At 44.7% G+C, this 70000-nt stretch overlaps 4 protein-coding genes and 1 long non-coding RNA gene across 6 annotated transcripts in view; 4 read left to right on the top strand and 1 right to left on the bottom strand.

Annotated features, from left to right (window-relative positions):
- LOC135516559 (wnt inhibitory factor 1-like) overlaps window positions 1-4695 on the top strand; it is a 50758-nt gene extending 46063 nt beyond the window's left edge. The window contains exons 8-10 of the mRNA XM_064940909.1: window positions 1397-1492; window positions 1827-1922; window positions 4410-4695. Coding sequence (XP_064796981.1) covers window positions 1397-1492; window positions 1827-1922; window positions 4410-4549 — 332 coding nt within the window. The 3' untranslated portion in view covers window positions 4550-4695. The remainder of the gene's footprint in view (window positions 1-1396; window positions 1493-1826; window positions 1923-4409) is intronic.
- Window positions 4696-30554: 25859 nt separating this feature from the next.
- LOC135515562 (von Hippel-Lindau disease tumor suppressor-like) lies at window positions 30555-33609 on the top strand. Its single transcript, XM_064939182.1, has 3 exons — window positions 30555-30761; window positions 31012-31152; window positions 32667-33609. The coding sequence occupies exons 1-3, from the start codon at window positions 30569-30571 to the stop codon at window positions 32828-32830; spliced, it is 498 nt and encodes a 165-aa protein (XP_064795254.1). The 5' UTR covers window positions 30555-30568; the 3' UTR covers window positions 32831-33609.
- Window positions 33610-34639: 1030 nt separating this feature from the next.
- Window positions 34640-46532, bottom strand: LOC135515559 (protein lifeguard 4-like). Of its 2 annotated transcripts, XM_064939178.1 has the most exons (8): window positions 46518-46532; window positions 45259-45505; window positions 44974-45082; window positions 43204-43309; window positions 42142-42175; window positions 39468-39585; window positions 38309-38354; window positions 34640-36403 (listed from the first exon to the last, which is right to left on the bottom strand). In XM_064939178.1, exons 2-8 carry the CDS (start codon window positions 45350-45352, stop codon window positions 36197-36199), a joined length of 714 nt encoding a protein of 237 aa, XP_064795250.1. In that variant the 5' UTR covers window positions 45353-45505; window positions 46518-46532; the 3' UTR covers window positions 34640-36196. The 2 variants fall into 2 exon arrangements, with proteins under 2 accessions (XP_064795250.1, XP_064795251.1); XM_064939179.1 differs by lacking the exon at window positions 46518-46532 and having other exon boundaries at window positions 45259-45513.
- Window positions 46533-46675: 143 nt separating this feature from the next.
- LOC135515560 (beta-2-microglobulin-like) lies at window positions 46676-55398 on the top strand. The gene is made up of 4 exons (XM_064939181.1): window positions 46676-46833; window positions 47871-48143; window positions 54473-54508; window positions 54630-55398. The coding sequence occupies exons 1-3, from the start codon at window positions 46770-46772 to the stop codon at window positions 54484-54486; spliced, it is 351 nt and encodes a 116-aa protein (XP_064795253.1). The 5' UTR covers window positions 46676-46769; the 3' UTR covers window positions 54487-54508; window positions 54630-55398.
- An 8247-nt stretch (window positions 55399-63645) lies between these two features.
- LOC135515561 (uncharacterized) lies at window positions 63646-66255 on the top strand. The gene is made up of 2 exons (XR_010451809.1): window positions 63646-65252; window positions 65374-66255. It is a non-coding gene; the product is annotated as an uncharacterized LOC135515561 (long non-coding RNA).
- Window positions 66256-70000: the final 3745 nt, after the last annotated feature.

Genomic DNA, 70000 nt, shown 5'->3' with positions numbered 1-70000 from the left:
CTCTGACTACGTAGAGATAACCAACATGAACCTGTCATTACAGCTGTTCTCTGACTACGTAGAGATAACCAACATAAACCCTGTATTTAAAACCTGCCTTTATAGTCAGAAGGGCAGGGCAGGCTGGTGATCTCCAGTTCCCAGTCAGAAGGGCAGGCTGGTGATCTCCAGTTCCCAGTCAGAAGGGCAGGCTGGTGATCTCCAGTTCCCAGTCAGAAGGGCAGGCTGGTGATCTCCAGTTCCCAGTCAGAAGGGCAGGCTGGCGGTGTTGCGCCAAACAATGTAAAGACTTAAAACACAGCTAGTTTATACATCCCAAATGGCACCCTGTCCCCTAAACTAGGGGAAATGGCACCCTGGTCTAAATTAGTGCACTCTGTAGTGAATAGGGTGCCATTTGGGACCGGGATAATATCAAAACCACTTTTCAAACATAAAGAGCAGTTAATGCCGCCCTCTGACGGTAAACGATATCGCAGTAAGCCTCTGTGAAGTTGAAACAGGCTTTGATAGAACTCTGAGAACTTCTTTCTTATATTCTCTCTCTGTGTCTCTCTTTCTCTCACTCTCTCTGTCTCTCTTTCTCTCTGTCTCTCTCTTTCTCTCTCTGTATTTCTCTCTCTGTCTCTCTCTCTGTTTCTCTCTCTGTTTCTCTGTGTGTCTCTCTGTCTCTCTCTGTCTTTCTCTCTCTCTGTCTTTCTCTCTGTCTTTCTCTCTGTCTCTCTCTTTCTCTCTCTGTGTCTCTCTCTTTCTCTCTCTGTTTCCCCCTCTCTCTCTCTCTCTGTCTCTTTGTTTTCTTCCTTGCGTCCCCCCTGATTGTCTGTGCTCCAGGGATATATGAATGTCATTGATATGTGTGAGACTCAGGAAGAGGTTGATCTAATATGGAGGCGTTAACCTGACCTCTCAGATGCCTTTGCTCCTAGCAGGAAACTGTGTTATTAAAAAGAGGTTGGTTTCCATCTCCACTTCTCCTACTGTCCATTTCTACCTCCGTTTGCGTCCCAAAAGGCACCCTAATTCCCATAGGGCCCTGGTCAAAAGTAGTGCACTAAGTAGAGAATAGTGTACTATTTGGAAAATACGATCACCTGCATTAAACCGGGGGGGGGGGGGGGGTCAGGGGTAATTGATCGCTTGACCCACAGAATGTCGAAGACAAGCCATTCCGTCTTCCACACCGAAAATAATGTACGTCTACAATATTATGATTTATATCAACTTGGGACAGTTTCCCGGAGCCAAGAAGAATCCTATTCCTAGACTTAAAAAAAAAAGCATGTTAAATATAGATTGTTTTTTTAGCCAAATCGGTAGGCTGAGGCCTTGGGTTAACTGTACAGTGTAGATGCGTAGTACTCTACATGTGAGCCTGTCCCGTGTCTGTGTCGCCCAGGTAAATGTCTCCAGCCCTGCAGGAACGGAGGGAAATGCACTGGGAAAAACAAATGCAAATGTGACAAAGGTTTCCACGGCGACCTGTGTTCCAAGGGTAAGTGTAACCCGACCCCGGACACGGCTCCTGCCTCCTCGGGATGAACTGAGGGAATATAATGGAACACATGACACGTAGTGTGGAAGAATGTGACAGTGCCATGTTGTGTTTTGTATCATAAAGTCATGTTATCGTGTGTCAGAATATGTATGTGTGTCTCTGACAATATGTGTCTCTGACAATATGTCTCTGATAATGTGTGTGTGTGTGTGTGTGTGTGTGTGTGTGTGTGTGTGTGTGTGTGTGTGTGTGTGTGTGTGTGTGTGTGTGTGTGTGTGTGTGTGTGTGTGTGTGTGTGTGTGTGTGTGTGTGTGTGTGTGTGTGTGTGCAGCTGTCTGTGAGCCCAGCTGTGGAGCCCATGGGACCTGTGTGGAACCCAACAAGTGCCTGTGTAAGGAGGGCTGGCACGGACGCCACTGTAACAAGAGTGAGTTTAATAACACTGTAGTAGAGTGAGTTTAGTGGTTTAGTAACACTGTAGTAGAGTGAGTTTAGTGGTTTAGTAACACTGTAGTAGAGCGAGTTTAGTGGTTTAGTAACACTGTAGTAGAGTGAGTTTAGTAACACTGTAGTAGAGTGAGTATAATAACACTGTAGTAGAGTGGGTTTAGTGGTTTAATAACACTGTAGTAGAGTGAGTTTAGTGGTTTAGTAACACTGTAGTAGAGTGAGTTTAGTAACACTGTAATAGAGTGAGTTTAGTAACACTGTAGTAGAGTGAGTTTAGTGGTTTAATAACACTGTAGTAGAGTGAGTTTAGTGGTTTAGTAACACTGTAGTAGAGTGAGTTTAGTAACACTGTAATAGAGTGAGTTTAGTAACACTGTAGTAGAGTGAGTTTAGTGGTTAAATAACACTGTAATAGAGTGAGTTTAATAACACAATATTAGAGTGAGTTTAGTAACACTGTAGTAGAGTGAGTTTAATAACACTGTAGTAGAGTGAGTTTAGTAACACTGTAATAGAGTGAGTTTAGTGGTTTATTAACACTGTAATATAGTGAGTTTAATAACACTGTAATAGAGTGAGTTTAGTAACACTGTAATAGAGTGAGTTTAATAACACTGTAGTAGAGTGAGTTTAGTAACACTGTAATAGAGTGAGTTTAGTGGTTTAGTAACACTGTAATATAGTGAGTTTAATAACACTGTAATAGAGTGAGTTTAGTAACACTGTAATAGAGTGAGTTTAGTAACACTGTAGTAGAGTGAGTTTAGTAACACTGTAATAGAGTGAGTTTAATGGTTTAGTAACACTGTGGTAGAGTGAGTTTAGTGGTTTAGTAACACTGTAGTAGAGTGAGTTTAGTAACTCTGTAATAAAGTGAGTTTAGTAACACTGTAGTAGAGTGAGTTTAGTGGTTTAGTAACACTGTAATAGAGTGAGTTTAGTAGCACTGTAATAGAGTGAGTTTAGTAACACTGTAATAGAGCGAGTTTAGTAGCACTGTAATAGAGTGAGTTTAGTAACACTGTAGTAGAGTGAGTTTAGTAACACTGTAGTAGAGTGAGTTTAGTAACACTGTAGTAGAGTGAGTTTAGTAACACTGTAATAGAGTGAGTTTAGTAACACTGTAGTAGAGTGAGTTTAGTAACACTGTAGTAGAGTGAGTTTAGTAACACTGTAGTAGAGTGAGTTTAGTGGTTTAGTAACACTGTAATAGAGTGAGTTTAGCAACACTATAGTAGTGTGAGTTTAGTAACACTGTAGTAGAGTGAGTTTAGTGGTTTAGTAACACTGTAATAGAGTGAGTTTAGCAACACTATAGTAGAGTGAGTTTAGTAACACTGTAATAGAGTGAGTTTAGTGGTTTAGTAACACTGTAATAGAGTGAGTTTAGTAACACTATAGTAGTGTGAGTTTAGTAACACTGTAGTAGAGTGAGTTTAGTGGTTTAGTAACACTGTAATAGAGTGAGTTTAGCAACACTATAGTAGAGTGAGTTTAGTAACACTGTAATAGAGTGAGTTTAGTGGTTTAATAACACTGTAATAGAGTGAGTTTAGTAACACTGTAGTAGAGTGAGTTTGGTGGTTTAGTAACACTGTAGTAGAGTGAGTTTAGTTGTTTAGTAACACTGCAGTAGAGTGAGTTTAGTGGTTTAGTAACACTGTAGTAGAGTGAGTTTAGTAACACTGTAGTAGAGTGAGTTTAGTAACACTGTAGTAGACTGAGTTTAGTAACACTGTAGTAGAGTGAGTTTAGTGGTTTAGTAACACTGTAATAGAGTGAGTTTAGTAACACTGTAATAGAGTGAGTTTAGTAACACTGTAGTAGAGTGAATTTAGTAACACTGTAATAGAGTGAGTTTAGTAACACTGTAATAGAGTGAGTTTAGTAACACTGTAGTAGAGTGAGTTTAGTAACACTGTAATAGAGTGAGTTTAGTAACACTGTAGTAGAGTGAGTTTAGTAACACTGTAGTAGAGTGAGTTTAGTAGCACTGTAGTAGAGTGAGTTTAGTAACACTGTAATGGAGTGAGTTTAGTAACACTGTAATGGAGTGAGTTTAGTGGTTTAGTAACACTGTAATATAGTGAGTTTAGTAACACTGTAGTAGAGTGAGTTTAGTGGTTGCACACACACACACAAAGGCTACTTCTTGGTGTTTGTTTGGTGTTACGTCATTAGAGGTCATTAGTCTCGTTGATTTCTTTCCAGATCAGAACAGGCTTATAAACACTAGAAACAATAGGAAAACATGACTGGTGGTGAGTGATGCTCCCCTCAGGGCCTCTACACATACCTTCCATCACCTTACCTTCCACCGACCTCTCTCTCTCTCTACTCACCCCTCTCCTCTCTCTACTCACCTCTCTCTCTCTCTCTCTCTCTCTCTCTCTCTCTCTCTCTCTCTCTCTCTCTCTCTCTCTCTCTCTCTCTCTCTCTCTCTCTCTCTCTCTCTCTCTCTCAGGATACAGAGGAGGTGCCTCTAACACCCATCGTCTCTCATCAGGCCCTAAACACAAGCCTCAGCAGCACTCCTCCTCTGCCAAGGAGGTGAAAGACGCCCCCGATGCCGACATCCCAGCAGAGACCAATTACGTGGTATAAGAGCCGGGTCCAGACAACCACACCTGGGTTCAAGCACTATTCAACCTCTTTCAGATACTTTCAGCATCTGCTCTAGTCCGGTTGGCGGCGCCTGATGGGTGCGGCCTGGTGGGAGGGGTTTGATGGGCAGGGTCTGGTGGGCGGGGTTTGATGGGCGGAGTCTGATGGGCGGGGTTTGATGGGCGGGGTCTGGTGGGCGGGGTCTGGTGGGCGGGGTCTGATGGGCAGGCTTTGATGGGCGTGGTCTGGTGGGCGGGGTCTGGTGGGCGGGGTCTGTTGGGCGGGGTCTGGTGGGCGGGGTCTGGTGGGCGGGGTCTGGTGGGCGGGGTCTGGTGGGCGGGGTTTGATGGGCGGAGTCTGATGGGCGGGGTTTGATGGGCGGGGTCTGGTGGGCGGGGTCTGGTGGGCGGGGTCTGGTGGGCGGGGTCTGGTGGGCGGGGTCTGGTGGGCGGGGTTTGATGGGCGGAGTCTGATGGGCGGGGTTTGATGGGCGGGGTCTGGTGGGCGGGGTCTGGTGGGCGGGGTCTGATGGGCGGGGTCTGATGGGCAGGCTTTGATGGGCGTGGTCTGGTGGGCGGGGTCTGGTGGGCGGGGTCTGGTGGGCGGGGTCTGGTGGGCGGGGTTTGATGAGAGGGGTTTGATGAGTGGATTTTGCGGTTTTAGGACTGTGCTACTGGTCTGTTAAGCCAGACAAACTCAATCAACAATATATTAAGCATGTTTAACTATTTGAAGTAGTATTTAAACCCAGGTCTGCAGACCAGTCCCCCAGCACCTCCTCTCCTCTGTGGTAGACTACTGATACCCATACGTGATGTTATACACCATTATTACCACACCTACCTATCCTCATCCCCTCTAACTACCTACCTATCCTCATCCCCTCCCACTACCTACCTATCCTCATCCCCTCCCACTACCTACCTATCCTCATCCCTTCCCACTACCTAGCTATCCTCATCCCCTCCCACTACCTACCTATCCTCATCCCCTCCCACTACCTACCTATCCTCATCCCCTCCCACTACCTACCTATCCTCATCCCCTCTCACTACCTACCTATCCTCATCCCCTCCCACTACCTACCTATCCTCATCCCCTCTCACTACCTACCTATCCTCATCCCCTCCCACTACCTACCTATCCTCATCCCTTCCCACTACCTAGCTATCCTCATCCCCTCCCACTACCTAGCTATCCTCATCCCCTCCCACTACCTACCTATCCTCATCCCCTCCCACTACCTACCTATCCTCATCCCCTCCCACTACCTACCTATCCTCATCCCCTCTCACTACCTACCTATCCTCATCCCCTCCCACTACCTACCTATCCTCATCCCTTCCCACTACCTAGCTATCCTCATCCCTTCCCACTACCTAGCTATCCTCATCCCCTCCCACTACCTACCTATCCTCATCCCCTCCCACTACCTAGCTATCCTCATCCCCTCCCACTACCTAGCTATCCTCATCCCTTCCGACTACCTACCTACCCTAGACCAAACTACATGGTCAGCTGCTCCTACAGACACACACACACACACACACACACACAACGGCTCTGCTTGGAACCAAAAGGCATCTACCTAGAACCAACAAGGGTTCTTCAAAGGGTTCTCCTATGGGGACAGCCGAAGAACCCTTGTTAGGTTCTTAGATAAGAGAGTAGGAATCCATTGGTGGTTGTTGTTTTGGTGTGTTTTTGTCGTTGTTCTCCTGTGTAATTCTTTCACTCGGTCATCCTTCAACGCAACTAGTCTTCTTTCAGATATCTCTGAAGTCTGTAGTCTGTGGAGGGATTCTGGTGGCTGCTGTCAGTACAGACACCAATGCTTCACAATGGCTCTAAATCACCTGAGTCACCGTAACCCTGACAACCCGACAGCCTCAAATGCCTCAAGTCAGAGGGGGGGGGGTTATAGAAATGTGAGTTATAGATCTGTCATTCTCATCGAAAGCAAGTCTAAGAAGCAGTAAATCTGTTCTATTTGCGCTATTTTCTGTGCTTCTCCTTCTTAAGTTTAATTTTCTTTTGCGTCTCTTACTTTGGGTTTTGTACATCAACTGAAAATACAATATTTTTGGTTATGCAAAATATATTCCACAGCGGTTTAGTTGCCACATAAACTGAAATTAAATTAACTATTAGAATTTTAGTAACCAGGAAATGGTGGAACAATTTATGCATCGTGCACCTTTCACATCTTCCTCACTTCTAATGTAGCAACACTATGTCATCATACCCAGCAACACTATGTCATCATACCAGCAACACTGTCACCATACCAGCAACACTATGTCACCATACCAGCAACACTATGTCACCATACCAGCAACACTATGTCACCATACCAGCAACACTATGTCACCATACCAGCAACACTATATTACCATACCAGCAACACTATGTCACCATACCAGCAACACTATGTCACCATACCAGCAACACTATGTCACCCGACCAGCAACACTATATCACCATACCAGCAACACTATGTCACCATACCATACCAGCAACACTATGTCACCATACCAGCAACACTATGTCACCATACCAGCAACACTATATCACCATACCAGCAACACTATGTCACCATACCAGCAACACTGTCACCATACCAGCAACACTATGTCACCATACCAGCAAAACTATGTCACCATACCAGCCCAGCAAAACTATATCACCATTACAGCAACACTATATCACCATACCAGCAACACTATGTCACTATACCAGCAACACTGTATCACCTTACCAGCAACACTATGTCACCATACCATACCAGCAACACTATATAACCATACCAGCCCAGCAACACTATATCACCATACCAGCAACACTATATCACCATACCAGCAACACTATGTCACCATACCAGCAACACTGTATCACCATACCAGCAACACTATGTCACCATACCAGCCCAGCAACACTACATCACCATACCAGCAACACTATATCACCATACCAGCAACACTATGTCACCATACCAGCCCAGCAACACTATATTACCATACCAGCAACACTATATCACCATACCAGCAACACTGTCACCATACCAGCAACACTATGCCACCATACCAGCAACACTATATCACCATACAAGCAACACTATGTCACCATACCAGCAACACTATGTCACCATACCAGCAACACTATGTCACCATACCAGCAACACTATATTCTCATACCAGCAACACTATGTCACCATACCAGCAACACTATATCACCATACCAGCAACACTATATCACCATACAAGCAACACTATGTCACCCTACCAGCAACACTATGTCACTTTACCAGCAACACTATGTCACCATACCAGCAACACTATGTCACCATACCAGCCCAGCAACACTATATTACCATACCAGCAACACTATATCACCATACCAGCAACACTATATCACCATACCAGCAACACTATGTCACCATACCAGCAACACTATGTCACCATACCAGCCCAGCAACACTATATTACCATACCAGCAACACTATGTCACCATACCAGCCCAGCAACACTATATCACCATACCAGCAACACTATATCACCATACCAGCAACACTATATCACCATACCAGCAACACTATATTACCATACCAGCAACACTATGTCACCATACCTTCCCAGCAACACTATGTCACCATACCAGCAACACTATGTCACCATACCAGCAACACTATGTCACCATACCAGCAACACTATGTCACCATACCAGCAACACTATGTCACCATACCAGCAACACTATGTCACTATACCTCCCCAGCAACACTATGTCACCATACCAGCCCAGCAACACTATGTCACCATACCAGCAACACTATGTCACCATACCAGCAACACTATGTCACCATACCAGCAACACTATGTCACCATACCAGCCCAGCAACACTATAATACCATACCAGCAACACTATATCACCATACCAGCAACACTATGTCACCATACCAGCAACACTATATCACCATACCAGCAACACTATGTCACCATACCAGCAACACTATGTCACCATACCAGCAACACTATGTCACCATACCAGCAACACTATGTCACCATACCAGCAACACTATGTCACCATACCAGCAACACTATGTCACCATACCAGCAACACTATATCACCATACCAGCAACACTATGTCACCATACCAGCAACACTATATCACCATACCAGCAACACTATGTCACCATACCAGCCCAGCAACACTACATCACCATACCAGCAACACTATATCACCATACCAGCAACACTATGTCACCATACCAGCAACACTATGTCACCATACCAGCAACACTGTATCACCATACCAGCAACACTATGTCACCATACCAGCCCAGCAACACTCTTCCTGAAAGAAAGAAAGCCAAAGAAAGCAATAAGAAATACAAACCTCAACTATAAATGTTTTAATATATAGAAGAATCTCTACTGTCTTCAGTTGAAACTGTAATCTCTACCCCCTGACTTGATCTCCTGTGTAAATCCTATTCAAATCTTTAAATATGATGTAATCCGTTTATTTTTACATTCAGATTAAATACACTTTTTTGTTGTGAACCACTTTTTCATTGAGTATTTATCTAGTCGTTTTATTTTAGATTACATCATTAAGTAGTATTAAATATCAAGTACATTTGTCTTTAAAAAAAAAAACTTTACTATTTAGTGTTTTTAATATTTAGTTTATAACATGATGACACTACATGAGCTGTCTAATATATCGTAACAAAACCTTTAAAGTAATCCCAAAAAGTTTTTGTTGGTGTTGTTGTTTATTTCTTCTTGTATGTAATGTATTATTTAATAAACAGTTTGTAAATGCTACGTTTGGTTTCATGATTGTGATTTTACTTATTGAGGTCTTTACCTGGTTATATTAAGCTCCAGATGGATAGCCTTACGAGCATGCTAGCCAAAGACGAGTACTTTTCATGACCGGGATAGTAGAACCGGGATAGTAGAATGGGGATAGTAGAATGGGGATAGTAGAACTGGGATAGTAGAACTGGGATAGTAGAACAGGGATAGTAGAACTGGGATAGTAGAACTGGGATAGTAGAACCGGGATAGTAGAACTGGGATAGTAGAACTGGGATAGTAGAACAGGGATAGTAGAATCGGGATAGTAGAACTGGGATAGTAGAACCGGGATAGCAGAACCGGGATAGTAGAATGAGGTTAGTAGAACTGGGATAGAAGAACCAGAATAGTAGAACCGGGATAGTAGAATCGGGATAGTAGAACAGGGATAGTAGAAGGGGGATAGTAGAATGGGGATAGTAGAACAGGGATAGTAGAACTGGGATAGTAGAACCGGGATAGTAGAACCGGGATAGTAGAACTGGGATAGTAGAACTGGGATAGTAGAACAGGGATAGTAGAATCGGGATAGTAGAACTGGGATAGTAGAACCGGGATAGCAGAACCGGGATAGTAGAATGAGGTTAGTAGAACTGGGATAGAAGAACCAGAATAGTAGAACCGGGATAGTAGAAAATGTGCCAGACTAGCCCGCCAGGCCAGTGACATTACTTTTCAAGAATCAGATGGCACAGATGTTGGACCCAAACCACATGTTACTCAGGCTAGTAAACTGAAGTCTACTAGTCTGGCTGGCCAATACCCCTGGTTATGCTATACAAGAATCCAGACAGACTGTAACTATACAAGACTCCATACAGACTGTAACTATACAAGACTCCATACAGACTGTAACTATACAAGACTCTAGACAGACTGTAACTATACAAGACTCCAGACAGACTGTAACTATACAAGACTCTAGACAGACTGTAACTATACAAGACTCCAGACAGACTGTAACTATACAAGACTCTAGACAGTCTGTAACTATACAAGACTCTAGACAGACTGTAACTATACAAGACTCCAGACAGACTGTAACTATACAAGACTCCAGACAGACTGTAACTATACAAGACTCTAGACAGACTGTAACTATACAAGACTCCAGACAGACTGTAACTATACAAGACTCTAGACAGACTGTAACTATACAAGACTCTAGACAGACTAACTATACAAGACTCTAGACAGACTGTAACTATACAAGACTCTAGACCAGGGGTGTCAAAGTCAAATGGACGGAGGGCCAAATAAAAAATTTAGCTACAAGCCGAGGGCCGGACTGTTCGAATGTTCATTGAAAAATTTTTAAATGACGCATATAGTCTAGTGAACCTAATTGAACCTACTGAAAACCTAACAAATATATTCCAATATGATCAGATAAATAAAGCAATATTTTCTTATGGCTCTGTCAGTAATCTTTAATTTTCAACAGACACAAAAGACAAATTTCCTTTATATAAAAATCCCCATAACATGAACATTAAATGAAAGAAACCGGTATTCAAGGCACCATCAGTAGCCTATATTTTCTATTTTAGCAAAAGTGGGCTAAATTTACTTCAAAGAAAAAACAATAATAGCAATTTTCTATCATCCACTCAACTGAAATATTTTTAAAATATAATTGGATTGAAATACAATAAAATAAAGTGCAAAAATCTATTAATCAAAAACAACACTTTGTTTAAGGAGAAGTAACATGCAGTGAAAACAAATATTAAACTTTAACTTTTAAACTTGAACTGAGTAAAAACTCTAAATATGTGATTGCACAGTAATGTTCACTTGTTTGAGGTTGAGGGTGATACTTGGTGGTGTCCCATCTTTTCCACAAGTTCATCAATGTTATGGGTTACCGAGCAGTTCCAACCTGCTTTTTTGTGCTTCAAAGTCAGCAAATCGGCGTCGAAAGTCAGCGGCAAGCATACCTATTTTATCAGCCAACTGTGCGCTCGGGAACGCACTGGTAGAGAGCTTCTCTTTCATGGTCTGGCAGCTGGGAAAGTGGCTCAAATTTTCTTTCCGCATCTGCGTCTCCCACAGAGTCAGTTTGGTTTTAAATGCCTTCACTGTACTGTACATATCAGAGATGACATGATCCCGACCCTGCAGCTGCAAGTTCATTGCATTCAGATGACTCGTAATGTCACACAGAAAAGCCATTTCACACAGAAACATTTCGTCTCGGAGTTGTGTTGTGTCTTTCCCTTTGCTGTCCAAGAACAGACAAATCTCCTCACGAAGCTCGAAACATCTTTGAAGCACCTTTCCCTGGCTTAGCCATCGCACCTCTGTGTGATAAGGCAAATCACCATGCTCCGTTTCTAACTCCGTCAGAAATGCCTTGAACTGGCGGTGATTCAAACCTTTGGCTCTGATAAAGTTAACTGTGCGCGTGATGATGCTCATTACATGCTCCATTTTCAAGGCTTTACCGCACAACGCTTCCTGGTGTATGATACAATGATAAGCTGTCAGCTCACCTGTCGCGTTTTCCTCTTGCATCTTTTCCCGTATCTTCGCCACCAGTCCGCTCCTGTGTCCACACATCGCAGGTGCTCCGTCGGTTGTCAAACCCACGAGTTTTTCCCAAGGCAGCTCCATCTCATTTACACATCTTGACACCTCTTCATACAAATCATGCCCCGTAGTTGTGCCATGCATAGGACGTAAAGCCAAAAACTCCTCTGTCACGCTTAGGCTGGAGTCCACTCCGCGGATGAAAATTGACAACTGGGCAATGTCAGAAATGTCGGTGCTCTCATCCACAGCCAAGGAATATGCAATGAAATCTTTTCCCTTTTTCACAAGCTGCTCTTTTAGATTGATGGACAACTGGTCTACTCTCTCGGCAATGGTGTTTCTGCTCAGACTCACATTTAAAAAGAGTTGCCTTTTTTCTGGGCAAACTTCGTCACAAACTTTAATCATGCAGTTTTTGATGAAATCCCCTCCGTAAATGGCCGGGCTGATTTAGCGATCTCTTCTGCCAAAATAAAACTGGCCTTGACAGCAGCCTGGCCTTGTGATTTGGCTTTTTTGAACAGAGCCTGTCGAGATTTGAGGCCTCGTTTTAATTCCTCTGCCTTTTGTAGCCTTTGTTCCATGTCCATATTCTTGTTTTTGTCCGCGTGTTTCGTTTCATAATGTCGTCTCAGATTATACTCTTTCAGTACCGCCACACTTTCTCCACACAGAAGACACACAGGTTTTCCAGCTACCTCCGTGAACATATACTCCGACTCCCACCTTGTTTGAAACCCCGGTTCTCAGTGTCCACCTTCCGTTTTGCCATTTTTGATGGGTATCTGAAAGTTAATTTTACTGTGATGCTGACGACTGCTGTGCCAATAAATATTGAAATGAAGCAGCCTACTGCTCGGTGCGTCACCGTTGCATTGTGGGAAATGTAGTATTGGTGCGTGTAAAAGATCTGCGGGCTGCCGGCTTGCTGCGGTCTGCGGGCCGGTTCTAATAATAAATCAAGATCATCCCAGGGGCCGTAAAAAACCTTCTCGCGGGCCGGATGTGGCCCGCGGGCCTTGACTCTGACATATGTGCTCTAGACAGACTGTAACTATACAAGACTCTAGACAGACTGTAACTATACAAGACTCTAGACAGACTAACTATACAAGACTCTAGACAGACTGTAACTATACAAGACTCTAGACAGACTGTAACTATACAAGACTCCAGACAGACTGTAACTATACAAGACTCCAGACAGTCTGTAACTATACAAGACTCTAGACAGTCTGTAACTATACAAGACTCCAGACAGACTGTAACTATACAAGACTCCAGACAGACTGTAACTATACAAGACTCCAGACAGACTGTAACTATACAAGACTCCAGACAGTCTGTAACTATACAATACTCTAGACAGACTGTAACTATACAAGACTCTAGACAGACTAACTATACAAGACTCCAGACAGACTGTAACTATACAAGACTCCAGACAGACTGTAACTATACACGACTCCAGACAAACTAACTATACAAGACTCCAGACAGTCTGTAACTATACAAGACTCCAGACAGACTGTAACTATACACGACTCCAGACAGACTAACTATACAAGACTCCAGACAGACTGTAACTATACAAGACTCCAGACAGACTGTAACTATACAAGACTCCAGACAGACTAACTATACACGACTCCAGACAGACTGTAACTATACACGACTCCAGACAGACTGTAACTATACAAGACTCCAGACAGACTAACTATACAAGACTCCAGACAGACTGTAACTATACAAGACTCCAGACAGACTGTAACTATACACGACTCCAGACAGACTGTAACTATACAAGACTCCAGACAGACTGTAACTATACAAGACTCTAGACAGACTGTAACTATACAAGACTCTAGACAGACTGTAACTATACAAGACTCCAGACAGACTGTAACTATACAAGACTCTAGACAGACTGTAACTATACAAGACTCCAGACAGACAGTAACTATACAAGACTCTAGACAGACTAACTATACAAGACTCTAGACAGACTGTAACTATACACGACTCTAGACAGACTGTAACTATACAAGACTCCAGACAGACTGTAACTATACAAGACTCTAGACAGACTGTAACTATACAAGACTCTAGACAGACTGTAACTATACAAGACTCCAGACAGACTGTAACTATACAAGACTCCAGACAGTCTGTAACTATACAAGACTCTAGACAGTCTGTAACTATACAAGACTCCAGACAGACTGTAACTATACAAGACTCTAGACAGACTGTAACTATACAAGACTCTAGACAGACTGTAACTATACAAGACTCCAGACAGACTGTAACTATACAAGACTCCATACAGACTGTAACTATACAAGACTCTAGACAGGCTAATTATACAAGACTCCAGACAGACAGCAAGACAAAAGAGCTTATTGTGGACTACAGGAAAAGTATTGCGGAGCACGACTACCACACCCCTCTGAATGGCACACAGACACAATCCATGTTTCAATTGTCTCTGAAGGATTAGCCCCTTTTTTCAATTTTGACCTAAAACAGCAGTGCCCTATAGTCCCTGGTCAACAGCAGTGCCCCATGGTCCCTGGTCAACATCAGTGCCCTATAGTCCCTGGTCAACAGCAGTGCACTATGGGCCCTGGTCAACAGCAGTGCCCTATGGTCCCTGGTCAACAGCAGTGCCCTATAGTCCCTGGTCAACAGCAGTGCCCTATAGTCCCTGGTCAACAGCAGTGCCCTATAGTCCCTGGTCAACAGCAGTGCCCTATGGTCCCTGGTCAACAGCAGTGCCCTATGGTCCCTGGTCAACAGCAGTGCCCTGTAGTCCCTGGTCAACAGCAGTGCCCTATAGTCCCTGGTCAACAGCAGTGCACTATGGGTCCCTGGTCAACAGCAGTGCCCTATAGTCCCTGGTCAACAGCAGTGCCCTATAGTCCCTGGTCAACAGCAGTGCCCTATAGTCCCTGGTCAACAGCAGTGCCCTATAGTCCCTGGTCAACAGCAGTGCCCTATAGTCCCTGGTCAACAGCAGTGCCCTATAGTCCCTGGTCAACAGCAGTGCCCTATAGTCCCTGGTCAACAGTAGTGCCCTATGGTCCCTGGTCAACAGCAGTGCCCTATGGTCCCTGGTCAACAGTAGAGAGGCTCAACAGCAGTGCACTATGGTCCCTGGTCAACAGCAGTGCCCTATGGTCCCTGGTCAACAGTAGAGAGGCTCAACAGCAGTGCACTATGGTCCCTGGTCAACAGCAGTGCCCTATAGTCCCTGGTCAACAGCAGTGCCCTATGGTCCCTGGTCAACAGCAGTGCCCTATAGTCCCTGGTCAACAGCAGTGCCCTATGGTCCCTGGTCAACAGCAGTGCCCTATAGTCCCTGGTCAACAGCAGTGCCCTATAGTCCCTGGTCAACAGCAGTGCCCTATAGTCCCTGGTCAACAGCAGTGCCCTAAGGTCCCTGGTCAACAGCAGTGCCCTATGGTCCCTGGTCAACAGCAGTGCCCGATAGCCCCTGGTCAACAGCAGTGCCCTATGGTCCCTGGTCAACAGCAGTGCCCTATAGTCCCTGGTCAACAGCAGTGCCCTATAGTCCCTGGTCAACAGCAGTGCCCTATGGTCCCTGGTCAACAGCAGTGCCCTATAGTCCCTGGTCAACAGCAGTGCCCTATGGTCCCTGGTCAACAGCAGTGCCCTATAGTCCCTGGTCAACAGCAGTGCCCTATAGGTCCTGGTCAACAGCAGTGCCCTATGGGCCCTGGTCAACAGCAGTGCCCTATAGTCCCTGGTCAACAGCAGTGCCCTATAGTCCCTGGTCAACAGCAGTGCCCTATAGTCCCTGGTCAACAGCAGTGCCCTATGGTCCCTGGTCAACAGCAGTGCCCTATGGTCCCTGGTCAACAGCAGTGCCCTATAGTCCCTGGTCAACAGCAGTGCCCTATGGTCCCTGGTCAACAGCAGTGCCCTATAGTCCCTGGTCAACAGCAGTGCCCTATAGTCCCTGGTCAACAGCAGTGCACTATGGGTCCCTGGTCAACAGCAGTGCACTATGGTCCCTGGTCAACAGCAGTGCACTATAGTCCCTGGTCAACAGCAGTGCCCTATAGTCCCTGGTCAACAGCAGTGCCCTATAGTCCCTGGTCAACAGCAGTGCCCTATAGTCCCTGGTCAACAGCAGTGCCCTATAGTCCCTGGTCAACAGCTGTGCCCTATGGGTCCTGGTCAACAGCAGTGCCCTATAGTCCCTGGTCAACAGCAGTGCCCTATAGTCCCTGGTCAGCAGCAGTGCCCTATGGTCCCTGGTCAACAGCAGTGCCCTATAGTCCCTGGTCAACAGTAGAGAGGCTCAACAGCAGTGCACTATGGGCCCTGGTCAACAGCAGTGCCCTATGGTCCCTGGTCAACAGCAGTGCACTATGGTCCCTGGTCAACAGCAGTGCCCTATTGGTCCCTGGTCAACAGCAGTGCCCTATAGTCCCTGGTCAACAGCAGTGCCCTATTGGTCCCTGGTCAACAGCAGTGCCTTATGGTCCCTGGTCAACAGCAGTGCCCTATGGTCCCTGGTCAACAGCAGTGCACTATGGTCCCTGGTCAACAGCAGTGCCCTATGGTCCCTGGTCAACAGCAGTGCCCTATGGTCCCTGGTCAACAGCAGTGCACTATGGTCCCTGGTCAACAGCAGTGCCCTATAGTCCCTGGTCAACAGCAGTGCCCTATAGTCCCTGGTCAACAGCAGTGCCCTATGGTCCCTGGTCAACAGCAGTGCCCTATAGTCCCTGGTCAACAGCAGTGCCCTATAGGTCCTGGTCAACAGCAGTGCCCTATGGGCCCTGGTCAACAGCAGTGCCCTATAGTCCCTGGTCAACAGCAGTGCCCTATAGTCCCTGGTCAACAGCAGTGCCCTAGAGTCCCTGGTCAACAGCAGTGCCCTATGGTCCCTGGTCAACAGCAGTGCCCTATGGTCCCTGGTCAACAGCAGTGCCCTATAGTCCCTGGTCAACAGCAGTGCCCTATGGTCCCTGGTCAACAGCAGTGCCCTATAGTCCCTGGTCAACAGCAGTGCCCTATAGTCCCTGGTCAACAGCAGTGCTCTATGGGTCCCTGGTCAACAGCAGTACACTATGGGTCCCTGGTCAACAGCAGTGCACTATAGTCCCTGGTCAACAGCAGTGCCCTATAGTCCCTGGTCAACAGCAGTGCCCTATAGTCCCTGGTCAACAGCAGTGCCCTATAGTCCCTGGTCAACAGCAGTGCCCTATAGTCCCTGGTCAACAGCTGTGCCCTATGGGTCCTGGTCAACAGCATTGCCCTATAGTCCCTGGTCAACAGCAGTGCCCTATAGTCCCTGGTCAGCAGCAGTGCCCTATGGTCCCTGGTCAACAGCAGTGCCCTATAGTCCCTGGTCAACAGTAGAGAGGCTCAACAGCAGTGCACTATGGTCCCTGGTCAACAGCAGTGCCCTATGGTCCCTGGTCAACAGCAGTGCCCTATGGTCCCTGGTCAACAGCAGTGCACTATGGTCCCTGGTCAACAGCAGTGCCCTATGGTCCCTGGTCAACAGCAGTGGACTATGGGCCCTGGTCAACAGCAGTGCACTATAGTCCCTGGTCAACAGCAGTGCACTATAGTCCCTGGTCAACAGCAGTGCCCTATGGTCCCTGGTCAACAGCAGTGCACTATGGTCCCTGGTCAACAGCAGTGCACTATAGTCCCTGGTCAACAGCAGTGCACTATAGTCCCTGGTCAACAGCAGTGCCCTATAGTCCCTGGTCAACAGCAGTGCACTATGGTCCCTGGTCAACAGCAGTGCACTATGGTCCCTGGTCAACAGCAGTGCCCTATTGGTCCCTGGTCAACAGCAGTGCCTTATGGTCCCTGGTCAACAGTAGTGCCCTATGGTCCCTGGTCAACAGCAGTGCCCTATGGTCCCTGGTCAACAGCAGTGCACTATGGTCCCTGGTCAACAGCAGTGCCCTATGGTCCCTGGTCAACAGCAGTGCCCTATGGTCCCTGGTCAACAGCAGTGCACTATGGTCCCTGGTCAACAGCAGTGCCTATAGTCCCTGGTCAACAGCAGTGCCCTATGGTCCCTGGTCAACAGCAGTGCCCTATAGTCCCTGGTCAACAGCAGTGCCCTATGGTCCCTGGTCAACAGCAGTGCCCTATAGTCCCTGGTCAACAGCAGTGCACTATGGGCCCTGGTCAACAGCAGTGCACTATAGTCCCTGGTCAACAGCAGTGCACTATAGTCCCTGGTCAACAGCAGTGCCCTATGGTCCCTGGTCAACAGCAGTGCACTATGGTCCCTGGTCAACAGCAGTGCACTATAGTCCCTGGTCAACAGCAGTGCCCTATAGTCCCTGGTCAACAGCAGTGCCCTATAGTCCCTGGTCAACAGCAGTGCACTATGGTCCCTGGTCAACAGCAGTGCACTATGGTCCCTGGTCAACAGCAGTGCCCTATTGGTCCCTGGTCAACAGCAGTGCCTTATGGTCCCTGGTCAACAGTAGTGCCCTATGGTCCCTGGTCAACAGCAGTGCCCTATGGTCCCTGGTCAACAGCAGTGCACTATGGTCCCTGGTCAACAGCAGTGCCCTATGGTCCCTGGTCAACAGCAGTGCCCTATGGTCCCTGGTCAACAGCAGTGCACTATGGTCCCTGGTCAACAGCAGTGCCCTATAGTCCCTGGTCAACAGCAGTGCCCTATGGTCCCTGGTCAACAGCAGTGCCCTATAGTCCCTGGTCAACAGCAGTGCCCTATGGTCCCTGGTCAACAGCAGTGCCCTATAGTCCCTGGTCAACAGCAGTGCCCTATAGGTCCTGGTCAACAGCAGTGCCCTATGGGCCCTGGTCAACAGCAGTGCCCTATAGTCCCTGGTCAACAGCAGTGCCCTATAGTCCCTGGTCAACAGCAGTGCCTATAGTCCCTGGTCAACAGCAGTGCCCTATGGTCCCTGGTCAACAGCAGTGCCCTATGGTCCCTGGTCAACAGCAGTGCCCTACAGTCCCTGGTCAACAGCAGTGCCCTATGGTCCCTGGTCAACAGCAGTGCCCTATAGTCCCTGGTCAACAGCAGTGCCCTATAGTCCCTGGTCAACAGCAGTGCACTATGGGTCCCTGGTCAACAGCAGTGCACTATGGGCCCTGGTCAACAGCAGTGCCCTATGGTCCCTGGTCAACAGCAGTGCACTATGGTCCCTGGTCAACAGCAATGCACTATAGTCCCTGGTCAACAGCAGTGCCCTATAGTCCCTGGTCAACAGCAGTGCCCTATAGTCCCTGGTCAACAGCAGTGCACTATGGGCCCTGGTCAACAGCAGTGCCCTATGGTCCCTGGTCAACAGCAGTGCACTATAGTCCCTGGTCAACAGCAGTGCACTATAGTCCCTGGTCAACAGCAGTGCCCTATAGTCCCTGGTCAACAGCAGTGCACTATGGTCCCTGGTCAACAGCAGTGCACTATAGTCCCTGGTCAACAGCAGTGCACTATAGTCCCTGGTCAACAGCAGTGCACTATGGGTCCCTGGTCAACAGCAGTGCACTATGGGTCCCTGGTCAACAGCAGTGCACTATAGTCCCTGGTCAACAGCAGTGCCCTATAGTCCCTGGTCAACAGCAGTGCCCTATAGTCCCTGGTCAACAGCAGTGCCCTATAGTCCCTGGTCAACAGCAGTGCCCTATAGTCCCTGGTCAACAGCTGTGCCCTATGGGTCCTGGTCAACAGCAGTGCCCTATAGTCCCTGGTCAACAGCAGTGCCCTATAGTCCCTGGTCAGCAGCAGTGCCCTATGGTCCCTGGTCAACAGCAGTGCCCTATAGTCCCTGGTCAACAGTAGAGAGGCTCAACAGCAGTGCACTATGGGCCCTGGTCAACAGCAGTGCCCTATGGTCCCTGGTCAACAGCAGTGCACTATGGTCCCTGGTCAACAGCAGTGCCCTATTGGTCCCTGGTCAACAGCAGTGCACTATGGTCCCTGGTCAACAGCAGTGCCCTATTGGTCCCTGGTCAACAGCAGTGCCTTATGGTCCCTGGTCAACAGTAGTGCCCTATGGTCCCTGGTCAACAGCAGTGCCCTATGGTCCCTGGTCAACAGCAGTGCCCTATGGTCCCTGGTCAACAGCAGTGCCCTATGGTCCCTGGTCAACAGCAGTGCCCTATGGTCCCTGGTCAACAGCAGTGCACTATGGTCCCTGGTCAACAGCAGTGCCCTATGGTCCCTGGTCAACAGCAGTGCACTATGGGCCCTGGTCAACAGCAGTGCACTATAGTCCCTGGTCAACAGCAGTGCACTATAGTCCCTGGTCAACAGCAGTGCCCTATGGTCCCTGGTCAACAGCAGTGCACTATGGGCCCTGGTCAACAGCAGTGCCCTATGGTCCCTGGTCAACAGCAGTGCACTATAGTCCCTGGTCAACAGCAATGCACTATGGTCCCTGGTCAACAGCAGTGCCCTATAGTCCCTGGTCAACAGCAGTGCCCTATAGTCCCTGGTCAACAGCAGTGCACTATGGTCCCTGGTCAACAGCAGTGCACTATGGTCCCTGGTTAACAGCAGTGCCCTATGGTCCCTGGTCAACAGCAGTGCACTATGGGCCCTGGTCAACAGCAGTGCACTATAGTCCCTGGTCAACAGCAGTGCACTATAGTCCCTGGTCAACAGCAGTGCCCTATGGTCCCTGGTCAACAGCAGTGCACTATGGGCCCTGGTCAACAGCAGTGCCCTATGGTCCCTGGTCAACAGCAGTGCACTATAGTCCCTGGTCAACAGCAGTGCACTATAGTCCCTGGTCAACAGCAGTGCCCTATAGTCCCTGGTCAACAGCAGTGCACTATGGTCCCTGGTCAACAGCAGTGCACTATAGTCCCTGGTCAACAGCAGTGCACTATAGTCCCTGGTCAACAGCAGTGCACTATTGGTCCCTGGTCAACAGCAGTGCCTTATGGTCCCTGGTCAACAGCAGTGCCCTATAGTCCCTGGTCAACAGCAGTGCCCTATAGTCCCTGGTCAACAGCAGTGCCCTATAGTCCCTGGTCAACAGCAGTGCCCTATAGTCCCTGGTCAACAGCAGTGCCCTATGGTCCCTGGTCAACAGCAGTGCCCTATGGTCCCTGGTCAACAGCAGTGCCCTATAGTCCCTGGTCAACAGCAGTGCACTATAGTCCCTGGTCAACAGCAGTGCCCTATAGTCCCTGGTCAACAGCAGTGCCCTATAGTCCCTGGTCAACAGCAGTGCCCTATAGTCCCTGGTCAACAGCAGTGCCCTATAGTCCCTGGTCAACAGCAGTGCCCTATAGTCCCTGGTCAACAGCAGTGCCCTATAGTCCCTGGTCAACAGCAGTGCCCTATAGTCCCTGGTCAACAGCAGTGCCCTATAGTCCCTGGTCAACAGCAGTGCCCTATAGTCCCTGGTCAACAGCAGTGCCCTATAGTCCCTGGTCAACAGCAGTGCCCTATCAGAGAGCAGGATTAGATGGATGAGAGATGAGAGACTAGATGCTGCTGGAAGTGGTGTTGGAGGGCCAGTAGGAGGCACTCATTCCTCTGATCTTAAAAATATCCCAATGCCCCAGGGCGGTGGTTGGGGACACTGCCCTGTGTAGGGTGGTGTCTTTCGGATGAGACGTTAAACGGGTGTCCTGACTCACTGAGGTCATTAAAGATCCCATGGCACTTATCGTAAGAGTAGGGGTGTTAACCCCGGTGTCCTGGCTAAATTCCCAATCTGGCCCTCATACCATCATGGTCACCTAATAATCCCCAGTTTACAATTGGCTCATTCATCCCCCTCCTCTCCCCTGTAACGATTCCCCAGGTCGTTGCTGCAAATGAGGTGTTCTCAGTCACCTGACCTGGTAAAATAATGGATACATTTTTAAAAAAGAGATGAGGTGGTGAGGTGAGGAGCTCAGATTTTACAAGCCTGCTACTTCTGGTGAAAGGGACTGTGTGTGTGTGTGTGTGTGTGTGTGTGTGTGTGTGTGTGTGTGTGTGTGTGTGTGTGTGTGTGTGTGTGTGTGTGTGTGTGTGTGTGTGTGTGTGTGTGTGTGTGTGTGTGTGTGTGTGTGTGTGTGTGTGTGTGTGTGTGTGTGTGTGTGTGTGTGTGTGTGTATGACTGTGGTGAGTCCTGTCCCTGTCACCCATCAGAACTAAGGCTTTTGATATGTCCAAACCAAGCTGGCATGTTCACAGCACCCTGACACACACACACACACACTATTAAAAAGGTAAGCATTTCACTGTAAGGTCTACCTACACCTGTTGTATTCGGCAGAACACTGTTGTTCAGGCTGTAGTGGCTGTAGCAGGGGAGAGGAGCAGGGCTCTGTCCCTAAAGGCTCCATATTCCCCATGGGCCCTGGTTCAAAGTAGTGCACTACATAGGGAATAGGGTACTATTCCCCACGGGCTCTGGTTCAAAGTAGTGCACTACATAGGGAATAGGGTACTATTCCCCACGGGCTCTGGTTCAAAGTAGTGCACTACATAGGGAATAGGGTACTATTCCCCACGGACTCTGGTTCAAAGTAGTGCACTACATAGAGAATAGGGCATGATTCCCCATGGGCTCTGGTTCAAAGTAGTGCACTACATAGGGAATAGGGTACTATTCCCCACGGACTCTGGTTCAAAGTAGTGCACTACATAGAGAATAGGGTACTATTCCCCATGGGCTCTGGTTCAAAGTAGTGCACTACATAGAGAATAGGGTACTATTCCCCATGGGCTCTGGTTCAAAGTAGTGCACTACATAGGGAATAGGGTACTATTTCAGACACAACCCAGGAGTAATTCAGCATTAAAACAACACGTGTTATCCCTTTTGTAAATCTAAGGTTGGTGAGGGGCTGGGGCGAGCGTGAACCTAACCTGGGTTCAACTACTATTTTCAATCAATTCAAATAATTTAGCTGTGTTTGATAGAGCTTGTCTGGTGCAAAGGAACCAATAGAGAAATGACAACCCTAGCAACCCACCTGGCACTCCAGGCAGACGAGAGCAAACGCTGAATGTATTTGAAGGATTAAATAGTATCTGAACCCAGGTCTGAGGGGATTTTAAATAGTATCTGAACCCAGGTCTGAGGGGATTGTAAATAGTATCTGAACCCAGGTCTGAGGGGATTTTAAATAGTATCTGAACCCAGGTCTGAGGGGATTGTAAATAGTATCTGAACCCAGGTCTGAGGGGATTTTAAATAGTATCTGAACCCAGGTCTGAGGGGATTGTAAATAGTATCTGAACCCAGGTCTGAGGGGATTTTTAAATAGTATCTGAACCCAGGTCTGAGGGGATTTTAAATAGTATCTGAACCCAGGTCTGAGGGGATTGTAAATAGTATCTGAACCCAGGTCTGAGGGGATTTTAAAGACATCTGAACCCAGGTCTGAGGGGATTGTAAATAGTATCTGAACCCAGGTCTGAGGGGATTTTAAAGACATCTGAACCCAGGTCTGAGGGGATTGTAAATAGTATCTGAACCCAGGTCTGAGGGGATTTTAAAGGCATCTGAACCCAGGTCTGAGGGGATTTTAAATAGTATCTGAACCCAGGTCTGTGGGGATTGTAAATAGTATCTGAACCCAGGTCTGAGGGGATTTTAAAGGCATCTGAACCCAGGTCTGAGGGGATTTTAAATAGTATCTGAACCCAGGTCTGAGGGGATTTTAAATAGTATCTGAACCCAGGTCTGAGGGGATTTTAAATAGTAGCTGAACCCAGGTCTGAGGGGATTTTAAATAGTATCTGAACCCAGGTCTGAGGGGATTTTAAAGGCATCTGAACCTAGGTCTGAGGGGATTTTAAATAGTATCTGAACCCAGGTCTGTGGGGATTGTAAATAGTATCTGAACCCAGGTCTGAGGGGATTTTAAAGGCATCTGAACCCAGGTCTGAGGGGATTTTAAATAGTATCTGAACCCAGGTCTGAGGGGATTTTAAAGGCATCTGAACCCAGGTCTGAGGGGATTTTAAAGGCATCTGAACCCAGGTCTGAGGGGATTTTAAATAGTATCTGAACCCAGGTCTGAGGGGATTTTAAATAGTATCTGAACCCAGGTCTGAGGGGATTTTAAAGGCATCTGAACCCAGGTCTGAGGGGATTTTAAATAGTATCTGAACCCAGGTCTGAGGGGATTTTAAATAGTAGCTGAACCCAGGTCTGAGGGGATTTTAAATAGTATCTGAACCCAGGTCTGAGGGGATTTTAAATAGTATCTGAACCCAGGTCTGAGGGGATTTTAAATAGTATCTGAACCCAGGTCTGAGGGGATTTTAAATAGTATCTGAACCCAGGTCTGAGGGGATTGTAAATAGTAGCTGAACCCAGGTCTGAGGGGATTTTAAATAGTATCTGAACCCAGGTCTGAGGGGATTTTAAATAGTATCTGAACCCAGGTCTGAGTGGATTGTAAATAGTATCTGAACCCAGGTCTGAGGGGATTTTAAATAGTATCTGAACCCAGGTCTGAGGGGATTGTAAATAGTATCTGAACCCAGGTCTGAGGGGATTTTAAATAGTATCTGAACCCAGGTCTGAGGGGATTTTAAATAGTAGCTGAACCCAGGTCTGAGGGGATTTTAAATAGTATCTGAACCCAGGTCTGAGGGGATTTTAAATAGTATCTCAACCCAGGTCTGAGGGGATTTTAAATAGTATCCGAACCCAGGTCTGAGGGGATTTTAAATAGTAGCTGAACCCAGGTCTGAGGGGATTTTAAATAGTATCTGAACCCAGGTCTGAGGGGATTTTAAATAGTATCTGAACCCAGGTCTGAGGGGATTTTAAATAGTATCTGAACCCAGGTCTGAGGGGATTTTAAATAGTATCTGAACCCAGGTCTGAGGGGATTTTAAATAGTAGCTGAACCCAGGTCTGAGGGGATTTTAAATGGTATTTGATCCCATGTCTGTGAGCCGGTAATGTACCAGCCTAGTAAATCCCTGTCTATGGCAACAAAGGCCTGTGGGCTCACTGTGCCCAGCCTGGACAGATCACACTGTTACATCAGAGAGCATAAACACACACACACACACACACACACACACACACACACACACACACACACACACACACACACACACACACACACACACACACACACACACACACACACACACACACACACACACACACACACACACACACACACACACACCTTAAAGAGGTCTAGACACCAGACCAGACCATAATATGGTAAGTATTTGCTTGGTTTTGAACTGTACTAAACACACATAGAGGCCAAAGCTGTAGGGGATGGAGCTGTAGGGGATGGAGTTGTAGAGGATGGAGTTGTAGAGGATGGAGTTGTAGAGGATGGAGCTGTAGGGGATGGAGTTGTAGAGGATGGAGCTGTAGGGGATGGAGTTGTAGAGGATGGAGTTGTAGAGGATGGAGTTGTAGAGGATGGAGCTGTAGGGGATGGAGTTGTAGAGGATGGAGTTGTAGAGGATGGAGTTGTAGAGGATGGAGCTGTAGGGGATGGAGTTGTAGAGGATGGAGCTGTAGGGGATGGAGTTGTAGAGGATGGAGTTGTAGAGGATGGAGTTGTAGAGGATGGAGCTGTAGGGGATGGAGTTGTAGAGGATGGAGTTGTAGAGGATGGAGCTGTAGAGGATGGAGTTGTAGAGGATGGAGTTGTAGAGGATGGAGTTGTAGAGGATGGAGCTGTAGAGGATGGAGTTGTAGAGGATGGAGCTGTAGAGGATGGAGTTGTAGAGGATGGAGCTGTAGGGGATGGAGTTGTAGAGGATAAAGTTGTAGAGGATGGAGCTGTAGTGGATGGAGTTGTAGAGGATGGAGCTGTAGAGGATGGAGTTGTAGAGGATGGAGCTGTAGAGGATGGAGTTGTAGAGGGTGGAGTTGTAGTGGATGGAGTTGTAGTGGATGGAGTTGTAGAGGATGGAGTTGTAGTGGATGGAGCTGTAGAGGATGGAGCTGTAGAGGATGGAGTTGTAGAGGATGGAGCTGTAGAGGATGGAGTTGTAGAGGATGGAGTTGTAGAGGGTGGAGCTGTAGGGGATGGAGTTGTAGAGGATGGTGTTGTAGAGGATGGAGTTGTAGTGGATGGAGTTGTAGGTGATGGAGTTGTAGAGTGTGGAGTTGTAGAAGATGGAGTTGTAGAGGGTGGAGCTGTAGTGGATGGAGATGTAGAGGATGGTGATGTAGAGGATGGAGCTCTAGAGGATGGAGTTGTAGAGCAAGTAGGAGTAGAGGAGGGAGATGTAGAGGATGGAGTTGTAGAGGATGGAGTTGTAGAGGATGGAGCTGTAGAGGATGGAGTTGTAGAGGATGGAGTTGTAGAGGATGGAGCAGTAGGGGATGGAGTTGTAGAGGATGGAGTTGTAGTGGATGGAGCTGTAGGGGATGGAGCTGTAGGGGATGGAGTTGAACTGGATGGAGTTGTAGAGGATGGAGTTGTAGAGGATGGAGCTGTAGTCGATGGAGCTGTAGTCGATGGAGCTGTAGTGGATGGAGCTGTAGAAGATGGAGCTGTAGAGACCAGAGCTGTAGAGGATGGAGCTGTAGTGGATGGAGCTGTAGAGACCAGAGCTGTAGTGGATGGAGCTGTAGAGGATGGAGGTATAGTGGATGGAGGTGAAGAGGATGGAGCTGTAGAGACCAGAGCTGTAGTGGATGGAGCTGTAGAGGATGGAGCTGTAGAAGATGGAGCTGTAGTGGATGGAGCTGTAGTGGATGGAGTTGTAGAGGATGGAGCTGTAGAGATCAGAACTGTAGAGGATGGAGCTGTAGTGGATGGAGCTGCAGAGGATGGAGCTGTAGAGACCAGAGCTGTAGTGGATGGAGCTGTAGAGGATGGAGTTGTAGAGGATGGAGTTGTAGAGGATGGAGCTGTAGTCGATGGAGCTGTAGTCGATGGAGCTGTAGTGGATGGAGCTGTAGAAGATGGAGCTGTAGAGACCAGAGCTGTAGAGGATGGAGCTGTAGTGGATGGAGCTGTAGAGACCAGAGCTGTAGTGGATGGAGCTGTAGAGGATGGAGGTATAGTGGATGGAGGTGAAGAGGATGGAGCTGTAGAGACCAGAGCTGTAGTGGATGGAGCTGTAGAGGATGGAGCTGTAGAAGATGGAGCTGTAGTGGATGGAGTTGTAGAGGATGGTGTTGTAGAGGATGGAGCTCTAGAGGATGGAGTTGTAGAGGATGGCGTTGTAGAGGATGGAGCTGTAGAGGATGGAGTTGTAGAGGATGGAGTTGTAGAGGATGGAGCTGTAGAGGATGGAGTTGTAGAGGATGGAGTTGTAGAGGATGGAGCAGTAGGGGATGGAGTTGTAGAGGATGGAGTTGTAGTGGATGGAGCTGTACGGGATGGAGCTGTAGGGGATGGAGTTGAACTGGATGGAGTTGTAGAGGATGGAGTTGTAGAGGATGGAGTTGTAGAGGATGGAGTTGTAGAGGATGGAGCTGTAGAGGATGGAGCTGTAGAGGATGGAGTTGTAGAGGATGGAGCTGTAGGGGATGGAGTTGTAGTGGATGGAGCTGTAGAGGATGGAGCTGTAGGGGATGGAGTTGTAGTGGATGGAGTTGTAGTGGATGGAGTTGTAGAGGATGGAGTTGTAGAGGATGGAGTTGTAGAGGATGGAGCTGTAGAGACCAGAGCTGTAGAGACCAGAGCTGTAGTGGATGGAGTTATAGAGGATGGAGCTGTAGGGGATGGAGTTGTAGAGGATGGAGCTGTAGGGGATGGAGTTGTAGAGGATGGAGTTGTAGAGGATGGAGCTGTAGAGGATGGAGCTGTAGATGATGGAGTTGTAGAGGGTGGAGTTGTAGAGGATGGAGCTGTAGAGGATGGAGCTGTAGAGGATGGAGTTGTAGAGGATGGAGCTGTAGAGGATGGAGCTGTAGAGGATGGAGTTGTAGAGGATGGAGTTGTAGGGGATGGAGTTGTAGAGGATGGTGTTGTAGAGGATGGAGTTGTAGTGGATGGAGTTGTAGAGGATGGAGTTGTAGAGTGTGGAGTTGTAGAAGATGAAGCTGTAGGAGATGGAGTTGTAGATGGTGGAGTTGTAGAGGATGGAGCTGTAGAGGATGGAGTTGTAGAGGATGGAGTTGTAGAGGGTGGAGTTGTAGAGGGTTGAGCTGTAGTGGATGGAGTTGTAGAGGATGGTGTTGTAGAGGATGGAGCTCTAGAGGATGGAGTTGTAGAGGATGGCGTTGTAGAGGATGGAGCTGTAGAGGATGGAGTTGTAGAGGATGGAGCTGTAGGGGATGGAGCTGTAGTGGATGGAGCTGTAGAGGATGGAGCTGTAGGGGATGGAGTTGTAGTGGATGGAGTTGTAGTGGATGGAGTTGTAGAGGATGGAGTTGTAGAGGATGGAGCTGTAGAGACCAGAGCTGTAGAGACCAGAGCTGTAGTGGATGGAGTTATAGAGGATGGAGCTGTAGGGGATGGAGCTTTAGGGGATGGAGCTGTAGTGGATGGAGCTGTAGAGGATGGAGCTGTAGGGGATGGAGTTGTAGAGGATGGAGCTGTAGGGGATGGAGTTGTAGAGGATGGAGTTGTAGAGGATGGAGTTGTAGAGGATGGAGCTGTAGAGGATGGAGTTGTAGAGGATGGAGTTGTAGAGGATGGAGCTGTAGTCGATGGAGCTGTAGTCGATGGAGCTGTAGTGGATGGAGCTGTAGAAGATGGAGCTGTAGAGACCAGAGCTGTAGAGGATGGAGCTGTAGTGGATGGAGCTGTAGAGACCAGAGCTGTAGTGGATGGAGCTGTAGAGGATGGAGGTATAGTGGATGGAGGTGAAGAGGATGGAGCTGTAGAGACCAGAACTGTAGTGGATGGAGCTGTAGAGGATGGAGCTGTAGAAGATGGAGCTGTAGTGGATGGAGCTGTAGTGGATGGAGTTGTAGAGGATGGAGCTGTAGAGATCAGAACTGTAGAGGATGGAGCTGTAGTGGATGGAGCTGGAGAGGATGGAGCTGTAGAGACCAGAGCTGTAGTGGATGGAGCTGTAGAGGATGGAGCTGTAGAGACCAGAGCTGTAGTGGATGGAGCTGCAGAGGATGGAGCTGTAGAGACCAGAGCTGTAGTGGATGGAGCTGCAGAGGATGGAGCTGTAGAGACCAGAGCTGTAGAGGATGGAGCTGTAGAGGATGGAGCTGTAGAGGATGGAGCTTTAGAGACCAGAGCTGTAGAGGATGGAGCTGCAGAGGATGGAGCTGTAGAGAGCAGAGCTGCAGAGGATGGAGCTGTAGAGACCAGAGCTGTAGAGGATGGAGCTGCAGAGGATGGAGCTGTAGAGACCAGAGCTGTAGAGGATGGAGCTGTAGAGACCAGAGCTGTAGAGACCAGAGCTGTAGAGACCAGAGCTGCAGAGGATGGAGCTGTAGAGGATGGAGCTGTAGAGACCAGAGCTGTAGAGGATGGAGCTGTAGAGACCAGAGCTGTAGAGACCAGAGCTGCAGAGGATGGAGCTGTAGAGACCAGAGCTGTAGAGGATGGAGCTGCAGAGGATGGAGCTGTAGAGACCAGAGCTGTAGAGGATGGAGTTGTAGAGACCAGAGCTGCAGAGGATGGAGCTGTAGAGGATGGAGCTGTAGAGGATTGAGCTGTAGAGGATGGAGCTGTAGAGGATGGAGCTGTAGAGACCAGAGCTGTAGAGGATTGAGCTGTAGAGACCAGAGCTGTAGAGGATGGAGCTGTAGAGGATGGAGCTGCAGAGGATGGAGCTGTAGAGACCAGTGCTGTAGAGGATGGAGCTGTAGAGACCAGAGCTGCAGAGGATGGAGCTGTAGAGACCAGTAGATGGTAAATATAGCTACACATCAAAGAGAGGGCGACAGACTAGCGATTAAGAGGGTGGGGCTAGTAATGTAAAGGCCGACTTGGTGAACAATATGTCTGTCTGTCTAAAGATCAGAGAATCAACAGAGTCTGTATAGGTCATCTCTGTCTGTTTGTCTAAAGAGCAGAGAATCAACAGAGTCTGTCTGTCTGTCTGTCTGTCTGTCTGTCTGTCTGTCTGTCTGTCTGTCTGTCTAAAGATCAGAGAATTAACAGAGTCTATATAGGTAATCTCTGTCTGTCTGGAGGGATGGAAAACAGACTAAAGGGTAGAAGAATGTATGGGTGGTAACAGGATAAACACACCAGTGTATGGGTGTTAACGTAGCTTGTCAGAGACAATTAGTAGTGATTAAAGCACAGCCACACATGCAATCACACACACACACACACACACACACACACACACACACACACACACACACACACACACACACACACACACACACACACACACACACACACACACACACACACACACACTCCCTTAATATTGTTAACTCATTATTAACTACTGCATATCACATGACTCCGACATCTTTAATAGGACTCTATTGGATTCTATAAGATTATTTTATACTCTAGTAGACTTTTTTGGAGTCTATTAGACTCTATTAGACTCCATTGGACTCTATTGGACTCTACTGGACTCTCCTGGACTCTCCTGGACTCTATTGGAATCTCCTGGACTCTCCTGGACTCTATTGGACTCTATTGGCATCTGTTGTTCCGAGAATGATGTTTCATGTCTGACTCGTCAGAGCGCTGAACAACAGCGACCTCTTGTGATTGGTTTAGGGAATGAAATCGTCGTGGCATTCTGAGTGTCACTGTCGTCATGGAGGAGCAGGAAGTAGTGAGCGGGGAAAATAAAGCTCTCCGGTCTCTAAACGCTGAAGTCAAAACCCACGTTAATTTTATTAATCAGTCGAAACAAAGCGCCCGAGCATGGTGGTTGGATTATTCCGGACATCCAGTTTCTTATGGCGATATACGAACGAACGGGTTATTACGAATGAATACTTTTCTGAGTGAGTCCCTCCCTCATGCAACACAGCCTTCTATCTTTCCCTTATTTAGTCTTTCTTGTGTTACTCAAGTACTTGATCTGTATTAAGTTTAGCATGTAATGTAATTCAGCTATGGGCTGAACCAAGAGGACAGTTATACCTCAACAAAGCATTACTTAGCTATGGGCCAAATGTTGAATTGAATGATTTGTAGCCTAAAGCTATTGTTCGTGACATTTAATTTCCCTCCATCTCATTCCACTCTCCGCAGCGCATCCGTGGGTTTTCAGAGCCTCTCGAAATGGGTCGAAACTTTTAGCTAATCAGCTAGATGTTTATATGCCAACAGCTGCCACCGAATATGAAGAGAATGGTGACCCCAAGTTTCTGAATGTTGTCATAGCTACCCCAGGTGTGTCCCTCTCTATGTTGCTTCCCATCAACCCCGTTGACAGACACCCGTTGTTCACTACACTTCCAAGTGCTGTCGTTTCCTTTCCTCGTTGTCACCTAGATATAAAATAGTCAAACCAATAATAGCATTGACATTTGGCCTGTCCCAGGCTGCTATAGGCTGTTTTAAAAATAAATAAATGGTAGGCCTAGGCAACAGACAATGAGATGAAAACCTAGACTATTGAGACTTTCCCTCAAGTTGTTGTTGATGTCACCACCCACACATGCATTACTTGTTTGGCATTTTACCCCTCAAAAAGTTATTTTGATAGTTTCTTTCTGTGTTCCAGTATTGTTTATAGTAGCCTGGGTCCCAGATCTTTTCTGATCTTGCCAACTCCTGATGGAATTGTTGTAAAACAAATCATTTGGCTTGGCGATGGAGTAAACGAAAAGCACAATCAGATCTGGGACCAGCTCTGTCCAGGAGTGTTGACAGATCTGGGACCAGCTCTGTCCAGGAGTGTTGACAGACCTGGGACCAGCTCTGTCCAGGGAGTGTTGACAGATCTGGGACCAGCTCTGTCCAGGGAGTGTTGACAGATGTGGGACCAGCTCTGACCAGGGAGTGTTGACAGATGTGGGACCAGCTCTGTCCAGGGAGTGTTGACAGATGTGGGACCAGCTCTGACCAGGAGTGTTGACAGATGTGGGACCAGCTCTGACCAGGGAGTGTTGACAGATGTGGGACCAGTTCTGACCAGGAGTGTTGACAGATGTGGGACCAGCTCTGTCCAGGAGTGTTGACAGATGTGGGACCAGCTCTGACCAGGGAGTGTTGACAGATGTGGGACCAGCTCTGTCCAGGGAGTGTTGACAGATGTGGGACCAGCTCTGTCCAGGGAGTGTTGACAGATGTGGGACCAGCTCTGACCAGGAGTGTTGACAGATGTGGGACCAGCTCTGACCAGGTGTGTTGACAGATCTGGGACCAGCTCTGACCAGGGAGTGTTGACAGATCTGGGACCAGCTCTGACCAGGGAGTGTTGACAGGCCTGGGACCAGCTCTGTCCAGGAGTGTTGACAGGCCTGGGACCAGCTCTGTCCAGGGAGTGTTGACAGATCTGGGACCAGCTCTGTCCAGGGAGTGTTGACAGATCTGGGACCAGCTCTGTCCAGGGAGTGCTGACAGATCTGGGACCAGCTCTGTCCAGGGAGTGTTGGCAGATCTGGGACCAGCTCTGTCCAGGGAGTGTTGACAGATCTGGGACCAGCTCTGTCCAGGGAGTGTTGACAGATCTGGGACCAGCTCTGTCCAGGGAGTGTTGACAGATCTGGGACCAGCTCTGACCAGGAGTGTGTAAAAACACGCCAAGTTTCACCGACGTCATTGTTTCTCTCTGTGTTCCAGTGTACTCTCTGCAGGAGTGTTGACAGACCTGGGACCAGCTCTGTCCAGGGAGTATTGACAGATCTGGGACCAGCTCTGACCAAGTTTCACCGACGTCATTGTTTCTCTCTGTGTTCCAGTGTACTCTCTGCAGGAGTGTTGTCTGATGCTAATCCGTAATCTGGTAGAAGAGGAGGACTACGGCAGACTGGACATCCCCGAGTCACTGAAGACAGACCTCAGACAACAGCCTGACTTACTGAAGGAGCTGGGACTCATCAACCGTCTCAGAATGTTGACCTAGGATCAGTTGTATCATTTAGATCACAATGAATCAGATTACATGGACAGGAGGGGATGACCTGATCCTAGATCAGCTCTCATACTCTGAGAAGCTTTATGCATAACAGGCTACTGAATAATGGACTTTCTGTTGACCAAATGTTGGGGATCATGGCTAGACAGCAATGTTCAAGTCTTGCCATGGATTCTTAAGCAGATTTAAGTCAAAACTGTAACTTGGCCACTCAGGAACATTCACTGTCTCCTTGGTAAGCCACTCCTGTCTAGATTTGGCTTTGTGTTGAAGGTTATTGTCCTGCTAAAAGTTGAATTCCTCTCTCAGTCTCTGGTGTAAAGCAGACTGAAGCAGGTTTTTTTCCCTCTAGGGTTTTGCCTGTGCTGAGCTCCATCCCGGTTCATTTTATCCTGAAAAACTCCACAGTATTTTCCAATGGCAAGCATACCCATACCTTGATGCAGACACCACCAGGCTTAAAGACAAGGAAGCAGTTGTTAACCTCTATTATTTCACACAGTGAGTCCATGTCACTTATGTGTTTTGTTAAACCACATTTGACTCCTGCACTAATATTATGTTTGCCTAAACAAAGTGGCTGAATACTTATGCAACAATTATATTTTAGTTATTTATCAGTTATTTTTCTTCCACTTTGACATTGCAGAGTATTTTGTGTAAATTAATGATTTAAAAAAAAAGGACAAATCCATTTTAATTCTAATTTGTAAAACAATAAAATGCAAAATAATCCAAAGGGGTCTGAATAATTTTGCAAAACACTGTCGGTGCGTTCACCTGGTCTAGTGGTATAACTGGTTCTGTACAGGTGAGTGTTCACCTGGTCTAGTGGTATAACTGGTTCTATACAGGTGAGTGTTCACCTGGTCTAGTGGTATAACTGGTTCTATACAGGTGAGTGTTCACCTGGTCTAGTGGTATAACTGGTTCTATACAGGTGAGTGTTCACCTGGTCTAGTGGTATAACTGGTTCTATACAGGTGAGTGTTCACCTGGTCTAGTGGTATAACTGGTTCTGTACAGGTGAGTGTTCACCTGGTCTAGTGGTATAACTGGTTCTGTACAGGTGAGTGTTCACCTGGTCTAGTGGTATAACTGGTTCTGTACAGGTGAGTGTTCACCTGGTCTAATGGTATAACTGGTTCTATACAGGTGAGTGTTCACCTGGTCTAGTGGTATAACTGGTTCTGTACAGGTGAGTGTTCACCTGGTCTAGTGGTATAACTGGTTCTATACAGGTGAGTGTTCACCTGGTCTAGTGGTATAACTGGTTCTATACAGGTGAGTGTTCACCTGGTCTAGTGGTATAACTGGTTCTATACAGGTGAGTGTTCACCTGGTCTAGTGGTATAACTGGTTCTATACAGGTGAGTGTTCACCTGGTCTAGTGGTATAACTGGTTCTATACAGGTGAGTGTTCACCTGGTCTAGTGGTATAACTGGTTCTATACAGGTGAGTGTTCACCTGGTCTAGTGGTATAACTGGTTCTGTACAGGTGAGTGTTCACCTGGTCTAGTGGTATAACTGGTTCTGTACAGGTGAGTGTTCACCTGGTCTAGTGGTATAACTGGTTCTGTACAGGTGAGTGTTCACCTGGTCTAGTGGTATAACTGGTTCTGTACAGGTGAGTGTTCACCTGGTCTAGTGGTATAACTGGTTCTGTACCGGTGAGTGTTCACCTGGTCTAGTGGTATAACTGGTTCTGTACCGGTGAGTGTTCACCTGGTCTAGTGGTATAACTGGTTCTACTGAGTTGGAGGAAGCAGACGGTCCTTCATGAAAATTTAAAACACTCCACTTTACAATTTAATCAAGAAATCAAAGCATATACAATTGACAGTTGATTCACAGTTCACCGAATAGATGTGCAACTTCTTTACATTCCACGTGACAATTTGTATTGCAACTTGCAGGTTTGTTAATAAACAAATGAGTGAGGAAACAGAATATAGAGCCTAGTAAAATCTCTTCATTAGTATTTACATGATGTCTAATGGAAACCTCCTGGTGTTCAGACCTGTAGTGAAGATTCCCTTTCCTGACATCTGATGTGGTTGTATTCTACTGTACACTTGTTCTGCCCACCAGCTAACTGGTTGAACATGTTTCCTGGTCCCAGAGGATCCCTCTGTTTGCCGGCATATCAAATCTCTGTCATCAAATGCCCCATAGGGCTTTGGTCAAAAGTAGTGCACTATATAGGGAATAGGGTCCCATTTGGGACACGGATCTGGTCAAAAGTAGTGAGCTATATAGGGAATATAGGGTCCCATTTGGGATGCGGACCCTGGTCAAAAGTAGTGCACTATATAGGGAATGGGGTCCCATTTGGGACACGCCCTCTGGTCAAAAGTAGTGGACTATATAGGGAATGGTGTCCCATTTGGGACACGAACTCTGATCAAAAGTAGTGCACTATATAGGGAATGGTGTCCCATTTGGGACACGACCTCTGGTCAAAAGTAGTGCACTATATAGGGAATAGGTTGCTATGTGATACATATTCTCTGGTTAAGTCAATAGTGGAGAATAGTGTATTTTATCAAACTTTACTGTGACAACTATTCAAGTCTTTCTAAGATGATCATGGCCAGTTTATTCAGTCTACCGGCAAGCGAGGGGGATGGAAGTTTAAACTAAAGTAGAACGAAGTACTTTCCTAAGAAATGTGTTCTGCTTTTTTTCACACCATCACAACCTTCCGTAATCTGTATGCCTGATTATTCAGGAAGAAATCATTCACTGAGCGAGCAACCCACAATTAAATACGATGTCTTAGTTTGTTTTACATTCAGAATAATAAACAGTATAAGAACAAAAAAACAGCATTAAGTCCAAAACACAGCCAGTCCCAAAATGCTAAAAAAACAACAAAATGGCACAGGTTATAATATATTATTATCTCCAGGGGTTAATGTTTCACAATCACTGGTGGGATCTACATCAGGGTTGGCTATCAGAGATGGAGGGCAAAACAGTTTTCAATTCATGGAGGTGAATCGATAAATGCCCATTTTCTTTTCTATGAGGATTTTATAAATAATTCCAAGAAAATGTTACTGAATTGAGAACTGAATCGATCCCAAGTCACCCTGTGAGCCCCTGATCACTAAATCTGCCCCGAGTCCCAAACCACACACTATTCCCTTCACGGTGCACGACGTTCATACAGGGCCCTGGTCAAAACGTAGTGCCCTAAATTAGGTAATAGTGTGTAGTGCACTAAATTAGGTAATAGTGTGTAGTGCACTACATTAGGGAATAGTGTGTAGTGCACTAAATTAGGTAATAGTGTGTAGTGCACTACATTAGGTAATAGTGTGTAGTGCACTACATTAGGGAATAGAAGGTCAGTTTTTCTTCATGGAGTCCAGCATGCGGAGGATATGCAGGAAGAGGTTAACTATGTCCAGGTACAGGTTAATGGAGGCCAGGACGTGCTCCTCAGGGGACAGCTGGTGCATCAGGAGGTGGGTGTCGTAGATGATGAAGCCACAGAACAACAGAGCTCCCGCACCAGCAAACAACAGCTCTACTGTGTCGTTCTGGAAGAAGAGCTGGGGGGAGGGGGGAGAGGAGACTCAGATTAAACTGTGGATAGATGGATTGACTGACAGATAGATTAAGGATGTCTGAATGGACGGATGATAGATGGATGACTGACGGATAGATTAAGGTTGTCTGAATGGACGGATGATAGATGGATGATAGATGGATTGATTGACTGACAAGGCGTTAATGAGGAATGACTACATAGAAGAAAAATAATGGAAAATGAAGAGATAATGGATGTTGAAAAAGAGTGGTAATGACCTACCTGTACCATAGTAACCACTACCTGAAACCACCTCTACTATAGTAACCGCTACCTGAAACCGCCTCTACTATAGTAACCGCCTCTACTATAGATGTTGAAAAGAGTGGTAATAACCTCTACCGCAGCAACCGCCTCTACCGCAGCAACCGCCTCTACCCGCAGCAACCGCCTCTACCCGCAGCAACCGCCTCTACCCGCAGCAACCGCCTCTACCCGCAGCAACCGCCTCTACCCGCAGCAACCGCCTCTACCGCAGCAACCGCCGCCTCTACCCCAGCAACCGCCTCTACCCGCAGCAACCGCCTCTACCCGCAGCAACCGCCTCTACCGCAGCAACCGCCTCTACCGCAGCAACCGCCTCTACCGCAGCAACCGCCTCTACCGCAGCAACCGCCTCTACCGTAGCAGCAACCGCCTCTACCCGCAGCAACCGCCTCTACCCGCAGCAACCGCCTGCCGCAGCAACCGCCTCTACCCGCAGCAACCGCCTCTACCCGCAGCAACCGCCTCTACCGCAGCAACCGCCTCTACCCGCAGCAACCGCCTCTACCGCAGCAACCGCCTCTACCGCAGCAACCGCCTCTACCGCAGCAACCGCCTCTACCGCAGCAACCGCCTCTACCGCAGCAACCGCCTCTACCGCAGCAACCGCCTACCGCAGCAACCGCCTCTACCGCAGCAACCGCCGCCTCTACCGCAGCAACAGCCGCCTCTACCGCAGCAACAGCCGCCTCTACCGCAGCAACCGCCTCTACCGCAGCAACCGCCTCTACCGCAGCAACCGCCGCCTCTACCGCAGCAACCGCCGCCTCTACCGCAGCAACCGCCGCCTCTACCCCAGCAACCGCCGCCTCTACCCCAGCAACCGCCGCCTCTACCCCAGCAACCGCCGCCTCTACCCCAGCAACCGCCTCTACCCCGGCAGCAGCCGCCTCTACCCCGGCAGCCGCCGCCTCTACCCCGGCAGCAGCCGCCTCTACCGCAGCAACCGCCTCTACCGCAGCAACCGCCTCTACCGCCGCAACCGCCTCTACCGCAGCAACCGCCTCTACCGCAGCAACCGCCTCTACCGCAGCAACCGCCTCTACCGCAGCAACCGCCTCTACCCGCAGCAACCGCCTCTACCCGCAGCAACCGCCTCTACCGCAGCAACCGCCTCTACCGCAGCAACCGCCTCTACCGCAGCAACCGCCTCTACCGCAGCAACCGCCTCTACCGCAGCAACCGCCTCTACCGCAGCAACCGCCTCTACCGCAGCAACCGCCTCTACCGCAGCAACCGCCTCTACCGCAGCAACCGCCTCTACCGCAGCAACCGCCTCTACCGCAGCAACCGCCTCTACCGCAGCAACCGCCTCTACCGCAGCAACCGCCTCTACCGCAGCAACCGCCGCCTCTACCCCAGCAACCGCCGCCTCTACCCCAGCAACCGCCGCCTCTACCCCAGCAACCGCCGCCTCTACCCCAGCAACCGCCTCTACCCCAGCAACCGCCGCCTCTACCGCAGCAACCGCCTTTACCGCAGCAACCGCCTCTACCGCAGCCACCGCCTCTACCGCAGCAACCGCCTCTACCGCAGCAACCACTACCTGAAGGAAAACAGAATTTTAACAGTAAAGAGAAACTGTGAAAAGGACGAAACTCACCTTCATGAAACCAGCGATGATCAGGATCCACAGGCCGGAGAACAGTCTGGAACACAGTGAAGATTCTGTTCAACCAGCAGGTACCCTAATACACTCTGTCTGTAGTCCACAACCATACAGTCGTGGGTGAAGCTTTATCAAGGAGGGGTGTTAGTGGCTCCTGTGGACGTTGTCATCAAGACAGCACTAACAAACCTGAGACCATGCTTCGTGTTTACAAATAACCTCTAAAAACACATTGGTAATATATCTGTAGCAGCTATAATAAATAGGTACTATATCTGTAGCAGCTATAATAAATAGGTAATATATCTGTAGCAGTGTAACAGCTAAAATAAATATGTACTATATCTGTAGCAGCTATAATAAATAGGTAATATATCTGTAACAGCTATAATAAATAGGTAATATATCTGTAGCAGCTATAATAAATAGGTAATATATCTGTAGCAGCTATAATAAATAGCTAATATATCTGTAACAGTGTAACAGCTATAATAAATAGGTAATATATCTGTAACAGCTATAATAAATAGGTAATATATCTGTAGCAGTGTAACAGCTAAAATAAATAGGTAATATATCTGTAACAGCTATAATAAATAGGTAATATATCTGTAACAGCTATAATAAATAGGTAATATATCTGTAGCAGCTATAATAAATAGCTAATATATCTGTAACAGTGTAACAGCTATAATAAATAGGTAATATATCTGTAGCAGCTATAATAAATAGGTAATATATCTGTAACAGCTATAATAAATAGGTATTATATCTGTAACAGCTATAATAAATAGGTATTATATCTGTAACAGCTATAATAAATAGGTAATATATCTGTAACAGCTATAATAAATAGGTAATATATCTGTAACAGCTATAATAAATAGGTAATATATCTGTAACAGCTATAATAAATAGGTATTATATCTGTAACAGCTATAATAAATAGGTAATATATCTGTAACAATGTAGCAGCTATAATATAGGTAATATATCTGTAACAGCTATAATAAATAGGTAATATATCTGTAACAGTGAGCAGCTAAAAGGTAGGTTTGCATCCAAAATGGAGCCCTGACCCTATTCCCTACATAGTGCGCTACTGTTGAAAAAGTAACAGCCAGGTCTATGAGAGAAGTTCAAGGCCTCTTACCCAGCTCCCAGTTTACTGAAGTCTCTCTTCGACTGGAAGGTGTAGGCAGTCAGCCCAAGGAACACAGCTGCTGTGAGGAAGAAGGCCTGGAGCACGATGGAATACTCATAGAAGGTCACTACAGAGACAACAACACAAACACATGGCTGATTCACAGTGTATAGGAGGGAACAAACAACGAGGACTGCGTCTGAAATCGAACCCTATTCCCTATAAAGGGCACTAATTAGTGCTCCCTATTCCCTATAAAGGTCACTAATTAGTGCTCCCCATTCCCTATAAAGGGCACTAATTAGTGCACCCCATTCCCTATAAAGGGCACTAATTAGTGCTCCCCATTCCCTATAAAGGGCACTAATTAGTGCTCCCCATTCCCTATAAAGGGCACTAATTAGTGCACCCATTCCCTATAAAGGGCACTAATTAGTGCACCCCATTCCCTATAAAGGGCACTAATTAGTGCACCCCATTCCCTATAAAGGTCACTAATTAGTGCACCCCATTCCCTATAAAGGTCACTAATTAGTGCACCCCATTCCCTATAAAGGTCACTAATTAGTGCACCCCATTCCCTATAAAGGTCACTAATTAGTGCACCCCATTCCCTATAAAGGTCACTAATTAGTGCACCCCATTCCCTATAAAGGTCACTAATTAGTGCACCCCATTCCCTATAAAGGGCACTAATTAGTGCACCCCATTCCCTATAAAGGGCACTAATTAGTGCACCCCATTCCCTATAAAGGTCACTAATTAGTGCACCCTATTCCCTATAAAGGTCACTAATTAGTGCACCCTATTCCCTATAAAGGTCACTAATTAGTGCACCCTATTCCCTATAAAGGTCACTAATTAGTGCACCCTATTCCCTATAAAGGTCACTAATTAGTGCACCCTATTCCCTATAAAGGTCACTAATTAGTGCACCCTATTCCCTATAAAGGTCACTAATTAGTGCACCCTATTCCCTATAAAGGTCACTAATTAGTGCACCCTATTCCCTATAAAGGGCACTATTTAGTGCACCCTATTCCCTATAAAGGGCACTATTTAGTGCACCCTATTCCCTATAAAGGGCACTAATTAGTGCACCCTATTCCCTATAAAGGGCACTATTTAGTGCACCCTATTCCCTATAAAGGGCACTATTTAGTGCACCCTATTCCCTATAAAGGGCACTAATTAGTGCACCCTATTCCCTATAAAAGGCACTAATTAGTGCACCCTAATCCCTATAAAGGGCACTAATTTGTGCACCCTATCCCCTATAAAGGGCACTGATTAGTGCACCCTATTCCCTATAAAGGGCACTGATTAGTGCACCCTATCCCCTATAAAGGGCACTGATTAGTGCACCCTATCCCCTATAAAGGGCACTGATTAGTGCACCCTATCCCCTATAAAGGGCACTGATTAGTGCACCCTATTCCCTATAAAGGTCACTAATTAGTGCACCCTATTCCCTATAAAGGTCACTAATTAGTGCACCCTATTCCCTATAAAGGTCACTAATTAGTGTACCCTATTCCCTATAAAGGTCACTAATTAGTGCACCCTATTCCCTATAAAGGTCACTAATTAGTGTACCCTATTCCCTATAAAGGTCACTAATTAGTGCACCCTATTCCCTATAAAGGTCACTAATTAGTGCACCCTATTCCCTATAAAGGTCACTAATTAGTGCACCCTATTCCCTATAAAGGTCACTAATTAGTGCACCCTATTCCCTATAAAGGTCACTAATTAGTGCACCCTATTCCCTATAAAGGTCACTAATTAGTGCACCCTATTCCCTATAAAGGTCACTAATTAGTGCACCCTATTCCCTATAAAGGTCACTAATTAGTGTACCCTATTCCCTATAAAGGTCACTAATTAGTGCACCCTATTCCCTATAAAGGTCACTAATTAGTGTACCCTATTCCCTATAAAGGTCACTAATTAGTGCACCCTATTCCCTATAAAGGTCACTAATTAGTGTACCCTATTCCCTATAAAGGTCACTAATTAGTGTACCCTATTCCCTATAAAGGTCACTAATTAGTGCACCCTATTCCCTATAAAGGGCACTAATTAGTGCACCCTATTCCCTATAAAGGGCACTAATTAGTGCACCCTATTCCCTATAAAGGTCACTAATTAGTGCACCCTATTCCCTATAAAGGGCACTAATTAGTGCACCCTATTCCCTATAAAGGTCACTAATTAGTGTACCCTATTCCCTATAAAGGTCACTAATTAGTGCACCCTATTCCCTATAAAGGTCACTAATTAGTGTACCCTATTCCCTATAAAGGTCACTAATTAGTGTACCCCATCCCCTATAAAGGGCACTAATTAGTGTACCCTATTCCCTATAAAGGTCACTAATTAGTGCACCCTATTCCCTATAAAGTGAATAGGATGCCATGCTGGATGCAGACAGGAAGTGAAGCTTGTGGTGTTGCTATGGAAACACAGTAGGGAGGGGGGGTCGATATTTCCCGAGGGGAATAATAAACTATGAATAATCATATTACTAATGAGGTCACAGGTGTCTCACAGTAGATTAACTAATTCATTATTTATTGAGACATGAATAGAATTTATAATTTATATAGAAGCGGTGGATATTTTGAACTAAAAAGAAAACTTCTCAAAAGATGAATCAACATCAAGCAAAGGCAGAACTCACCTGCAGTAGCAACAGAGACCGACTCCAACAGAGTCTGAAAGAGAGAAAGAAAACAATGTTAGCTTTAACAAACTCATTACATCGTACACTACTTTTAACCAGGGCCACTATTCCCTATATAGTGCACTACTTTTAACCAGGGCCACTATTCCCTATATAGTGCACTACTTTTAACCAGGGCCACTATTCCCTATATAGTGCATTACTTTTAACTAGGGCCACTATTCCCTATATAGTGCACTACTTTTAACCAGGGCCACTATTCCCTATATAGTGCACTACTTTTAACTAGGGCCACTATTCCCTATATAGTGCACTACTTTTAACCAGGGCCACTATTCCCTATATAGTGCACTACTTTTAACCAGGGCCACTATTCCCTATATAGTGCACTACTTTTAACCAGGGCCACTATTCCCTATATAGTGCACTACTTTTAACTAGGGCCACTATTCCCTATATAGTGCACTACTTTTAACCAGGGCCACTATTCCCTATATAGTGCACTACTTTTAACCAGGGCCACTATTCCCTATATAGTGCACTACTTTTAACTAGGGCCACTATTCCCTATATAGTGCACTACTTTTAACCAGGGCCACTATTCCCTATATAGTGCACTACTTTTAACTAGGGCCACTATTCCCTATATAGTGCACTACTTTTAACTAGGGCCACTATTCCCTATATAGTGCACTACTTTTAACCAGGGCCACTATTCCCTATATAGTGCACTACTTTTAACTAGGGCCACTATTCCCTATATAGTGCACTACTTTTAACTAGGGCCACTATTCCCTATATAGTGCACTACTTTTAACTAGGGCCACTATTCCCTATATAGTGCACTACTTTTAACTAGGGCCACTATTCCCTATATAGTGCACTACTTTTAACCAGGGCCACTATTCCCTATATAGTGCACTACTTTTAACCAGGGCCACTATTCCCTTTATAGTGCACTACTTTCGACCAGAACCCTATGGGCCCCGGTCAAAAGTAGTGCACTATATAGGGAATAGGGTGCCATTTGTGATACAATCTGTGCAAACCAGAACTTACGAATGCGGCAAGCAGGTACAGGTTAATGGGGTGTTGATGTCTGTAGAAGGCCAGGGCAATGATCAACACCAGGGAGCCAATGGCTGACACCAACACAACCGCTGGACTGGAGGGGGTACAGAACCAATGAGAGAGTCAGAACCAAGCCAAGCCAACCTGGCAGCGTGTTGGACAGATTATACTATTGCACATCTGGTTGGACTCCTGTCCCTTGCATTCTCCATTGAAAGTCCCATGAGGAGTTGACAACACGGCAGAAACAGACTGACACCTAGGCTGGAGAGATTAGTATGATAGGAATCTGATGTCATCGGGTAGCCAAAATACAAGTCTCCTTACAGTATATAAATACATGCACAATGCTGGTGTATAGGGCTATTCTGGGGTGGAGAATTCCACGCGTTCAACTATCTGAATTTACTAATATCTATCATACCAATATCATTACCGTTACATCCCTAGTGGAGTACGCGTTCAACTATCTGAATTTACTAATATCTATCATACCAATATCATTACCCAGGTGGGTATATCATTTACTAATATCTATCATACCAATATCATTACCCAGGTGGGTATCATTTACTAATATATATCATAACAATATCATTACCTAGGTGGGTATCATTTACTAATATCTATCATACCAATATCATTACCCAGGTGGGTATCATTTACTAATATCTATCATACCATTATCATTACCCAGGTGGGTATATCATTTACTAATATCTATCATACCAATATCATTACCCAGGTGGGTATCATTTACTAATATCTATCATACCAATATCATTACCCAGGTGGGTGTCATTTACTAATATCTATCATACCAATATCATTACCCAGGTGGGTATCATTTACTAATATATATCATAACAATATCATTACCTAGGTGGGTATCATTTACTAATATATATCATACCAATATCATTACCCAGGTGGGTATCATTTACTAATATCTATCATAACAATATCATTACCCAGGTGGGTATCATTTACTAATATATATCATAACAATATCATTACCTAGGTGGGTATCATTTACTAATATATATCATACCAATATCATTACCCAGGTGGGTGTCATTTACTAATATCTATCATACCATTATCATTACCCAGGTGGGTATCATTTACTAATATATATCATAACAATATCATTACCTAGGTGGGTATCATTTACTAATATATATCATACCATTATCATTACCCAGGTGGGTATCATTTACTAATATCTATCATACCAATATCATTACCCAGGTGGGTATATCATTTACTAATATCTATCATACCAATATCATTACCCAGGTGGGTATCATTTACTAATATCTATCATACCAATATCATTACCCAGGTGGGTATCATTTACTAATATCTATCATAACAATATCATTACCCAGGTAATAATTTGCAAACAACACATACAGAGTATCATGATCAATTCACCTAGCTGCCGAATAGGCATCAACTCACAACGCAGCTTATTCTTAATGTTTGTCCGTAGGCTACCAGAGAGAGGACAAATATTTTTTCGGAATAAACGTGGCGAGTGAAAAACGTAATGAAATAGCCCACCCTCTCTAACCGGTATCTTATTCTGCCACTATACAACTGTCTATGCGTTGTTTGTTGGCAGCCTTGTTATTTACGGAGTTTTTTTTGTTGGAACTTTCCACAAATTAAACCCACCCTCATTACCCTTCTAACACAGTGTTTCCCAGATATGCCCATTGAATTACGCAGGTCTACTAATAGTTCACAATTTACCTTGAATGGACAAAGTCCTTGATGGTGTCACAGTACATGAAGAGAGCAGAGGTAGCCGTGGTCAGGATGATCTGAAGAGACAGGATGGTGTATACCTTGCGCAGGAAATCTTTTCCGGGGAGAGAGAATAAATAGATAAGACAGCTAAGTAGGCTTATTGAAATCATGATTTATTTAGTTACAATCTATAGCAGCGGATGTATTCGATTCTGTCATTTAGTTAGTTGCCACCACGATAAATGTCACATAGTTTATTTCATTTGGCAAGACATGATCTTCTCTTACCCATCCGGATTTGCACACTCGCTGTCGCAACATTTGTTCCATAGTTGAAATCATCTTCAATAGAAGACCTAGGGTATTTTTCAGGTGTAGTCATCTTGATCCAGCTTTAATTCAGACTAAAATACTGTCTTGATGATTTCTGTTTTGGGGCCCTTGCACAGCTGTTCCGGTTGACGTGCGTCAGTTCACTCCACTTCCGGCTTGGTTTGTAAACGTCATGTGACATGGCTCGTGATTTCTGTGAAACCTGCAATCGCGCAACACACCACTAACTGTTGATAAAGGGTCATTTTTTCCCCCCAGGGAACTATTAAAGCGGTTGAGTAGACAATGCTCAACTTTATGCTAAAACTAAAAAACAAAAACCCTAATTAAAAGAGGTATGTGTATTGTGGCCTAGCGTGGTCTATGCGGCACGTCTACGGTGTCGGCCTGGGTTCAAATCCGGCGTACTACCTGATATAAGCTATCTTTCCCCACTGTCATCCTCCCTCTCTTCAATCAAATCTGAAAATAGCATATAAATACACATATTTTTAAAGAGATACATGCATTGCAATATTGTATTAAGTAATGGTGTGTAACCATTCTAGCAACTTTTCACTCTAATTACTCATATATTTGTGGTCCCGAGTGGCGCAGCAGTCTTAATGCACTTCATCTCAATGTAAGAGGCGTCACAACAGTCCCTGGTTCGATTCGAGGCTGTATCACATCCCATAGGGCTGCGCACAATTGACCCAGCGTCGTCCGGGTTTGGCCGGGTAGGCCACCATTGTAAATAAGAATTTGTTCTTAACTGACTTGCCTAGTTAAATAAAAGTTAAATAAATACAAATACAATTAGATCAATGGAGACACAAAATATTGAAATGGCCAAACAACTATTCTATATTTTTTTATTCTCAAAATGGATGCAAAGGTGAAATAACATGATCAAATCAAATGTATTTATATAGCCCTTCTTACATCAGCTGATATCTCAAAGTGCTGTACAGAAACCCAGCCTAAAACCACAAACAGCAAGCAATGCAGGTGTAGAAGCACGGTGGCTAGGAAAAACTCCCTCGAAAGACCAAAACCTAGGAAGAAACCTCGAGAGGAACCAGGCTATGAGGGGTGGCCAGTCCTCTTCTGGCTGTGCCGGGTGGAGATTATAACAGAACATGGCCAATATGTTCAAATGTTCATAAATGACCAGCATGGTCAAATAATAATATCTCATGACATACATCGAAATTGCTATTATGGTAACTCACCTGGATTTCAGTTTATTTCCAGACTATAGTCCTCCCCAATAAACTATTTAACCTGTGCGGCTTTCTTTAGCCTAACAACAGAAATCTACCATTTTTGATTGGCTTTTAAAATAGAGAGGAGGCGGTCCTGGAGAGCATGTATACGACTGTCTGCCTTACTTTCAGTTAGGTTATTTTCACACAGGCACAGACAGGCGGATCTTTCCATTCTCTATTTTATTTGAGGACGAATAATTCCGAATTACACCAAATATGAAGTCTATTCTGTCAATCGTTGTACTTGGGCTCATTTACAGCGCCGTGGAGGCAAAAGAATGTAAGTATCTTGTTTTATAAAGTCAACGCAACGTTTGGAAATGCATGTCTTTATCGATTTCTTACCATCAGTTTGTTTGTACGCTGTTTATATTGTAGTTTTACGTTTTTTTACTAGGATATTTATTTAAATACCAAACGTATAACTTTTCTGTAGTTTTTTTGTTGGTTTGTTTATTGAACACTGTTTCTTGTAAACCCTACATTGTCATGTCATGTGGGAGGAAGGACACCACAACCTCGAGCCCTAGCTAAATAATTTGCATGAACCTTTTGCCATTTTTGCTAGATAATCATTTCTACATCCTAATCATTGATTTTTAATCCTCAACTATTTGCTGACATGCTTGTAAATGTTTGTGAGATGTGTGATGTCACCTAATGTAAAGTTCATGTAATGTAAACCTAATGTAACGTTTTTAACCTGATCAAAAATATAACGTTAAGTGATTGTTTCAGTGGATAGGTTATGTTATAGCCTACCTGGTATAGGCCGACAATGACATGACGCCACATTTTGTTATGGCTGGTAATCCCCTCCAGATTTTACTTTCACTTTTAATGAAATGGCTGCTGTCTTTGGCGGCCAGTATTGGCTCGAGCCATAATAAATGTCTGATAACTCACAGACCTTTGTCCCTAAGTGTACTTTACTTTTAAATAACTCTGTTAAAATATATAGCCTATGTAATGGATGTGAAACGGCTAGTTTAGTAAGCGGTGGGCGATAAATAGCGTTTCAATCGGTGACGTCACTTGCTCTGAGACCTTGAAGTAGTGGTTCCCCCTTTGCTCTGCAAGGGCCGCGGATTTTGTGGAGCGATGGGTAACGATGCTTCGTGGTTGACTGTTGTTAATGTGTGCAGAGGGTCCCTGGTTCGCGAGGGGACGGTCTAAAGTTATACTGTTACACCTACCTGTGTGAAATGTAAAGGAATATATTTATGTATTCCAATACCTACAAATGGAACAATAAAACTTTTAACTAATGAAAACCTATAAATCTCCCTATGGCATTTCCTTTCTTATTTCTACCAGCTCCCCCCAAGGTGCAGGTGTACAGCCGTAACCCTGGCAACTTTGGCAATAAGAACACCCTGATCTGTCACGTGAGTGGCTTCCACCCCCCTGACATCAGCATCCAGCTCCTGAAGAACGGCATGGAGATCCCCGACGCCAAGCAGACAGACCTGGCCTTCGAACAGGGATGGCAGTTCCACCTCACCAAGAGTGTTGGATTCACACCAGCCAGCGGAGAGGTGTACGCCTGCAGAGTCCGTCACCTGAAGAATCTGAAGACCTACACCTGGGGTGAGTTACTAGTGTAGTTAGAGGAGCACACCTGGGGTGAGTTACTAGTGTAGTTAGAGGAGTACACCTGGGGTGAGTTACTAGTGTAGTTAGAGGAGTACACCTGGGATGAGTTACTAGTGTAGTTAGAGGAGCACACCTGGGGTGAGTTACTAGTGTAGTTAGAGGAGTACACCTGGGGTGAGTTACTACTGTAGTTAGAGGAGCACACCTGGGGTGAGTTACTAGTGTAGTTAGAGGAGCACACCTGGGGTGAGTTACTAGTGTAGTTAGAGGAGCACACCTGGGGTGAGTTACTAGTGTAGTTAGAGGAGCACACCTGGGGTGAGTTACTAGTGTAGTTAGAGGAGCACACCTGGGGTGAGTTACTAGTGTAGTTAGAGGAGCACACCTGGGGTGAGTTACTAGTGTAGTTAGAGGAGCACACCTGGGGTGAGCTACTAGTATAGTTAGTAGTTAGAGGAGTACACCTGGGGTGAGTTACTAGTGTAGTTAGAGGAGCACACCTGGGGTGAGTTACTAGTGTAGTTAGAGGAGCACACCTGGGGTGAGTTACTAGTGTAGTTAGAGGAGCACACCTGGGGTGAGCTACTAGTATAGTTAGTAGTTAGAGGAGTACACCTGGGGTGAGTTACTAGTGTAGTTAGTAGTTAGAGGAGTACACCTGGGGTGAGTCACTAGTATAGTTAGTAGTTAGAGGAGTACACCTGGGATGAGTTACTAGTGTAGTTAGTAGTTAGAGGAGTACACCTGGGGTGAGTTACTAGTGTAGTTAGAGGAGCACACCTGGGGTGAGTTACTAGTGTAGTTAGAGGAGCACACCTGGGGTGAGTTACTAGTGTAGTTAGAGGAGCACACCTGGGGTGAGTCACTAGTATAGTTAGTAGTTAGAGGAGTAAACCTGGGGTGAGCTACTAGTATAGTTAGTAGTTAGAGGAGTACACCTGGGGTGAGTTACTAGTATAGTTAGTAGTTAGAGGAGCACACCTGGGGTGAGTTACTAGTGTAGTTAGAGGAGCACACCTGGGGTGAGTTACTAGTGTAGTTAGAGGAGTACACCTGGGGTGAGTTACTAGTGTAGTTAGAGGAGCACACCTGGGGTGAGTTACTAGTGTAGTTAGAGGAGTACACCTGGGGTGAGTTACTAGTGTAGTTAGTAGTTAGAGGAGTACACCTGGGGTGAGTTACTAGTGTAGTTAGAGGAGCACACCTGGGTGAGTTACTAGTGTAGTTAGAGGAGCACACCTGGGGTGAGTTACTAGTGTAGTTAGAGGAGTACACCTGGGGTGAGTCACTAGTGTAGTTAGAGGAGTACACCTGGGGTGAGTTACTAGTGTAGTTAGAGGAGTACACCTGGGGTGAGTTACTAGTATAGTTAGAGGAGCACACCTGGGGTGAGTTACTAGTGTAGTTAGTAGTTAGAGGAGTACACCTGGGGTGAGTTACTAGTGTAGTTAGAGGAGCACACCTGGGGTGAGTTACTAGTGTAGTTAGAGGAGCACACCTGGGGTGAGTTACTAGTGTAGTTAGAGGAGTACACCTGGGGTGAGTTACTAGTGTAGTTAGAGGAGTACACCTGGGGTGAGTTACTAGTGTAGTTAGTAGTTAGAGGAGTACACCTGGGGTGAGTTACTAGTGTAGTTAGAGGAGCACACCTGGGGTGAGTTACTAGTGTAGTTAGAGGAGCACACCTGGGGTGAGTTACTAGTGTAGTTAGAGGAGTACACCTGGGGTGAGTTACTAGTGTAGTTAGAGGAGCACACCTGGGGTGAGTTACTAGTGTAGTTAGAGGAGTACACCTGGGGTGAGTTACTAGTGTAGTTAGAGGAGTACACCTGGGGTGAGTTACTAGTGTAGTTAGAGGAGTACACCTGGGGTGAGTTACTAGTGTAGTTAGTAGTTAGAGGAGTACACCTGGGGTGAGTTACTAGTGTAGTTAGAGGAGCACACCTGGGGTGAGTTACTAGTGTAGTTAGAGGAGCACACCTGGGGTGAGTTACTAGTAAGTCCTGTGTGGCTCAGTCGGTAGAGCATGGCGCTTGCAACGCCAAGCGTCGTGGGTTCGATTCCCGCTGGGGCCACCCATATGTAAAAGTAGTGGCCCCAGCCGACTTGTAAGTCGCTTTGGACAAAAGCGTCTGCTAAATGGGATATATTATTATATATTTATATTTTGGTTAGAGGAGCACACCTGGGGTGAGTTACTAGTGTAGTTAGTAGTTAGAGGAGTACACCTGGGGTGAGTTACTAGTGTAGTTAGAGGAGCACACCTGGGGTGAGTTACTAGTGTAGTTAGAGGAGCACACCTGGGGTGAGTTACTAGTGTGGTTAGAGGAGCACACCTGGGGTGAGTTACTAGTGTAGTTAGAGGAGCACACCTGGGGTGAGTTACTAGTGTAGTTAGTAGTTAGAGGAGTACACCTGGGGTGAGTTACTAGTGTAGTTAGAGGAGCACACCTGGGGTGAGTTACTAGTATAGTTAGAGGAGCACACCTGGAGTGAGTTACTAGTATAGTTAGTAGTTAGAGGAGCACACCTGGGGTGAGTTACTAGTATAGTTAGTAGTTAGAGGAGCACACCTGGGGTGAGTTACTAGTGTAGTTAGAGGAGTACACCTGGGGTGAGTCACTAGTATAGTTAGAGGAGCACACCTGGGGTGAGTTACTAGTATAGTTAGTAGTTAGAGGAGCACACCTGGGGTGAGTTACTAGTATAGTTAGTAGTTAGAGGAGTACACCTGGGATGAGTTACTAGTATAGTTAGAGGAGCACACCTGGGGTGAGTTACTAGTGTAGTTAGTAGTTAGAGGAGTACACCTGGGGTGAGTTACTAGTGTGGTTAGAGGAGCACACCTGGGGTGAGTTACTAGTGTAGTTAGAGGAGCACACCTGGGGTGAGTTACTAGTGTAGTTAGTAGTTAGAGGAGTACACCTGGGGTGAGTTACTAGTGTAGTTAGAGGAGCACACCTGGGGTGAGTTACTAGTGTAGTTAGAGGAGTACACCTGGGGTGAGTTACTAGTGTAGTTAGTAGTTAGAGGAGTACACCTGGGGTGAGTTACTAGTGTAGTTAGAGGAGCACACCTGGGGTGAGTTACTAGTGTAGTTAGAGGAGCACACCTGGGGTGAGTTACTAGTGTAGTTAGAGGAGTACACCTGGGGTGAGTTACTAGTGTGGTTAGAGGAGCACACCTGGGGTGAGTTACTAGTGTAGTTAGAGGAGCACACCTGGGGTGAGTTACTAGTGTAGTTAGTAGTTAGAGGAGTACACCTGGGGTGAGTTACTAGTGTAGTTAGAGGAGCACACCTGGGGTGAGTTACTAGTGTAGTTAGAGGAGCACACCTGGGGTGAGTTACTAGTGTGGTTAGAGGAGCACACCTGGGGTGAGTTACTAGTGTAGTTAGAGGAGCACACCTGGGGTGAGTTACTAGTGTAGTTAGTAGTTAGAGGAGTACACCTGGGGTGAGTTACTAGTGTAGTTAGAGGAGTACACCTGGGGTGAGTTACTAGTATAGTTAGAGGAGCACACCTGGGGTGAGTCACTAGTATAGTTAGAGGAGCACACCTGGGGTGAGTTACTAGTATAGTTAGAGGAGCACACCTGGGGTGAGTTACTAGTATAGTTAGTAGTTAGAGGAGCACACCTGGGGTGAGTTACTAGTATAGTTAGTAGTTAGAGGAGCACACCTGGGGTGAGTTACTAGTATAGTTAGTAGTTAGAGGAGTACACCTAGGATGAGTTACTAGTATAGTTAGAGGAGCACACCTGGGGTGAGTTACTAGTATAGTTAGTAGTTAGAGGAGCACACCTGGGGTGAGTTACTAGTATAGTTAGAGGAGTACACCTGGGGTGAGTTACTAGTATAGTTAGTAGTTAGAGGAGTACACCTGGGGTGAGTTACTAGTGTAGTTAGAGGAGTACACCTGGGGTGAGTTACTAGTGTAGTTAGAGGAGTACACCTGGGGTGAGTTACTAGTGTAGTTAGTAGTTAGAGGAGTACACCTGGGGTGAGTTACTAGTGTAGTTAGAGGAGTACACCTGGGGTGAGTTACTAGTGTAGTTAGAGGAGTACACCTGGGGTGAGTTACTAGTGTAGTTAGAGGAGCACACCTGGGGTGAGTTACTAGTGTAGTTAGTAGTTAGAGGAGTTCACCTGGGGTGAGTTACTAGTGTAGTTAGAGGAGCACACCTGGGGTGAGTTACTAGTGTAGTTAGTAGTTAGAGGAGTTCACCTGGGGTGAGTTACTAGTGTAGTTAGAGGAGCACACCTGGGGTGAGTTACTAGTGTAGTTAGAGGAGTGCACCTGGGGTGAGTTACTAGTGTAGTTAGAGGAGCACACCTGGGGTGAGTTACTAGTGTAGTTAGAGGAGCACACCTGGGGTGAGTTACTAGTGTAGTTAGTAGTTAGAGGAGAAGACCTGGGGTGAGTTACTAGTGTAGTTAGAGGAGTACACCTGGGGTGAGTTACTAGTGTAGTTAGAGGAGTGCACCTGGGGTGAGTTACTAGTGTAGTTAGTAGTTAGAGGAGTACACCTGGGGTGAGTTACTAGTGTAGTTAGAGGAGTACACCTGGGGTGAGTTACTAGTGTAGTTAGAGGAGTGCACCTGGGGTGAGTTACTAGTGTAGTTAGAGGAGCACACCTGGGGTGAATTACTAGTGTAGTTAGAGGAGCACACCTGGGGTGAGTTACTAGTGTAGTTAGTAGTTAGAGGAGTACACCTGGGGTGAGTTACTAGTGTAGTTAGTAGTTAGAGGAGTACACCTGGGGTGAGTTACTAGTGTAGTTAGAGGAGCACACCTGGGGTGAGTTACTAGTGTAGTTAGTAGTTAGAGGAGTACACCTGGGGTGAGTTACTAGTGTAGTTAGAGGAGCACACCTGGGGTGAGTTACTAGTGTAGTTAGTAGTTAGAGGAGTACACCTGGGGTGAGTTACTAGTGTAGTTAGAGGAGCACACCTGGGGTGAGTTACTAGTGTAGTTAGAGGAGCACACCTGGGGTGAGTTACTAGTGTAGTTAGAGGAGTACACCTGGGGTGAGTTACTAGTGTAGTTAGAGGAGTACACCTGGGGTGAGTTACTAGTGTAGTTAGAGGAGTACACCTGGGGTGAGTTACTAGTGTAGTTAGAGGAGTACACCTGGGGTGAGTTACTAGTGTAGTTAGAGGAGCACACCTGGGGTGAGTTACTAGTATAGTTAGTAGTTAGAGGAGTACACCTGGGGTGAGTTACTAGTGTAGTTAGAGGAGCACACCTGGGGTGAGTTACTAGTGTAGTTAGTAGTTAGAGGAGTACACCTGGGGTGAGCTACTAGTATAGTTAGTAGTTAGAGGAGCACACCTGGGGTGAGTTACTAGTGTAGTTAGAGGAGCACACCTGGGGTGAGTTACTAGTGTAGTTAGTAGTTAGAGGAGTACACCTGGGGTGAGCTACTAGTGTAGTTAGTAGTTAGAGGAGCACACCTGGGGTGAGTTACTAGTGTAGTTAGAGGAGCACACCTGGGGTGAGTTACTAGTGTAGTTAGAGGAGCACACCTGGGGTGAGTTACTAGTATAGTTAGAGGAGCACACCTGGGGTGAGTTACTAGTATAGTTAGAGGTGTACACCTGCAGAGTCCGTCACCTGAAGAATCTGAAGACCTACACCTGGCGTGAGTTACTAGTGTAGTTAGAGGAGCACACCTGGGGTGAGTTACTAGTGTAGTTAGAGGAGTACACCTGGGGTGAGTTACTAGTGTAGTTAGAGGAGCACACCTGGGATGAGTTACTAGTGTAGTTAGAGGAGTACACCTGGGGTGAGTTACTAGTGTAGTTAGAGGAGTACACCTGGGGTGAGTTACTAGTGTAGTTAGAGGAGTACACATGGGGTGAGTTACTAGTGTAGTTAGTAGTTAGAGGAGCACACCTGGGGTGAGTCACTAGTGTAGTTAGAGGAGTACACCTGGGGTGAGTTACTAGTGTAGTTAGTAGTTAGAGGAGCACGCCTGGGGTGAGTCACTAGTGTAGTTAGTAGTTAGAGGAGTACACCTGGGGTGAGTTACTAGTGTAGTTAGTAGTTAGAGGAGTACACCTGGGGTGAGTTACTAGTGTAGTTAGAGGAGCACACCTGGGGTGAGTTACTAGTGTAGTTAGAGGAGTACACCTGGGATGAGTTACAGGAGTTGTTTCTGGACAGGGTCGTGGAGAGCGAGGTTCATTATGTGGTCATTGATTTAGATACCAATTGATGAGCCATTAGTTACAGTAAGAGACTGATTTCACGTAGACATGTAGTTTGTGGAAGTCTGTAAAACAATAACAGTGCTGTCTGTGTTGTTGTTGTTTTCTCCAGAGGCAGATATGTAAGGATCTGGAGAAGGACTTAATGGTAGGTATTAAGATGAATGTATTTATATTTGTTTGTTAAAACTGTATCTAATTACATGAACTGTAGCTAACTCGATTAAATCAGAATTAAACCTCATATCTTTACCCTTCTTTCTTAACAGGCGGCCATTCCATCTGTGGTTGTCCAATCCGTGCCAGCCTTTAATGAGAGCTGAGATGACAATCTTGGGCTTTTGTTTTCATTTTTTGGTAACACTTTGTGCGAAGGTGCCAGTTTCAAGGGTTTTTGAATTGACAATCATTACTAAAACACTTACACACAAAGTTGTTAAGATTTTTTGGGGGGCAAGCTATTTTTAATTGACAAATGGCACAGCTTCTGATGAACATTCTCAATCAAACTCACTTCTTTCAAAACAATAAAAGCTTTTATCAAGTATTTTATTTTTAGATTAAAAAAAAAAAAAAAAAAATTCCTTGAAATTGGTACCATTAGATTTGAAAACGTTTTCTCATAATAGAAATAAATAAACAAACTCCATAACTTGCACTATTTGAATGTGGTTTTAGTTATAAGCAACAGTGTAATCTAAAGTCTGATATTTGATCAGCATTTTCATTTTATTTTTTAAAGCCCAAATTATTTTCGAGGAAGCCCATGTGATATGCATTTGTGTGAGCTGTAAATATCAACGTTCATTTTTGGTTTGAAGTCATTTATCAATATAACATCTCAGCTTCTGTCTATCCTTCAACATTCCTGTAAATGACCAATTATCAACAGAAATAAATGGGGGTTTTTACAGGCACATTTTGCTAAGTAGAGAACTGTATTTTCATTACTTTAAAAAAACGATATGTTCTGTCTTTCGGTGTATTATACAACACTTTTCTGTTCAGTTTGATTTAAAAAATAAATGGTAAACTATTGACATTGGACAACTATTTGACAAAATATTTTTAATTTAAAGAAATACAGAATCATTGTGACCAAAAATGTCACTTTTTTATGATATTTCTTGATTAAATGTCTCTTCACTGTAAGAACTTGTTGTGATCGACTCAGTCATGTTCAAAAGTCCATTTTGATAAGTTATATTAATCATTCAATCAGTAATGTACTTGCAATAAGCTACTCACATTGCCAAGGCAGGTAGGCAATGCGTGCAGAGCAGTAGTCTACAGCATTATAATGGGTGATGATACAATGTTGACATATCAGATCATACACTATACTTTATTACCATACTTTGTCTCAATGCAATGCATGTCCAGCATTGTAACTGGTAAAAGGAAGATTACGTCAACTTTGTAACAGACTGCCATGGCTAGAAGGGATACAGCTTTTGTCAAATTCCTGTTTTTTCTTATTTTGCATTTCAGCAAACCCTTTTCCAAACCTTATCCAAATTCTCCTAACCAGCTATGAAAAGTCCATTTTCACGTTCATTTCACAAAAGCTGTTTCTCTTCTAGCCCTGTAGCCTATTGGGACTCACTTTAAGGTTAGGCACAACGTCAATAATAACTGGTTAAGGTTGGGTTAAAAAGCAGATACATGGATGGGGTTTAGCCATAACTATGACTTTGTGGCTGTATTAACTAGCGACGACCCTGGATCAACCGAGAGAAACATCGAGAGGTGAAGCCTGCCTAGCAACTGTGAAGTACGATTTTCAATTGGCCCATTAATCGAAGTGGGTGCGGCTTTACTACATATCCCGAAGAATATATTTTTTGCCTTTTTCGGCTGCAAAGTCTGTTTTGTTTGTCGCAGTTATATATTTTTTCAGCCTGGGAAAGAAATCATGAAAACTGTTTTGTCCGTGATCGCTTTCTGCGTCTTCCTGGGGTTCATAAACGCAAAATAATGTTTTTATTTATTTATTATTCAATGACGGCCTAGGAACAGTGGGTTAACTGCCTGTTCAGGGGCAGAACGACAGATTTGTACCTTGTCAGCTCGGGGGTTTGAACTTGCAACCTTCAGGTTACTAGTCCAACGCTCTAACCATTAGTAATTAAAGTTATCACTTTGTCGTTGAAGTTATTGATGGGATTGTCTTTGTCACCCATGACCTTCGTGAAACCAGTTAGATATTTCCTTAACATTGTTTTAAGTAAACAATAAGCCTAGTATTAGGCAACTATTATTACTTGATAAAATATTGAATTTGATGTTGACTATTGTTAGAGTTGCGTAAATTCGAATCTGGTATCAGGATAAATATAACAATGAGTCACCGATTTTATACTATGTATTTTTTATTAGCTAAGTAATAAATGGCAAATGCAACTTTCGTATATACGGGCTCACTGTAATACCACGCAGGGCAGAACAGGGAACTGACAAGACGTATGTAAAACAGTATTCTTTATACTGTGATAGACAGTTCCAACCCGTCTGTTGGCCTATCACAGTAGAGACTGGGCGTGGTTTAAACTTGTCCAGCCTATTGCAGGTGCTCAGGCGGGTCCCCGCCTCTTGGCGCGTCTGTTGATAGATGTAACTTGCTTGTGAATAACATCCAGGTTCTCATGCTCCATACCGTTATCTCGCACCTGGCTCCTGTTATCTAACAAAAGACCGCTTGTTCTCGCAACACCCCCCTCTGAATGTGCCCCTCCCCCCCAACTCATTGAACAGTTCCTGTCTTCATGCTTCTCTGTATTTTTCCATCATGAGAAAGGCCCATGGCCCTGATACTTGATGTACATGTCCGTGTTAACTTCCTCTTTATCCCTGGTTGATGTACATGTCCGTGTTAACTTCCTCTTTATCCCTGGTTGATGTACATGTCAGTGTTAACTTCCTGTTTATCCCTGGTTGATGTACATGTCCGTGTTAACTTCCTCTTTATCCCTGGTTGATGTACATGTCAGTGTTAACTTCCTGTTTATCCCTGGTTGATGTACATGTCAGTGTTAACTTCCTCTTTATCCCTGGTTGATGTACAGGTCAGTGTTAACTTCCTGTTTATCCCTGGTTGATGTACATGTCAGTGTTAACTTCCTGTTTATCCCTGGTCGATGTACATGTCCGTGTTAACTTCCTCTTTATCCCTGGTTGATGTACATGTCAGTGTTAACTTCCTGTTTATCCCTGGTTGATGTACATGTCAGTGTTAACTTCCTCTTTATCCCTGGTTGATGTACATGTCCGTGTTAACTTCCTCTTTATCCCTGGTTGATGTACATGTCAGTGTTAACTTCCTCTTTATCCCTGGTTGATGTACATGTCCGTGTTAACTTCCTGTTTATCCCTGGTTGATGTACATGTCCGTGTTAACTTCCTGTTTATCCCTGCTTGATGTACATGTCAGTGTTAACTTCCTGTTTATCCCTGGTTGATGTACATGTCAGTGTTAACTTCCTCTTTATCCCTGGTTGATGTACATGTCAGTGTTAACTTCCTGTTTATCCCTGGTTGATGTACATGTCAGTGTTAACTTCCTCTTTATCCCTGGTTGATGTACATGTCCGTGTTAACTTCCTGTTTATCCCTGGTTGATGTACATGTCAGTGTTAACTTCCTCTTTATCCCTGGTTGATGTACATGTCAGTGTTAACTTCCTGTTTATCCCTGGTTGATGTACATGTCCGTGTTAACTTCCTCTTTATCCCTGGTTGATGTACATGTCAGTGTTAACTTCCTGTTTATCCCTGGTTGATGTACATGTCAGTGTTAAGTTCCTGTTTATCCCTGGTTGATGTACATGTCAGTGTTAACTTCCTGTTTATCCCTGGTTGATGTACATGTCAGTGTTAAGTTCCTGTTTATCCCTGGTTGATGTACATGTCAGTGTTAACTTCCTGTTTATCCCTGGTTGATGTACATGTCCGTGTTAACTTCCTGTTTATCCCTGGTTGATGTACATGGCAGAGCATCTTCAGTGTGGATGGGGTACAGCAGACATCTTCAACAACAAAGACTGCACTTCCTGTTTGTGTTCTTTACTCTTATCTTTACTCTTATCTTTACTCTTATCTTTACTCTTACTCCTATTATTGAACTCTTATCTTCATTCCTAGTTACAGCACACGGAACCACCGTTAACGTGCAAAACATTCAATCTAAAACAAAACCAAGTGTAACACGTTATAAATAATATCAATGATGAATGACCAATTAGCCGTCCATTGTGTTATATTATAAATTGTCTTACATGCCGTCACTGTTGTCAAAAGATTCTAAACAGGTTAAATAAAGTTACTAACCCAGTCCGTCTTTGGGTCACATCCAGGTTCTTTATCAGTGGCACACATGAAGCAGTTGTTGGCTTTGTTTGAACTCTGAAATCATAGGCCTGAACTGAACACATGGCTGTGCCACACAACCACATGAAAATAAAGACTTTACATTTACTTTGAATTAAATGTCGTGACATACCAGACATGTTTAGTATATCCTCAGCCATTTCTTCCGTTGCTTCATGTGTTTTTGTGAAGGTTTTTATATCAATTTGGGATGTTGGGGAAGTTCTGTGCAACGTCCTTTAGCCATCTACACCTAAAAAAATAAACAAATAAGAGTTTTTGACCTGATTGTCACATAACGGCAAATCATTCATTATATAAAATATAACTATCAACCCTGCATTACAAAGACCCCAGCTGCTGAAGGTGTCCTGCTGCATGGTGGGAGTTATTTCCCCTCCTTTCACCTTCTCATTTTGAAGTATTCTCTTTTTTTAAAATTGTAAACGTAATGGACTTCTGATTAGTTTATTGGCAAATGAATACACAGGCCACATTTTCTATGCTGTTTTCCTCATCACTATAATCTAGTAGAGGTCATTTCCTTCATGCCCCAATGCTACACACAGCCTAAATTAGAGGCACTGAACTATTTACAGGACAAAAAAAAAAAAAAAATAGCATATAGGATCCAACCCTATCACAGAGTGAATAAATGTAGAGCGTTTGTAGTAATTCCTGTAATAATAATTCCTGTTGGAGATCGAGCTACTTTTTTCAACATTCTGTTAAAAATCACGCAACATTTCAACGTCCTGCTACTCATGCCAGGAATATAGTATATGCATATGATTAGTATGTGTGCATAGAAAACACTCTGAAGTTTCTAGAACTGGTACAATGGTGTCTGTGACTATAACAGAACGAGTTCCGTTGTCAAAATCGCAAGAAAACCTCATCACAAAATCTACAAAGAAAAAATCCATCCACCAGTGTTTGTATTGTCTAAGGCTTGTCATAAATGATGGAACTGTGCTTGCAAATCCTACAGATTCCACACGATGGCGCCAGTGTTGTGATTACCAGGGCCCTTTTTGCTTGGTTAGATTAGTCAATAGCACATCCGGTCTTCAGGTGTGCAACTGAAAAAAATGTCTGTGAGAAACTGGACTTCGTTATGTAAACGTCTAGTTATTGAATACAGATCGTTCCGTGATCAATTTGATCGTTTATTAACGTTTACTAATACCTAAACTTGGATTACAGAAGTAGGTTGAAGTGTTTTGTTAAAGTTTATAGGCAACTTTATGAATTTTAAAAAATTACGTTGCGTTGGGAAAGGTGCCTTTTTCCATGGATTTCACGGTGTTCATAAATGGACATTTTGGGTACATATGGACCGATTTAATCGGAAAAAAGACCAAATTGTGATGTTTATGGGACATATAGGAGTGCCAACAAAGAATCTCGTCAAAGGTAATGAATGTTTTATATTTTATTTCTGCGTTTTGGGTAGCGCCGGCTACGCTAATTTCTTTGTTTACGTCCCCTTTGTGTGTTTCTGGGTGCTGCATGCTATCAGATAATAGCTTCTCATGCTTTCGCCGAAAAGCATTTTACAAATCTGACATGTTGGCTATATTCACAACGAGTGTGGCTTGAATTGAGTACCCTGCATGTGAATTTTAATGAAAGTTTGAGTTTTAACGAGTACAATTAGTTGGCGCTCTGGAATTTCCGCTCATTTGGTTCCTGTACAGGTACATAATTCTGAAGAAGTGTTAAGAATAAAATATGAAGTGACAGTTTCACCCCCCCCCCAAAAAAATAAATAATTAAAGTTGTTTCGTTGATGCATTGTCTTCTAACTGTCCAAGAATAGGATACAAAGTGTTTGGAAATATTTGTTACGCATAAATACAGAGGAGGTCTATCCTCGTACCTCTGGCATGTTCAGTCAGACTGACAGGCTGTGTAAAAACCTTTATAATGGGGCCGGCAACGGAGTTCCCATTGGCTAAGCACCACAGAGACCAATCAGGAGAGATGGAGTTCCCATTTGCTAAGCACCACAGAGACCAATCAGGAGAGATGGAGTTCCCATTGGCTAAGCACCACAGAGCCCAATCAGGAGAGATGGAGTTCCCATTGGCTAAGCACCACAGAGACCAATCAGGAGACACGGAGTTCCCATTGGCTAAGCACCACAGGCACCAATCAGGAGAGATGGAGTTCCCATTGGCTAAGCACCACAGAGACCAATCAGGAGACATGGAGTTCCCATTGGCTAAGCACCACAGAGACCAATCAGGAGAGAATACACACAGGTCAACAACGGCGCCAATTGAAAGTCAAGGGGTGTGTCTGTGCCTTTTGGATTACTCTCTCTTTACAGAGAACCCCTGTGGTTCAAGTCGAGAGCTCCTCTTCCCCTTTTCGGTCTGCTCTGCACATGTCTGAGAGTGACAGAGCCATACAGCCACTTGCGGATCTTTTCAGTGTCCGTGTGAAAGATAGTTATTGGAAGGCTGGAACATTATCTTCAAAAAACATTTTTGTAAACACCCATGTAAAATGAAGGCCTGCAAAAGCTTACAGATTTAAGTCTAATAGCATGTGAGACGTAAGTAGACAAACCACAGTGTGTGATATGAAGTATATGTATATATATATATGAAGTATATGTATATATATAGATATATATATATATATATGAAGTATATATATATATATATGAAGTATATATATATATATGAAGTATATGTATATATATATGAAGTATATGTATATATATATATGAAGTATATGTATATATATGAAGTATATGTGTATATATATCTATAAAGTGTATATATATATATATATATGAAGTATATGTATATATATATGAAGTATATATATATATATGAAGTAAATGTATATATATATATATGAAGTATATATATATATATATATATATATATATAAATGAAATATATGTATATATATGAAGTATATATATATATACATATGAAGTATAGGTATATATATATATATATGAATTATATGTATATATATATATGAAGTATATGTATATATGAAGTATATGTGTATATATATATATGTACATATATGTGTATATGAAGTATATGTATATATATATATGAAGTATATGTATTTGAAGTCATGCGGTCACATGACCAAGGAGCTATTGACATTTTAAATTTGGAAAAATGCATGTAAAATCATGTGAGATGAAAATGGACAAACTAAAGGGTGTGCAATATAGAAGAGTAGTCGGTGGACATTCTGAACCTTGTTTGAAGTCAGTAGGTCACATGACCAAGGAGATATTGAAATGTAGAAAAATTCATGTAAAATCATGTGACCTGCCTGCCTGACTGTAGCATTCCCTCTTCCCCCTGTAGCTCCCCCCAAGGTGCAGGTGTACAGCCGTAACCCAGGGCAACATGGGAAGGACAACACCCTGATCTGTCACGTGAGCGGCTTCCACCCCCCTGACATCAGCATCCAGCTCCTGAAGAACGGCGTGGAGATCCCCGACGCCAAGCAGACAGACCTGGCCTTCGAACAGGGATGGCAGTTCCACCTCACCAAGAGTGTTGGATTCACACCAGCCAGCGGAGAGGTGTACGCCTGCAGAGTCCGTCACCTGAAGAATCTGAAGACCTACACCTGGGCTGAGTTACTAGTGTAGTTAGAGGAGTACACCTGGGGTGAGTTACTAGTGTAGTTAGAGGAGTACACCTGGGGTGAGTTACTAGTGTAGTTAGAGGAGTACACCTGGGGTGAGTTACTAGTGTAGTTAGAGGAGTACACCTGGGGTGAGTTACTAGTGTAGTTAGAGGAGTACACCTGGGGTGAGTCACTAGTGTAGTTAGAGGAGTACACCTGGGGTGAGTTACTAGTGTAGTCAGAGGAGTACACCTGGGGTGAGTTACTAGTGTAGTTAGAGGAGTACACCTGGGCTGAGTTACTAGTGTAGTTAGAGGAGTACACCTGGGGTGAGTTACTAGTGTAGTTAGAGGAGTACACCTGGGGTGAGTTACTAGTATAGTTAGTAGTTAGAGGAGTACACCTGGGGTGAGTTACTAGTATAGTTAGAGGAGTACACCTGGGGTGAGTTACTAGTGTAGTTAGAGGAGTACACCTGGGGTGAGTTACTAGTGTAGTTAGTAGTTAGAGGAGTACACCTGGGGTGAGTTACTAGTGTAGTTAGAGGAGTACACCTGGGGTGAGTTACTAGTGTAGTTAGTAGTTAGAGGAGTACACCTAGGGTGAGTTACTAGTATAGTTAGAGGAGCACACCTGGGGTGAGTTACTAGTGTAGTTAGAGGAGCACACCTGGGGTGAGTTACTAGTGTAGTTAGTAGTTAGAGGAGTACACCTAGGGTGAGTTACTAGTGTAGTTAGTAGTTAGAGGAGTACACCTAGGGTGAGTTACTAGTGTAGTTAGAGGAGCACACCTGGGGTGAGCTACTAGTGTAGTTAGTAGTTAGAGGAGTACACCTGGGGTGAGTTACTAGTGTAGTTAGTAGTTAGAGGAGTACACCTAGGGTGAGTTACTAGTGTAGTTAGAGGAGCACACCTGGGGTGAGTTACTAGTGTAGTTAGTAGTTAGAGGAGTACACCTGGGGTGAGTTACTAGTGTAGTTAGTAGTTAGAGGAGTTCACCTGAGGTGAGTTACTAGTGTAGTTAGTAGTTAGAGGAGTACACCTGGGGTGAGTTACTAGTATAGTTAGTAGTTAGAGGAGTACACCTGGGGTGAGTTACTAGTGTAGTTAGAGGAGTACACCTGGGGTGAGCTACTAGTGTAGTTAGAGGAGCACACCTGGGGTGAGTTACTAGTGTAGTTAGAGGAGTACACCTGGGGTGAGCTACTAGTGTAGTTAGAGGAGTACACCTGGGGTGAGCTACTAGTGTAGTTAGAGGAGCACACCTGGGGTGAGTTACTAGTGTAGTTAGAGGAGTACACCTGGGGTGAGCTACTAGTGTAGTTAGAGGAGTACACCTGGGGTGAGCTACTAGTATAGTTAGTAGTTAGAGGAGTACACCTGGGGTGAGCTACTAGTGTAGTTAGAGGAGCACACCTGGGGTGAGTTACTAGTGTAGTTAGAGGAGTACACCTGGGGTGAGTTACTAGTGTAGTTAGTAGTTAGAGGAGTACACCTGGGGTGAGTTACTAGTGTAGTTAGAGGAGCACACCTGGGGTGAGTTACTAGTGTAGTTAGAGGAGTACACCTGGGGTGAGCTACTAGTGTAGTTAGAGGAGCACACCTGGGGTGAGTTACTAGTGTAGTTAGAGGAGTACACCTGGGGTGAGCTACTAGTGTAGTTAGAGGAGTACACCTGGGGTGAGCTACTAGTATAGTTAGTAGTTAGAGGAGTACACCTGGGGTGAGCTACTAGTGTAGTTAGAGGAGCACACCTGGGGTGAGTTACTAGTGTAGTTAGAGGAGTACACCTGGGGTGAGTTACTAGTGTAGTTAGTAGTTAGAGGAGTACACCTGGGGTGAGTTACTAGTGTAGTTAGAGGAGCACACCTGGGGTGAGTTACTAGTGTAGTTAGTAGTTAGAGGAGTACACCTGGGGTGAGTTACTAGTGTAGTTAGTAGTTCAAGGAGTACACCTGGGGTGAGTTACTAGTGTAGTTAGAGGAGCACACCTGGGGTGAGTTACTAGTGTAGTTAGAGGAGTACACCTGGGGTGAGTTACTAGTGTAGTTAGAGGAGCACACCTGGGGTGAGTTACTAGTGTAGTTAGAGGAGTACACCTGGGGTGAGTTACCAGTGTAGTTAGAGGAGCACACCTGGGGTGAGTTACTAGTGTAGTTAGAGGAGCACACCTGGGGTGAGTTACTAGTGTAGTTAGTAGTTAGAGGAGTACACCTGGGGTGAGTTACTAGTGTAGTTAGAGGAGCACACCTGGGGTGAGTTACTAGTGTAGTTAGAGGAGTACACCTGGGGTGAGTTACTAGTGTAGTTAGAGGAGCACACCTGGGGTGAGTTACTAGTGTAGTTAGAGGAGCACACCTGGGGTGAGTTACTAGTGTAGTTAGTAGTTAGAGGAGTACACCTGGGGTGAGTTACTAGTGTAGTTAGAGGAGCACACCTGGGGTGAGTTACTAGTGTAGTTAGTAGTTAGAGGAGTACACCTGGGGTGAGTTACTAGTGTAGTTAGAGGAGCACACCTGGGGTGAGTTACTAGTATAGTTAGTAGTTAGAGGAGTACACCTGGGGTGAGCTACTAGTATAGTTAGTAGTTAGAGGAGCACACCTGGGGTGAGTTACTAGTATAGTTAGTAGTTAGAGGAGTACACCTGGGGTGAGTTACTAGTATAGTTAGTAGTTAGAGGAGTACACCTGGGGTGAGTTACAGGAGTTGTTTCTGGACAGGGTCGTGGAGAGCGAGGTTCATTATGTGGTCATTGATTTAGATACCAATTGATGAGCCATTAGTTACAGTAAGAGACTGATTTCACGTAGACATGTAGTTTGTGGAAGTCTGTAAAACAATAACAGTGCTGTCTGTGTTGTTGTTGTTTTCTCCAGAGGCAGATATGTAAGGATCTGGAGAAGGACTTAATGGTAGGTATTGAGATGAATGTATTTATATTTGTTTGTTAAAACTGTATCTAATTACATGAACTGTAGCTAACTCGATTAAATCAGAATTAAACCTCATATCTTTACCCTTCTTTCTTAACAGGCGGCCATTCCATCTGTGGTTGTCCAATCCGTGCCAGCCTTTAATGAGAGCTGAGATGACAATCTTGGGCTTTTGTTTTCATTTTTTGGTAACACTTTGTGCAACGGTGCCAGTTTCAAGGGTTTTTGAATTGACAATCATTACTAAAACACTTACACACAAAATTGTTAAGATTTTTGGGGGGGCAAGCTATTTTTAATTGACAAATGGCACAGCTTCTGATGAACATTCTCAATCAAAGTCACTTCTTTCAAAACAATAAAAGCTTTTATCAAGTATTTTATTTTTAGATTTTAAAAAAAAAAGAATTTCCTTGAAATTGGTACCATTAGATTTGAAAACGTTTTCTCATAATAGAAATAAATAAACAAACTCCATAACTTGCACTATTTGAATGTGGTTTTAGTTATAAGCAACGGTGTAATCTAAAGTCTGATATTTGATCAGCATTTTCATTTTATTTTTTTAAAGCCCAAATTATTTTCGAGGAAGCCCATGTGATATGCATTTGTGTGAGCTGTAAATATCAACGTTCATTTTTGGTTTGAAGTCATTTATCAATATAACATCTCAGCTTCTGTCTATCCTTCAACATTCCTGTAAATGACCAATTATCAACAGTAATAAATGGGGGTTTTTACAGGCACATTTTGCTAAGTAGAGAACTGTATTTTCATTACTTAAAAAAACGATATGTTCTGTCTTTCGGTGTATTATACAACACTTTTCTGTTCAGTTTGATTTAAAAATAAATGGTAAACTATTGACATTGGACAACTATTTGACAAAATATTTTTAATTTAAAGAAATACAGAATCATTGTGACCAAAAATGTCACTTTTTTATGATATTTCTTGATTAAATGTCTCTTCACTGTAAGAACTTGTTGTGATCGACTCAGTCATGTTCAAAAAGTCCATTTTGATAAGTTATATTAATCATTCAATCAGTAATGTACTTGCAATAAGCTACTCACATTGCCAAGGCAGGTAGGCAATGCGTGCAGAGCAGTAGTCTACAGCATTATAATGGGTGATGATACAATGTTGACATATCAGATCATACACTATACTTTATTACCATACTTTGTCTCAATGCAATGCATGTCCAGCATTGTAACTGGTAAAAGGAAGATTACGTCAACTTTGTAACAGACTGCGATGGCTAGAAGGGATACAGCTTTTGTCAAATTCATGTTTTTTCTTATTTTGCTTTTCAGCAAACCCTTTTCCAAACCTTATCCAAATTCTCCTAACCAGCTATGAAAAGTCCATTTTCACGTTCATTTCACAAAAGCTGTTTCTCTTCTAGCCCTGTAGCCTATTGGGACTCACTTTAAGGTTAGGCACAACGTCAATAATAACTGGTTAAGGTTGGGTTAAAAAGCAGATACATGGATGGGGTTTAGCCATAACTATGACTTTGTGGCTGTATTAACTAGCGACGACCCTGGATCAACCGAGAGAAACATCGAGAGGTGAAGCCTGCCTAGCAACTGTGAAGTACGATTTTCAATTGGCGCATTAATCGAAGTGGGTGCGGCTCTACTACATATCACGAAGAATATATTTTTTGCCTTTTTCTGGCTGCAAAGTCTGTTTTGTTTGTCGCAGTTATATATATTTTTCAGCCTGGGAAAGAAATCATAACTGTTTTGTCCATGATCGCTTTCTGCGTCTTCCTGGGGTTCATAAACGCAAAAGAATGTTTTTATTTTACCTTTATTTAACTAGGCAAGTCAGTTAAGAACAAATTCTTATTTTCAATGACGGCCTGGGAACAGTGGGTTAACTGCCTGTTCAGGGGCAGAACGACACATTTGTACCTTGTCAGCTCGGGGGTTTGAACTTGCAACCTTCAGGTTACTAGTCCAACGCTCTAACCATTAGTAATTAAAGTTATCACTTTGTCATTGAAGTTATTGATGGGATTGTCTTTGTCACCCATGACCTTCGTGAAACCAGTTAGATATTTCCTTAACATTGTTTTAAGTAAACAATAAGCCTAGTATTAGGCAACTATTATTACTTGATAAAATATTGAATTTGATGTTTACTATTGTTAGAGTTGCGTAAATTCGAATCTGGTATCAGGATAAATATAACAATGAGTCACCGATTTTATACTATGTATTTTTTATTAGCTAAGTAATAAATGGCAAATGCAACTTTCGTATATACGGGCTCACTGTAATACCACGCAGGGCAGAACAGGGAACTGACAAGACGTATGTAAAACAGTATTCTTTATACTGTGATAGACAGTTTCAACCCGTCTGTTGGCCTATCACAGTAGAGGCTGGGCGTGGTTTAAACTTGCTCAGCCTATTGCAGGCGCTCAGGCGGGTCCCCGCCTCTTGGCGCGTCTGTTGATAGATGCTTTGGCATCTATCATGCTTTATCATGCTTTGATACTTGCTTTGGCAATGTTAACACATGTTTCCCATGCCAATAAAGCCCCTTGAATTGAATTGAATTGAATTGTAACTTGCTTGTGAAGAACATCCAGGTTCTCATGCTCCATACCGTTATCTCGCACCTGGCTCCTGTTATCTAACAAAAGACCGCTTGTTCTCGCAACACCCCGCTCTGAATGTGCCCCTCCCCCCCAACTCACTGAACAGTTCGTCTTCATGCTTCTCTGTATTTTTCCATCATGAGAAAGGCCCATGGCCCTGATACTTGATGTACATTTCCGTGTTAACTTCCTCTTTATCCCTGGTTGATGTACATGTCAGTGTTAACTTCCTGTTTATCCCTGGTTGATGTACATGTCAGTGTTAACTTCCTGTTTATCCCTGGTTGACGTACATGTCCGTGTTAACTTCCTGTTTATCCCTGGTTGATGTACATGTCCGTGTTAACTTCCTGTTTATCCCTGGTTGATGTACATGTCAGTGTTAACTTCCTGTTTATCCCTGGTTGATGTACATGTCCGTGTTAACTTCCTCTTTATCCCTGGTTGATGTACATGTCAGTGTTAACTTCCTGTTTATCCCTGGTTGATGTACATGTCCGTGTTAACTTCCTGTTTATCCCTGGTTGATGTACATGTCCGTGTTAACTTCCTCTTTATCCCTGGTTGATGTACATGTCAGTGTTAACTTCCTGTTTATCCCTGGTTGATGTACATGTCAGTGTTAACTTCCTGTTTATCCCTGGTTGATGTACATGTCAGTGTTAACTTCCTGTTTATCCCTGGTTGATGTACATGTCAGTGTTAACTTCCTGTTTATCCCTGGTTGATGTACATGTCCGTGTTAACTTCCTGTTTATCCCTGGTTGATGTACATGGCAGAGCATCTTCAGTGTGGATGGGGTACAGCAGACATCTTCAACAACAAAGACTGCACTTCCTGTTTGTGTTCTTTACTCTTATCTTTACTCTTATCTTTACTCTTACTCCTATTATTGAACTCTTATCTTCATTCCTAGTTACAGCACACGGAACCACCGTTAACGTGCAAAACATTCAATCTAAAACAAAACAGTGTAACACGTTATAAATAATATCAATGATGAATGACCAATTAGCCGTCCATTGTGTTATATTATAAATTGTCTTACATGCCGTCACTGTTGTCAAAAGATTCTAAACAGGTTAAATAAAGTTACTAACCCAGTCCGTCTTTGGGTCACATCCAGGTTCTTTATCAGTGTCACACATGAAGCAGTTGTTGGCTTTGATTGAACTCTGAAATCATAGGCCTGAACTGAACACATGGCTGTGCCACACAACCACATGAAAATAAAGACTTTACATTTACTTTGAATTAAATGTCGTGACATACCAGACATGTTTAGTATATCCTCAGCCATTTCTTCCGTTGCTTCATGTGTTTTTGTGAAGGTTTTTATATCAATTTGGGATGTTGGGGAAGTTCTGTGCAACGTCCTTTAGCCATCTACACCTAAAAAAATAAAAATTAAGAGTTTTTGACCTGATTGTCACATAACGGCAAACCATTCATTATATAAAATACAACTATCAAACCTGCATTACAAAGACCCCAGCTGCTGAAGGTGTCCTGCTGCATGGTGGGAGTTATTTCCCCTCCTTTCACCTTCTCATTTTGAAGTATTCTCTTTTTTTTAAATTGTAAACGTAATGGACTTCTGATTAGTTTATTGGCAAATGAATACACAGGCCACATTTTCTATGCTGTTTTCCTCATCACTATAATCTAGTAGAGGTCATTTCCTTCATGCCCCAATGCTACACACAGCCTAAATTAGAGGCACTGAACTATTTACAGGACAAAAAAAAAAAAAAATAGCATATAGGATCCAACCCTATCACAGAGTGAATAAATGTAGAGCGTTTGTAGACTAATAATTCCTGTTGGAGATCGAGCTACTTTTTTCAACATTCTGTTAAAAATCGCGCAACATTTCAACGTCCTGCTACTCATGCCAGGAATATAGTATATGCATATGATTAGTATGTGTGCATAGAAAACACTCTGATGTTTCTAGAACTGGTTCAATGGTGTCTGTGACTATAACAGAACGAGTTCTGTTGTCAAAATCGCAAGAAAACCTCATCACAAAATCTACAAAGAAAAAATCCATCCACCAGTGTTTGTATTGTCTAAGGCTTGTCATAAATGATGGAACTGTGCTTGCAA

This window comes from Oncorhynchus masou, chromosome 27, assembly GCF_036934945.1.
Source record: "Oncorhynchus masou masou isolate Uvic2021 chromosome 27, UVic_Omas_1.1, whole genome shotgun sequence".
Taxonomy (NCBI): domain Eukaryota; kingdom Metazoa; phylum Chordata; class Actinopteri; order Salmoniformes; family Salmonidae; genus Oncorhynchus; species Oncorhynchus masou.
This window is presented reverse-complemented; position numbering and strand designations above follow the sequence as displayed.

Excerpts from the sequence above, each read along its gene's own strand:
- LOC135515559 (XM_064939178.1), bottom strand. The coding sequence starts at position 45,352 with ATGACTACACCTGAAAAATACCCTAGGTCTTCTATTGAAGATGATTTC. Across the intron at positions 43,310-44,973 it reads AAGGACTTTGTCCATTCAAG|TCCAGCGGTTGTGTTGGTGT; the intron begins GTAAATTGTGAA and ends TACCCCCTCCAG. Across the intron at positions 38,355-39,467 it reads TTCAGTAAACTGGGAGCTGG|ACTGTTCTCCGGCCTGTGGA; the intron begins GTAAGAGGCCTT and ends ACTGTGTTCCAG.
- LOC135515562 (XM_064939182.1), top strand. The coding sequence starts at position 30,569 with ATGGAGGAGCAGGAAGTAGTGAGCGGGGAAAATAAAGCTCTCCGGTCT. Across the intron at positions 30,762-31,011 it reads ACGAATGAATACTTTTCTGA|CGCATCCGTGGGTTTTCAGA; the intron begins GTGAGTCCCTCC and ends CACTCTCCGCAG. Across the intron at positions 31,153-32,666 it reads TGTTGTCATAGCTACCCCAG|TGTACTCTCTGCAGGAGTGT; the intron begins GTGTGTCCCTCT and ends TCTGTGTTCCAG.
- LOC135515560 (XM_064939181.1), top strand. The coding sequence starts at position 46,770 with ATGAAGTCTATTCTGTCAATCGTTGTACTTGGGCTCATTTACAGCGCC. Across the intron at positions 46,834-47,870 it reads CGCCGTGGAGGCAAAAGAAT|CTCCCCCCAAGGTGCAGGTG; the intron begins GTAAGTATCTTG and ends TATTTCTACCAG.